At 44.8% G+C, this 72,089-nt stretch overlaps 1 long non-coding RNA gene and 1 pseudogene across 6 annotated transcripts; both read left to right on the top strand.

The window, feature by feature from the left end:
• Positions 1-11,500: 11,500 nt before the first annotated feature.
• On the top strand, positions 11,501-11,619 carry LOC130381872 (5S ribosomal RNA; annotated as a pseudogene).
• An 18,073-nt stretch (positions 11,620-29,692) lies between these two features.
• LOC130381236 (uncharacterized) lies at positions 29,693-36,140 on the top strand. 6 transcript variants are annotated; one of them, XR_008895359.1, is made up of 9 exons: positions 29,693-29,755; positions 30,165-33,666; positions 33,912-34,013; positions 34,335-34,459; positions 34,568-34,648; positions 34,745-34,823; positions 34,897-35,008; positions 35,231-35,374; positions 35,526-36,138. It is a non-coding gene; the product is annotated as an uncharacterized LOC130381236 (long non-coding RNA). The 6 variants fall into 6 exon arrangements; XR_008895358.1 differs by having other exon boundaries at positions 35,254-35,374; XR_008895360.1 differs by having other exon boundaries at positions 34,301-34,459; positions 34,897-35,374; positions 35,526-36,140.
• The last annotated feature ends 35,949 nt before the right edge of the window (positions 36,141-72,089 follow it).

Below are 72,089 nucleotides of genomic sequence, written 5' to 3' on the forward strand. Positions count from 1 at the left end.
GTGTGTTTGTGTGTGTGTGTGTGTGTGTGTGTGTGTGTGTGTTTGTGTGTGGGGGGGTGGGGGTCTGAATATTAGCGATTCAATGCACTGAGGGAGAATTAATTGGCCCAGCGGATTATGAGAAATTTGAATGTGGACCCACAACAAAGGCTAGTACAAGGTAGTTAAAATGTGACCAAACGTTATTAGGGGGGTACAAAATGTGGGACTTAATTTTGAATTCAAGTTTTCGGAGATTATAAAGGCACACATGTTTACTTTGATAGTAAACCTTCAAGTAAATTGGGGTTCGAACCCAGAACCTTTCTGCTGCACTTGATTACTTCCTTTAACTGCTTTTATTCCATAAAACTGGTGTCTGTCTTGGACATCGGTACCAGGTCCACACAGACACACACAAAAGCATGCACACGCATGCACACATACAGACACACACACACACACACACACACACACACACACAAACACACACACACACACACACACACACACACACACACACACACACACACACACACACACACACACACACACAAACGAGCATGCCCACACACATACGCACAAAAACACACATAAACACACACACACGAGCGCACACACACAAACGAGCATGCCCACACACGTACGCACACAAACACACATACACACACACATACGAGCGCACAAACACACACACACACACACACACACACATACACACACACAGAAAACACAGGCTTCTAATCCGTGTGACTGAAAGAGCCTACCTCCACATTAATCGCCACTAACACACCGGCGGAGCAACCAACTCCAAGGAAACTTTCACACGCTCCCGAACTTCCATCTGGAACGAGTCGCAGGAATGAATGAGAATCAGGAGAAGGCCGTGTTTTAAAGTCTTATCGCCTCCAGCCAGGCCCGAGAAGTTTCCATTATCGCCCAAGTGCCACGGCTGCGCACAGTTGTATGGCACAAGGTTAAACTGTTCTCTGAATAAGAATACATTAAGTCTACAACATAATCTCTGGGCGAGAGAGAGAGAGTGAGAGAGAGAGAGAGAGAGAGAGAGAGAGAGAGAGAGAGAGAGAGAGAGAGAGAGAGAGAGAGAGAGAGAGAGAGAGAGAGAGAGAGAGAGAGAGAGCAGGAGAGAGATTGACAGGTGGTAGTGAATGGCCACTCTTTAAATAGGCCAAATAAATAGTATTAAAAAGCGCTGCTTGGGTTTTCAATTCACGGTGAGTATCAAACATAAAATCATCAGCATTAGTGACACGGTAACAATCAAACTTTACAATAAGGAATAATGAATATTATTAAAGAATAAATAAACTGATGGTTTAGTAATCATTTTCTAATGGTGTTCATTTTAACTAAAGTAATTTCATGTCATGTTACGGTATTGATTCAAACATTATTTAGTAGGGTTAACCCTAAACCACTATCCCTAACCTTAACCCTATTTGAATGCTTTATAATAATGCATACTACCGGTACTTAATTTACAAATGTGTTGTTATGTTTAATTAATGTGATGCTATTGTTAAGTGTGACCAACTAATTTTGTTCTTGAAAGTACACAGAGTTTTACTATCTTTATACCATAAATGTATCGGTACAATTTGTACATATATATATATATATATTCATTAAGACTTTGAGTTTGGAATTTAATTTGTTGTTTTCCATTTACCTTTCGAACAATTTAATTGATATACAAATTCAATTATATGTTAGACTTTTAAGACTTAATTACTCATATCCTAGCTCAGCCTTAACCCCGACATAACATTGTCAACAGAAATACATTTACAGACCTACCTTCAAAATAACGTGTTTTTTGCTGAAGGGCTGTCCCAAATCCCATAAGGTTTGAGCATAATCTACACTCATTACACATTTACATTTAGGGCATTTAGCAGACGCTGTTATCCAAAGCGATTTACAATAAGTAAATTTGTCATAAGAAGTGAAACAGTATATCGCTGCCAGTACAGGAAAGATGTTCATAGAGCCAAGTGCAAGTACTAACAATCGCTAGGCTAACCCCTTCCCCATGTACAGCAATGCTAGCAGCTACTGCAGATGTTACACAATTAAGTTCTATGAATAAGTGCAATGTAGATTGAGTGCGTACAATAAGTGCGTACATTAAGTGCCAGGATGCACAACTTCACCCAGGTAAGTCAAGGCAATGCAACTTTATTTATAAAGCACTTTTCATACATGAGGCAGACTCAAAGTTCTTCACGTAAATACATTGTCATACTATAAAATAAAATAATAAAAGAAAATAAATAACTGAAAGAAAACTAAGGCAAAGATAAAAAAAAATGCATTGTAGCAATTATTTAAGAATTAATAGAAAGCTAAAGCAAACATAAAAGCCTTCAGTCTTGTTTTAAAAGTGGTCAGAGTTGGGGAAAGTCTTAAATCCTCAGTTTATGCCAGTTATTTGTTGCATAGTAACTAAATCCTGCTTTCCCATGTTTCGCGTGTACTCTGGGGATAATTGACAGATTGGTCGAAGAAATATCTTAGTGGTCTATAAGGCTTATGTAGTGGAAGCATGTCAGTAATATTCCTTCAGTAGGTGAACTTGGTGGGGGAATGGTGGGCCACTGATCTCTCTGTGAAGAACCCCCTGAATATTTTAGACCTGACGAGCCTGCTGCAAGGTCAAACTTACATTAGCATCTTGAGAGCTGCTCTTTATTCGAACAAGCGGGCCATTCATTGCAGACACACAACCTGCTCTAAATAAGTGGTGCACGATAAAGACCCAAACAAGACTTAAATTTGGCAAGTGGCTCACGAGGTAGAGCTGGTCGGCTGGAAACCGAAAGTTCGATCCCTGGCTCCTCCTAGCTGGGTGACGAGGTGCCCCTGAGCAAGTCACCTCACCCTCACAGCCCCAGAGGTGGCTCTCGCTTTGCATGGATGACTCCGCCGTCGGTGTGTGAATGTGTGCATGAATGTGTGATTGTTAGGCAGTATTGTAAAGCGCTTTGAGTGACTGCCGCTTAGAAAAGCACAGATTGATGGGCGGCGGTGGGTTGGATGCTGGCTATATCGCTCAAAGGGTGGATGAATAGAGAGACGGACACATGGGCGGACATATGAACGGATCGATGGATTAAAAGACAGACGGACACGTGGACGGGTGTGAGGGGAGTTTGACGGGGAGATGAATGTTTGGGCACCGAGACAGATGGACGGATATGAGGCTGGACGGATAGACGGACGGACAGACGTAGAGATGATCCTCACAATGTGCACGGCCTAGCCAGTAGGATTCCTCGGGCGTGACACCTCAACCCCTACCTTGTGAGGGGAATATGACAGCGCCGAAGTCGCTTTGACTGAAATGGTAAATGGACTGCCTTTACATAGTGCCTTTCTATCCAGTGGTCACTCAAAGGACTTTACAATATTGCCAAACATTCACCCATTCATGCCCACACTCACACACCCACGGCGGAGTCATCCACTCAAGGCGAGAGCCAGCTCGTCAGGAGCAGTCAGGGTGAGGGGCCTCTCTCAGGGAAACCTTCGACACTCAGCTAGGAGGAGCCGGGAATCAAACTACCAACCTTCCGGTTTCCAGCCAACCCGCTCTACCTCCTGATCCACATGCCGCCCTCAAAGACGGCAAAGATGGATTTTATGTGTATATAAACTGTTGTGCTTCGCTGAAAACTATAGATGTTTGTGTGTGTACGAAACGTTTGATGTGTGTGTGTGTGTGTGCATGAAGCCCAGAAATGTGTGTGTTTGTGTGCGCAGGGAAGAATGGCTCGATTTTACCCAGATGAAGCATGAAGTGTAAAACGTGACGGCTGTTTTGATGGATGGATGAATGGGGGGGGGGGGGGCATGGATCAGGTGGGAGGCATTTTAATGGGTTGTGGGATGAGAAGACAGATGGTAGGCCTGCTCTGATATGTGCAGAGGCGCAGATTCCCCCCCTCCTTAAGCGGAACAATAAAAGACACATGACAGAGATGTGAGCCTGCAATCACATTTCCGCCGATTTAAAGGAAAGCCACGTTGGGATTTCTTTCTTCTGCCGCTCTTAAGAGTTGAATCATTGTTGTGGTGTTTAAGTTAAGGGAGAGGGGGAAGCTTTGGGGATCGTCTTCTCTTTGATGCGAAACCACTCGGATCGGAGTAGCATTGGAATGTGGTTTGCGTTTTATGAAAACTCTTTTATTGTCGTTATATCAGCTGCTGTTGCACAGATGCTTAAAAGCTAAGAGGATAACTTGTGTGTGTGTATGTGTGTTTATGTATGTGTGTCTCTCTGGCTGCCTGTCAGAGGTATGTCCGTAGGTACTGTTTAACGTATGTGCGGAGTGTGTGAATCTATGTATACTAAAAACTCTGTCAAGTAAAGTTTAACGTCGTTCAACTTAACAAATGTTATCGCTTTTGTCATCTCAAACTTTCCAGTCGGACTGCAGATTAAAAGGACAACATTGACGCTAGCGTTTCGAAGTTAGCTCGCTTGCAACAATGGCGTGTCAATTGAAAACTTTCCTTGTTCTATTCAGCAACAAAGTAATCAGACACCAGGGCGTGCTCAGCATCACAAGCAGGGCTCTGTGCGTTACTAATGCAAACTAATGACAATGGGAACACTCTTAAGAAGATATTTGCCGACACAGCAGTATTTTCTATTTCAATATTTTTTGGGGTGCATTGAAGCGAGAGAGGAGGATGCCACCTCTAAAGGCACTGAAAAAGGAAGACACAAACAAATACACGCACACAAAGACGCACAAACACAAAACAAACACACACACACACACACACAAACAAACACACGCATGCACAAAAACACGCACACACTAACACACACGCACCTACAATCACGCTCACAAGCAAACACACGCACACACATATACACACAAACATACCAACACGCACACACGCGCACACACTCACCGTGTATACCACAATGACTCTCACTATAGTGGAGTGACAGAATATTTTGCCAGATTTGCGTGACACAAATAATTACACCCTTGAACGAACGCAGAGGATCACAATTTCAGCGTGTGTATTAAAATCATCAAATACAAAAAAAAAACTCATTATCTATCGCCCGCCCCAACAGAAAAAATACAATTATGCGTGGAATAATCACCGACCCTGTGTGGTATCGGTTGATCTGAGGTCACGAGCGGCTGTGGTGAGACGACAGTTAAGTTGCGCCTGGTTTCAGGGTGTTAATGGAAAGTGCCCGACGATATTGGCCAGGTTGGCGGTTCAACGGCTCTGTGGTGGAACAGCTTGGCATTTAGTGATGCCGTAGCAAAGGGCTTTATTGCACTCATCTGACTGTGTGCGTGCGTGTCTGTGTGTTTGTGTGTGTGTGTATGCGTATGCAAACGTCTGATGTGAGACCCGTAAATGTATAATGAGAAACGCGGGTGTTTGTGTAAATGGTTGCGTGTGGATGAACATTAGATGTGTGTGTGTGTGTGTGTGTGTGCAAACAATTGATGTGTGTGTACAATATAGATGGTTTTGTATGTGTGTTTGTATAAACGTTTGATGTATGTGTGCGTGAAACCCAGAGTGTGTGTACGCTATAGATGTGTGTTTGCATGTATACTTTATATAGATAATAATAATAATAATAATAAATGAAATTTATATAGCGCTTAATATGGTACTCTAAGACGCTTTACATATTGCCCTATCAAAACTATGTAAGACAGACTAGGAATAAAAGAAAAACAGAGGTTAAACATGAAGAATAAGGTGGGAGTTAGCTGGGGAAGGCTAGTGTGAAAAGGTATGTTTTTTTGGGCAGATTTGAAAGAAGAGAGGGTTGGAGGGACAGATACAGTAGAGATACAGTATATATACATGTGTGTGTATATATATATATATATATATATGTAAATATTATATATATATATGTTTTTGTGTATGTGTGTATGTATGCGCATGTATACTACATGGCCAGAGCCGACTATGATGTAATGAGGTCCCTACCTCCGTGAAATTCACACCATAAATATATGTTTATATCTTTGGACAGATTATCAGTGTGAAACTGCCTCTGAATCGGTCCTATGAAAATCATCAGGAGTAGAACGGTTTACTGCCTGGAAGAAGCATGTACTGAGTATGATTGCGGTTCTGCCCTGAGTCTCTCCCCCAGAAGATAGAAAAACCTCAGAAACTCTCATGACATTATCTGGCATCTGTGACTCATGTCTGGCTTGAGTGATAGCAAGCTAGTTAGTGATAGCTAGGTAACAAAAAGCGTGTGCTGTTTACTAGTGCGCAAACTTATCCCTATGTCCTAAAATGTGTTTTAAATGTGTTCGATTTTTTTTTACAAGTAGGACTATTGAACATGTTTCCATTATCTAATACTAAAAATATCTGAAATAAATAACCCAGGTTTTTTAAGTTTTTCAGAAAATACTAAACATGAATGATACACATTCGCCTGGTCTGGTCGCAGCACTGCAGTGTGTTGACGCGGGTCATGAACCAATAACTCTTTACTCCGTGCGTAAGTGTGTGCGTGTGTGTGCATGTGTGCGCATGTGCGTGCGTGTGTGTGCATGAGTGTGCATCTGCGTCTGTGTCTGTGTCTATGTGGGTATGTGTGTGTATGTGTGAGTGTGTGTGCATGCGTTCGTGTGCGTGCGGCAACACCCCCAGAGTACTACAGCCGAGCCATCAGGCCGCATCACATCCAGCCCATATGACAAGCACACCACCGCGCGGTCAATTAGTCGCCCCGTCCCTTCCTGTGCCGCTGCGCGCGTCTCGTGCGATTTTGCCGCTCCTGTCCCGCGATCAAAACCAGCCCGAGAAGAAACCCGGCGAGAGAGGACCAGACGACGGTTCATCGGGTCGAAGACCCCGGGACGTGGAGCTCCAGTCAATCACTGCGCGTGAACGTCAGAAAAGCTGAAAGGCGAGCGAGCGCAGCCAGATGACTGAAGGGGGGGGGGCAGTGCAGTGCTTCAGAGTAGCAAGCCCCGAGGCGGTGGGGACTCGACGCGTTAACGCGCTGAACCTCGGAGGAGACGCGCCTCTTGCGTAATCTCAGTTTCGATTTTCGACCAGCGTTTCAACGCTACGTGTCAGTCCATCTCTCTCTCAACACGCCGCTCCGCTGCCGCCCCGGTCGCTCCATTGTCGATACCGCCATGTAAGTCTCATGAAGAATAATTCAAGGGAAAGGCAGGCATGGTCCATGTACTATTTGGTCCTGTTATTGTATTTTCTTCTGTTTTCAAATCAACTTAATCCTGTGGGGTTTTGGAGGTTTCTTTGCTCAAGGATGCCTACAGGTTAGACAAATGGTCCTCAAATTTGATCTACTAGTCTTCCCTTCAAAGATATTTTTTTAACTGAGTACCCGCACTGGCACAAAAAATGTTGGGCTAAATATATATATAAAGTGATCATAAATAATGTATGTTATTATTTTTTAATACATGTTATTTGTGTCAGTGTAAACATGAACAATAAGAGGGTGCAAATACTCACAATTTAGTGAGGAACATGGCTAAACCCCCCCCCCACACTAAAGAAGCACAACGCCAGGTAAGGGTCAGAGCACGTAGAGGTGGATGCCATTCAAGTGTATTCTTCTTGAAACGGACGACATTGGTGTTTCTGGATGCGCTTTCTTATTCACCGATTCTCCTTCCTCCTTTTTATCAGATTTACATTCCAACCGCTTGTCCAATTTCTAAATGTTCTATTGTCTAGCTTTCGGTATATAAACATTTTCGTTTTATTTTTTATTTTTCCGGATTTCCCGCCTGCAGTACTCCAAAGTACCCCTAGAGTGGGGTATTAACCCAGAGGCTCCCTGCTGGGAGTTAAACCCCTCTCAACAAGAGCAAATCCCGTCATGTAGACCCAGAGGCGGTGGATAATGAGGGTGTTCGGTACCAGGGATTAGGTTGAAGGAGCAGCATTTAAACACATCCGAGTGGAGAAATATAATCTAAGAGTGGATAAAAGTAAAAGCTCTGTCTAATGATGGGTTTTATGACAATGCACTTTGATTGTGACTCTTATCTGCGCCGTAACGTATATAAGCCTGTTTTACACCAGAGTTGGGGTATTAAAAGCCGTTATGCACTCGCACAAAAAAATGCTAGTGCATTTTACGAGTGTGTCTGCATGTTAGTTAGCTTGCTAGATAGCGAACTAAATGATATGCAGACACACTCGTAGACAGCAAAGAGAGTAGACAAGTCCAGCTGAGAGTTGGTTTGCTCAAGAACGAAACTCTGTGATCTCTGAATGTTGATCAAACTTTAATGTTCAAACAATTGTTTTGCTTGCACTGAGGGCAGGATGGTGTTGAGGTGCAAGTGGCTGACTCCCGCTAGGCAGTTTCTGTGTTTGATCCCCAATAGATAGATAGTTGGATACATGGATCAATACTTTATTCATCCCCTTGGCGAAATTCAGGTATCCAGCTCACAAAGTCAGTCGACAGACTGGCAAACAACAAAATGGACAAAGAGTATAAGTCAATCGAATAAGTCCCTAAAAAGTGAGCAAATTGCACATAATAAAAAACAGCCAGCGGTAGATATGAATCAATAAATATTACGCAATTGCACCGATGTGTGCAATGTGCTCAATAACTTTGAATAACAACCTTTGGCGAGATGCCTGTATGTATGTGTGTATGTATGTATGTATGTATGTATGTATGTATGAATGTATTTATGTATGTATGTCAATTATGGCCCCCATTGCACTCCTGATCATACCTCGAGGGAGGGATCCCCCACTCTGCGTTCCTTCCCAAGATTTCTTCCTTGCTATTTAAGGGAGTTTTCTCTTCTCTCTAGGGTCAGCCGGTTGTCATAAGCACACGGCCTGTAACACCCTGTGATTATGAGCTGTACAAATTAAATTGAATAAAATTGAATTTACTCAACCACCCTACTTTCTCCTTAATGCCCTGTGTCAGAACTGTGGTACGTGGTAGGACAAACAGATATTCCTGATAACACTAATTATGGGTATGTAACATGTTCGGATCCGGTTACGGTAAGTAGGCCACAACCAATCGAGGCACCACACAACGACGGTGGACCATGTGACCTGATACATGAAAGTATCAAACCCCTCATTTCCGTTAGGTGTGACCCCTGTATACGACCTACCGGGAACGATGACCGCCCTTGTAGGACAGGAGGAATGTAGAGCACTGTCTGTCACTTTGAATAAAGCAGCCTGAAACTGCATTAGCAAATGAGTCATATTTACATAATTTGGAATATAGTTTCAATTTGTATCAATATTCACACACTTTTGTGTGTCTGTGTGTGTCTTTTTTTATACATCAATATATGTATGATTCTTCTCTAGGGTTCCGTTGTCAGGACTTGAACTCTCTTTGTTGTCAGGGTTCCCGGAGACGACGGCAGTGAAAGGAAGCTGGTCATTAAATGTTTGGTAGGGAGGACAGCTTGACATAGGAGTGTATTTTTGGATGAAAGGTTGGGGTGGCTGTAGGCGTTCTTCCTCACGCTGAGAGCTGTGGAGTCGCTTGTGTTTTGTAAGAAAACCTGACCTCAGCCTCAACATAAACTGGCTCACCAGGTGTCAAACGGGGCGATCCAGCCTCTTCACAGAACTGCCAAGTGCATTCTGGGTGTGTTGACATTTCAAATTAGATAATGTTCATCAAATGGGCAATACCGGTTGAGCGGCAAAAAATGGCAACGACACATAGTCATAACGTCTGCCCAACTGCATTCTGGGACTTGTTGACATTCCTGATTGGATAATCTTCATGATATGGCGAAACCGATCGACAGCCAGGAAAATGGCGAAGACACATAGTGACAACGCCCGCCAACTGCATTCTGGGACTTGTTGACATCTCTGAGATTGGATAATCTTCTTCATATGGCGATACCAATTGAGAGCCAAAAAAAATTGGAAAGACATAGTGACAACGTTTGCCATACATATACTTGGATTTTCAAATTATCGCCCACAAGCCCCCGAAGAGCCTTTAGTGTTCCAGCACAAGGTTCAGCTTGTGCCTTCTGTCGTCTTGAGTTGGCCGCAGATGTCTGGATCACCTCACAGTTATATGTAATCATTTCTGAAAAATATACGGTTTCCTGGCCCATCCACACAGAGCCACGCCAGGCTGTGTTCAGATTCACTTTGATTATCCACTCTTGGTGAATCTTCTGGATAAAGCACATTTTCGGTTTTTGGAAAGAACAGACAGGAGACAAATTCACACATTTAGACACTGCAGCCTGGAGTTATTTCTTTAGCATCTGGAAGTCTTGAGGGTCTATACCCTGTGGTTCATTTTGTTTATCCCGCTGTTGTCCCTGAATAAGCCTCATTAGCCGTTAGCCTCATAGCATAATTCCTATTTTTCCTGTAAACGTGAATTATGAATAAGACATACTTTAAGGTTCATCTTGCATTTAGTGTAAAAAAATGGCTACGTTAAATACATGGCTGAGGCAGATAGAGATTATGGAATGTAAAAAGGACTCTGATTGGCTTAGAGTATAGCCAATGAGGATCAGTGAATCAGCAGCGGTAGAGTTAAGTCAGATATCACAATTTGACCAAAATATGACTCAGGCTATAATGCTATGAGGCTAACAATAGGTTATTTCTCTGTATTACCGCTTATCAAATATCCAACCGATTACTCTTGATGAAAGGTTGCACAAAACACGATTTTGATAGTCTAGATGAACTTTGGATTTAAATATAGAGTTGGGAAATCTTAAAACAAAATTGTCAGTTAAAATCTGTTAACAACCCCATTCTTGATGCCATGGCTCCTTTCCATAAGTTTATCAGATTTCTTCCTATTGGCTCATTCACTGTGGAGACCAGAGGTAGCAATTAGCTGACTTCCCTGGAATCGACCATTGGAACGCGGTCCATGGCTGAGGCGATATTTACATCAGACCAAGTCAAGCAGACGAATACAACTCATTCTATCAGGTTCTATATGCAGTACGTAATCATAATTAGGCTGATAAAATTATTAAATCAAATGGCTCGGACATAGACAGTGGTCGGAGCCCATATAGCCTTTTCTGGTACAATATTGGACCGGTGTGAATGCAATGAAACAATTTCCAATAAAACCCTCCTTTTAATGACTGTAAAGGATTTGACGGCCATGTAGGCATTTAGTATACAGGACTTTATACAGAGGCCATGAGTGCTAAAGGCAATTACAGGCAATGTCGTTCCTTGCCGTTAGTTTGCTAATAAAACAGAATACTCTCTGATACTGATTGCGCTTTAAGCCGCCCGTTTCAGTTTTACGTGTTTTTGCTTCGGTGACTCTAAATCGAGTAAAACCCAAGACCAATTTACATTTAAAAGTCACACACTGGTGTTTCTGTTGCGTTCAAGTTAATAGTGACGAGGACCAAGACACCTCATGCACACACAAAAATAAAGCTTTAATGGCGCGGCATGTGGCTCAGGAGGTGGAGAAGGTTGGCTGGTGACCGTCCAGTTTGTTAACGGCCATACAACCCTGAACAAGCCCGATCTCGCCTGATCTCGGAAGCAAAGCAGGATCGGGCCTGGTAAGTACTTGGATGGGAGACCGCCTGGGAATTCCAGGGGCTGTAAGTGGTGTCGGTCGGTGGACAATAGGTGGCATTCTTCCCTCTGGCCCCTTCCCTCATCAATACCGATGCCCCACTGCAGTGATGGGGACACTGTGCAATGGGAGGCGCCGTCCTTCGGAGGAGACGTAAAACCGAGGTCCTGACTCACTGTGGTCATTAAAGAGCCCGGGACACTTATCGCAAAGAGTAGGGGTTTCCCCGGTGTCCTGGCCCAACCAGGCTAATTCAATACGCCCCCCCCCTGATAATCGTCCTGTACAATTTGCTGACTCATTCATTCTGTCACTCTCCACCTCAAGCTGGTGTGTGGTGAGCGTTCTGGCGCAGATTGGCTGCCGTGCATCACCAAAGCGGGTGCTACACACTGGTGACACTGTAAGCGTCTTTGGGTCATTGAAAAGCTGTATATAAGAGTGTTGAGGTGTCCTTGAGCAAGACGCCTCACCCTAACTGCTCCTGACGAGCTGACTGTCACCCAGCGTGGCTGAATCCGCTGTCGGTGCATGAATGTGTGCATAAAGTGAGGCAATGTTGGGAAGCGCTTTGAGTGGCCACTGGTTCGAAAAGCGCTCTATAAATGTAGTCTATTTACCATTTGATGTCTGTTGGTTGGTAGGATAGCATGTAGCTTGTGTGTGTGCGGGAGGCAGGCAGAACTGCCCCTGGCCCGGCCACCATTTTAATGTTTCCTTGGAGTGGCTTTGCACGTCTCTCAGAGAACCGTCAGACCGATGCGTTTCTCCGGAGCTTTTATTATGCAGACGAGATCAATGATTGATGCGTCTGCGAGAGAGAGAGAGAGAGAGAGAGAGAGAGAGAGAGAGAGAGAGAGAGAGAGAGAGAGAGAGAGAGAGAGAGAGAGAGAGAGAGAGAGAGAGAGAGAGAGAGAGAGAGAGAGAGAGAGAAGGAGAGAGAGAGGGGGAGAGAGAGGGCTAGAGAGAGGGCTAGAGAGAGAGAGAGAGAGAGAGAGAGAGAGAGAGAGAGAGAGAGAGAGAAGGAGAGAGAGAGGGGGAGAGAGAGGGCTAGAGAGAGACTGAAAGTGTGTGTGAAAGAGTGTTGCATTCGCTGCAAATTTGCTGCGTCACCCTCCCAGCCACTCCCTCTCTTTCTCCCTCTCTCTCTCCCCCTCTCTATCTCTCTTCTCCTCTCTCAGCCCCCCTCTCTCTCTCCCCCTCTCTCTCTCTCTCTCAAAGCAAGAGGGCCCTTACTCGATAATCCAACAACATCCTCACACATGCGTTACGCAACCGACTCCACGATCCTGTTGAATTCTGTTTGACTGCATGTCGCTCTTTCTCTATGTCTATGTCTGTGCATGTGCGTGTGTGTGTGTGGGCGGGTGGGTTTGTACGTTCACTTGAGGTGAGTATGCACACACACACACACACCCACACACCCACCTCTTCCCCCCCCCCCACCCCTGCCAGCGTTGCATCATCACATCAAAGGTTATTGTCACCCAACAGAACATATCTTGGCTGTCGTGATGCACTGCAACAACAACTGAGAAAAAAAAAGGAAAACCTATACCGACCTGTTTTTATTTTCCCTCTTTAGACTCCTGCATATTCACCGCTTGATAGACACACACTCTCTCTCCATCTCTCTCTCTCTCTCTCTCTCTCTCTCTCTCTCTCTCTCTCTCTCACTCTCTCTCTCTCTCTCTCTCTCTCTCACTCCCTCTCTCAGACTCTCTTTCTTTCTCTCGCACACACACATATGCGCGCACACACAGAGGTGGAGCACAGGATCCGTGGTGAACAACACTTAAGAGAGAGAGAGAGAGAGAGTGAGAGAGAGAGAGAGAGAGAGAGAGAGAGAGAGAGAGAGTGATAGAGTGAGAGAGAGAGAGAGAGAGAGAGAGAGAGAGAGAGAGAGACAGAGAGAGAAAGAGAGAGAGAGACACACTTGTTGCGTCTCCTCATTGGTCGCCGCCCCCACTGACGGACCACAGGGGTTCCACTTCATTCATCATCTCCATGCGGTTCTTTGCATGCGTTTCCCACACTATCGGCCCAAGACAAACGGCCCCCCGGGGCCCCGGGGCCCCTGGACCCCCGGCGCCTCGGGCTCCCGTCCTCAGTCTCAGCTCGTCGGGGGGGGGGGGGGGAATTTCGTCTCCGGTTAGAACCGTAAATCTCCCCGTTGAAATTGCGCAGTCAGAGAGAAAAAGACGATACTTGACCCAGAAACTCCCGGTGCGTCATAACGGCGGTGATTAACGCGGAGCGGGAACGGAGACGATGTGATGATGCTGTATCACCCCCACCCCCCCACCCCCCCCCTCCCACACACACACACACACTTCTCCCTCACACCCCTCCCCCTCCTCCTTCCCCCTCCTCCCCCATCCATCTCCCTCCCACTCCTCCCCTCCCCTCTCCCTTCTCCCTTCCACTTCTCCCTCACCCCTCGACCTTCTCCCACACCCCCCAGCCTTCTCCCCCTCCCAACTCTTTGCCCCCACCCTTCTCCCTTCTCCCTCACCCATCCCACAAAGCCAAGCCACAGATCTCGAAAAAAAACACAAGGGGGTTACAGGAGGGAATCTCTCGTTCTCTCCCCCCTCCTCCCTTATCTGTTTCCATTTGGTCTTCGTCATCCCGATTGTTTCCCGCCCTCTCCCGCCCCCTGCTCCTCTTTGTTGTTTCCTCTCTCACTGTCTGTGTCTCACCCACTTTCAATTTATTCAGTTATCTCTCCCCCTCTCCTCCTCCTCCCCTCTCCCCACTCTCCCTGTCGCTCTCTCATTCCAGTTTTTCCCCGGCCATAATCATCTCTGTCTCCCTCTTTTTTTGCTCTCTAACTCACTGTATTGCTTTCTTACCCCCCCCCCCCCCACACACACACACACATACACACAAAGATACAAACATGCACACACGTCCACTGCACCACTCAGTTCATCCTCAATGACTCTCTCTCTCTCTCTCTCTCTCTCTCTCTCTCTCTCTCTCTCTCTCTCTCTCTCTCTCTATCTCTCTCTCTCTCTCTCTCGCTATGTAAATCTCCACCACCACCACCTCTCTCTCTCTCTCTCCCCCCCATACCATTCTCTCTATGCTCTTTAAATCACATACACATACAAAAACACACCCACACACACTTCTCTCTAATCTTTTTTCATCTCTTCCTCAATTTTCTCTGTTCAACAGCGCCCCCCAATGCCGGGATCTCGCCATTGTGTCTCTTTTTCTTTTTACGTAACCATTGTTGATGACGGCTTCTCACTCTGAACATCTGCTCAAACCTTCCCTCTTTCACTCATAAAAAGGGCCACTAGATGTTACAGATGTCATCTCCGGGTGTAATGATTCATATGCGCCGATAGTTTGACAAATCGAACAAGACTTCTTATCGTATTCGGGAAAAGCTTCTCCAGCAGGGTGTAATTAGTTTGAGTGACTGGGTTTCCTCTTGTCATCGTAACAATATACCGGCTGGGATATGAAGGGAAGGGAGGATGACGCATTTCTTATTTTTTATTACAAATCTTGATCTAGACAAGTCAAGCGAGGATTCTGCGATAAAACCGCTTTGGAGGCAAACTGTTCAGTCTGAATGCTTGACTTATAGTCGAGTATCTAAGTGTGAATCACGACTGGCATGTGTTCGATGTTAGGAGGGACTACATTTGCATACATTATGAAAAGCTCCACATCTGTTTGTGGGAATGCGTCGAACAACAACAGTTGGTTTACATTTTTCACAAGATAAATCTTTGATCAGAGCTTGCGATATTGTTGAACATCTACAGCGAGCTTCAGCAAAGGCATCGAATGACCCATAACCCCAAACTGCAAAAATAATTGAAATCATCGTAAGAAGTAAGTAATGAATTAACCCAGGTCAACACATCAAACAGCAACATGCGAAACAAGGGCAGGAGCCTATAGGGTATGAACTAGCTTGACACACCAAGGGGGATGTACTTAAACAGTAATTAACCTCACATTAAAAACTAATTGTTAGGCGCTGGCCGTAGCGTGTACATCAAGGTATCACCGAATACGGCGTGCAATGCTTGGTAATTTAAGGATTAGCACACTCATCAGCATGGCGGGAAATAGCAATGGGCCTATTGCCTAGAGGCTAGCACACTTAGCATGATAGGATACAGTTTTGGTTGAAGTTCCCTTGGACTCCTTTTTGTTTGTTTCGGTTTTGTGAAATCATGATTATCTCTCTTAAAAACGGAATTGTTAAAAGGGTTGTATAAAAAGAGTTGGAGGAGAGCATCTGAGTTTGCTACAACTACTGGATGTGTACGTTTTGAGTTGTGATTGGGTCGGAAGCTCATAACCCCCGTTTAGACACCAACTTTCCCCAGGTGAATGGTTCACAGTGCTTTTTATTTATCACGTGCTGTCACATCCAAAAGGATCTGGATCTTTTTTCTTTCTCCTCTGTTGATAGGTTCACAAGCCTGACCTCTAGTGGCGAGGCCATGCAACTACAATACACCACCTGGATACAATACCGGAATGAGACAAATGCAAATTCCCACTTTTGGGTTTGTTCGGGTCGACTTTACTGCACACTCTCATCCACTATTCAATAATATTCGCTATATTTCATGCAGTCATGAAGCAACGCCACAAAAAAAGAAGATGCTGGAAGAGGTCTCTACTTTAACGTTGTTTAGATGTGGTTACTCACACCAAAAGGTGAATATCAAGGTATTAAAAATAAAATACAGGGACGTCGAGATTTTTATTTCCTTTCCTTCGCAGGGAAAGTGCAAGGCCAAGGCGAAAAGCTCAGCCTGCAAGCATCACTTTAGTCATGACAAAAACTCAAATTGGGTCAATATACAGAGGAGGTGCTGGGGAAATGCTACATCGATCCACCGGCTGTCCTACCACCGCCCCCCAACCCCCCCCAACCCCCCAAACCCCCCCTAGTTTTTAGTCCTGATTTATTTGGTATCGCAACTTTCCAGGGTAATTGCCACCAAGTGCTTCGCAAATCAACGTCCTTTGAAAGTTAGCGACTATAGGAGCTAGCTTGTAGGCAAATTCATGCTAAGTGTTCTCGAACAGCTGGCAAAACTATATATATTTTTAAAAACAAGATGGAGGGACCCGTGTTCAAACGGTTGTTTGTTTGGAGATTTTTGGGCCTGAGTCTATAGTTTATATTTAAAGTAAGCAAATCCTCCTCTAACCTGACATACTACAGCACTATGGTGCCATGGAAGACAAATACTGACCCTTGATTTCAACTGTGTGCTTGTGTGTCACCTGAGACAACTCTGGAGCCAAAGCTAGTGCTAACAGTTAGCACTAGCTAAACTAAACAAAGCTTTAAACAGACTTTTCTCCTATATTCCTTTATGGTTATGTTACGGTTAAGGCAGATCGACTATTGCCCTTCATAAAATTCTTTGAGTGATTCAAATGTCCTCATATATCAGTGGAATGAGTTTCATTGTCAAAAGGGGGTTAATAAATTGCTAAAGTAGGCCATTTCTCAATTCAGCACACAGTTCTCGATACTTTGAATCAGCGTCCTTTGTCCAAGTCTATCCTTAAATATCCCAGAAAACTTTAACTGAGAACTTTAACAAAACGGTGAGAAGGCTGTACATATAACAGGCACTTTCAATCCAGTCAAACAACCTAGCCCGTCATTCTTTAAAGTTCTTGAAATAAACCCTTGAACTGCTGCATTTGAGATGTGCACAGAACCTGTGGTCACATTTTGCAATGAAATAATAACGTTTATTGTTGGATCTAAGATATCTATGATAGTTTCAAGTAATACTTCAGAGTCATGAATGAGTCCTTGGTTGTTTGTGTGTATCTATTTGCAGTAGGGTTGAGCAGAGCTGAATAAAACTCTATCCAAGGTTTGTATGATCTATCGCGATTCTGGCAAGAGTGAAACCGATGAGCAATGTTTAATCATTTATCCTGTTTAGCAGGGCAGGTGTGTGCTCAAACACACAACGAGATCTTCACAAGTCGTTTATTGCTTTATGTTACTGCTGAGAGTGTGAATTTACGTGTAATGTGTACAAAGGGAAGCCTAACTCTGCCAGGATCAAGTTAATAAAGATGGATACTGTTGTTTAAGTGGCTTTACTGAAACAACAGCCTGCTTTTTCATACATATTGGTATCTGTTGTGCTACAGCTTTTGATTTGGCTTAAGTAGTGGTACACTGCCAGGGCAATGAAAAGCTTTAGTTTGGTACCTTACGTTAATCTCTTTTTTTGCTGCATGTTGTACAGGCGTACTTAAGAAAAAAGTAGCTAATTTTATGGTAGCTTGAGGCTAACACAAAGTGTTCTCAACAGTTGTACAGGCGTAGGCCTACTTAAGAAAAAAGTTAGCGACTATTCAAGCTTGCTTATAGGCTAATTCATGCTAAGTTTTCTTGACAGTTGTACAGGCGTACTTAAGAAAAAAGTCAGCGACTATAGGAGCTAGCTTGTAGGCAAATTCATGCTAAGTGTTCTCGACATGGCTATTTTACATTTAACAGAGGATGCACCAGTTGGTAACTTGGCAGCCCAGATATTCCAGAATTCACTCAAAAACTTACCTCAGAAAGGTACATTTTATAACATTTCCGTCTGCTATTTCATCACTCAATTTGCCTCTCAGAATGGTTGAAGTGAGGCCGGACTGCTTCCTCGCGAAGAACAATAATAATGAGGCGTTACAAATTGTCCCGACAAATTAAAAATAACCAAATTTCGCCGGAGGGTTCCATTAAAGAGGATCCTCCGTTCAGGTGTGAAAGCCGCCCCGCCACCTCCTCTGTGAACGGGATTAACGGGGTGTCGCGTGTGGAAAACAATGCAATTGACAACCAGCCAAAACAACACAGTGGCGGGTTAAGATAATAAATGGGTGGAAATGTGTGTCTGACGGCATTGATGGATGGGAGCTCGTTTGCTGCAATTAAACCGAAGCTCATGTTGTGTTGTTATTGATTAACTTGACGTGTGTAATCATTCATAGAGATTATAACATCAATGATTTGAGATCCAGAAAGGATTTTTAATCGGGTACAAACTCAAAACTACATTTGTTTTTCTTTCCCCATCGGGCTGATTCATACTATAAACCACACACACAGACACACAGGAAACAATACAAACAATCCGGCTGATGAATAGGATTTCTAAACCGCTTTTAGTTCTCTGCTAAAATCTGCAGAGGTCAGATGTCGTTCGGACAACAGACAGGAAAGGAGATGAACGGAGACGAAACCGGGACATAATGTTCCACTGCCTTGTGTTTCCTTTGTGTTCACCCAGCGCCTACACAATCCATCAAGCGTTAAAGGCACCCAGTGCAACTTTCGAGGCTTAAAAATAAACATTTAATTTCTAGTCTTTTTTACACGTAGTAAGTTTCAATAACTCCATACCATTACATACCGACATTCAAGCAGCAAAGTTGAGACGTCGTTGTGTGGTGAGAACTGATACAAAATCGATAACAACAACAATGCCGCCATTTTCTTTATTTTTTGTAACCTACAATAAATAAAGCAGGCTTCCAGTCAATGGAAAAATGGCTTCTCCCCACCGGCGATTGTTGTTGTTTACGATTTTCTATCAGTTCTCACCACACAACGACGTCTCATCTTAGCTCCTTGAATGTCGATATGTAATGGTATGGAGTTATTGAAACTTACTACGTGTAAAAAAGACTAGAAATTGAATGTTTATTTTTCATTGAATGTTTACATAAAGTTGCACTGGGTGCCTTTAAGGCTACCTGTGTATGTGTGTGTGTGTGTGTGTGTGTGTGTGTGTGTGTGTGTGTGTGTGTGTGTGAGTGTGTGTGTGTATGTGTGTGTGTGTGTGTGTGTGAGTGTCTGCATGTTTGTGTTGCGCCCTGTGTGTGTGTGTGTGTGTGTATGTGTGTGTGTGTGTGTGTGTGTGTGTACGTTGCATGCTCTTGTGTGTGTGTGTGTGTTGCACCGTGTGTGTGTGTTGCCCCCTATGTGTGTGTTGCGCCCTGTGTGTTTGTATGTGTGTGTGTGTGTGTGTGTGTGAATGCCCGTGCGTGTGTGCGTCACTAGACATAACTTTGTTTCAAATCCCTCTACAATCTCAGATTTTCTCAGCCTCAAACAATAGAGGTTTCGACCCCATGTCCAACGTGATGGCATGACTATGGGAATGATGGAGACGCGTGTGTGTGTGTGTGTGTGGCTGTGTGTGTATTTACGAAAGTGTAAGTGAGCGTGTGACTGTGTGTGTGTGCGTGCGCGTGTGTGTGTGGGTGTGTAGTTATAATTGAGTGTTACTATGTGAGAGTGTGTCTGTCTGTCTGTTTGTGTGTGTGCGTGCGTGCGTGCGTGTGCGTATGTGTGTACCAGACAAATGACCCCGCATTAGTTCTCTCTGGAACATGAGTGGGGTTCTGAGCAGCCTCACCCTCCCCCTCTCCCCCTCACACACACTTTTCCCACAATGCATCGCTGGCATGGGCACACTAAGCGCCTGTCAATCCACACCAAGGGGCGGGAACACAGGAGGGTTCCTCACAAACTCACACACACCACCACCACCACCACCACCACCGCCGCCACCACCGCCGCCACCACCACCACCACCACCACCACCACCGTGACCACTACCACCACAACTACTACCGCTTCTAAACCACCCTCACCACCACCACCCCCACCCTCACTACCACCACTAACTCAACCCCCACCACCACCACCACTAATTTAAACACACACAGACGGCCCATCGACCATGGGACCCGGTGGACTGGCCATCCACAGCTCTCACTCTCTCTCTCTCTCTGTCTCTCTCTCTCTCTCTCTCTCTCTCTCTCTCTCTCTCTGTCTCTCTCTCTCTCTGTCTGTCTCTCTCTCTCTCTCTCTCTCTCTCTCTCTCTCTCTCTCTCTCTCTCTCTCTCTCTCTCTCTCTCTCTCTGTCTCTATCTCTTTCTCTCTCTCTCTCTCTCTCTCTCTGTCTCTATCTCTCTCTCCTCTCTCTCTCTCTCTCTCTCTCTCTCTCTCTCTCTCTCTCTCTCTCTCTCTCTCTCTCTCCCCTCCTTCGCCCTCCAGATTATAAAATGCTCCATCTCCGTCTGTCGTGTTTTTTCAGGCCATTGACCCAACGTCTCTGTCTCGAAGAGGGATTGTCTTTTTCACTTAAGAGTTCTCCTCATCTCAAGTCTCTCACACCCTGGAGATTTAATTTCAAGATGTCCTCTAATTTCTCTTTCTTTTGTGTCAATTTTTCATGCTATTTCAGTCCATTATTCAGTCCCTGAATAACCTCCTCCGCAGAGACGACCTTGTCACTTTTGTGGCGACAAAAGTTATATCAATGCATTTTATTTTGGATGGCACATTCTTTCAAAGTTTTCCGTATTTTGAGTCGGAGGTCACCGGGAATGTTATTTTAGCCGCATTGCCATCAGGAGGACTGCGGTTCCATGGATCAATACCACCTTGTCTTCAGTTCAGGTGCTTGCATTTGTGTAGACTCTTTGGATTACCTCTGTCACTGTTTCCGGCAGTTGGGATTTTGTCAGATATTTTTTTCTCATGTTGTTATTTATAAATCCCCAAATAATTTAAGCAGAAGCATCCATCAGTCAAAAATACATCTCACATTTGCACCTTAGTAAGTTAGTTCAGTATGGCATTTAATGTGGTTTTAGAAATTCAAGTCTGAGTCTATGACTACAACAAGATTTCTGTCTTGGTGTGTGCTTTCTAACATAACAGCTGTGCACTGACTTTTAATTGTTCATCCCTTTCACCAAGGACCATTACTTCAGTTTTTTCCTTGTTCAATTGAAGACAATTTTGGCACATCCAGTGATTGAAGTAGTTATTTAGCTGTTGATAAACAGCTTTTTCAATGATTTTGCTTAAAAATGGTAAGTTAGATATGGCTTGATGACTGTTGTTTTCAGAGCCTGTGGGAATACACCTGTGCGATATCGCTACTGCAGGCCACATGAATAAAAAAATATATAATAATATACAAATATGTCAGTGTGTGTGCCCGTGTGTGTATCCAAACACATACACTGCAATTCACATACACACATACAGCTCAATGTAAAACCATGAAAACATCATGTTTTGATCCCACGGCCAATTGAGGATATATTCATGAATGTGGCAACACATTATATACATTCTTAATATAGGCCTACCTTGAAAGTTTTACTATTTTACAGATGTTTGTTAAATTATAGAGCAAAGATACCTCGAGTGGAAATGAGGAAAATGTAATTTTTTTTATTGTTATTAGTTGTATAGGCAAGGATAAAATTCATTGAACATCTGGAAAATCTTCAAGGAATAGGATGAATATCGAATATGAATACATTCATGAATTCATCCTCAAATCACCATGGGATCTAAACATGCCGTTTTTTATTGATTTACATTAAGCAGTTCCTCAGTTGTATCAATGTATTGTCTTATGTATTCTGTTTTGTATGAGCAAATAAAATCTCATCAATCATATGACTGTCCAGGTACTTCATTTTCAGTTAATATAAACTAGAAAATACTGTCTTAATATCTAACTTTAACAATGCCAATCCTTACTTTAACATATGTGAAAATAAAAATATGCATTCATCAGTGCTTTTAGACGTGTTTCCAAGACGTGTGAGAGAACGGGCTCCGTTCAATGAAATCAAAGAGCACCATTTATAAACAACACTTCCGGGTTTTGTCCGTTGGCTTGTGTCGATACGTCAAGTGTCGATACGCCATCTGTAAGCGCAGGACCCCGAGCCGATCTGGCAGCCGAACACATCTGGTACTCGCACAGGCACAGTTTTGTCTTTTAGAGCTCAACCTGCAAAGACACAACAGTGGCATCTTGTGGTGACGCAGGGGACAACATCAACTCATCAATGCGTTGCGTCGGTTTGGCTTGTTTTCAATTCATTGTTCCACACACTACCCCATGTAATCCACTCACACAAAGAAGACTCAATCCAGCGCAAGCTTCTGACAGCTAAGCCTATAAGCTAGCCACTAGCCCCTACCTTTTACTGTTTGGACCGAATTGAGGCATGCTTATTCACTAAATGAATACAATTCCGAATGGGGGTTTCCTGACCAGGTGGGCGTTCTTCTTGTCATCAATGAATCGCCATGGATACCCTCCCACCTGCCGAGGACAATTAAGCCCAAATCAGTTACACCTGTGCAGTGCAGAGGTTTTATATGCTCTACCCCAGAGTTTGATAACACAAGGCTGTTGCTGCTGTGTGTTGCATTCTACACGTTCACAGCTAACACATTTATGAGTTCTGTTTGAACCATGATCCATTAATGTTAATCTAAAACAATATAATTAAATTGGTTGTAGAGGAAACCATAGGCGTACGTGATTACCAGGATCTTCATCCGTTTGTGTTGCTGGTGGAAAACACTATCACTTGAAGTGAGTCATGTATTTCATATATTTAAAGGTTGAAAAACTCTCGACCTTAGGACGAAGGTAGAGGCAGGCTGTGTTGAGAGGCTGTTGAAATAAATGGTAGCTTCAAGAGCATTTTTAAACCTGTATTCTTGCAATGAAGTGTTCCAAAACCATTACTGTCTTGTCTTCTGTCGTGATGCCTCTCCTAATTCACGGTTCACGAACGGTGCTTCCCATTGTGAGAGGGGGAGAAAGTTGGAGATGTTCCAGTTGTATGTCAAATGAATGGGACATTTCAGCGATGACTCAGTCTTGCAAAGTCAACCTTAACCTCGTACCACCAGCTAATGAGACACTCTGGCATTCTCTTGAGTGTTTGATTGTGTTTTGGCACCACTAACTCAAGTGTTTCTTTCAGTGAACCCTGCAGCGGTGGTGATGGGCGGCAGAGAGCCTCACAATACCGTGAGTGGGCTTGCTCTCAGAGGATAGGAAGAAATAAATAGTATCCTTTTGACAAGCTGAAGTCTACCAGCATATAGTCAATCGTGAATACCTGCCTGTCTTAGAAAAGCAAAGGTTCAGTTCAAGGAAATGATTGTAGAACCAAGTACCTTATTTTTGTAGCGCAGATTTGGGCTGTATTTACAAATGTAAAGTACTTGGTTTTCAATGCAGTCGCTTGTCAATTCAGATTGAATATAGTTTTGCAGTACACATCACTTGACACTAGAGGCCAGGTATGTCTTCATCTCACTGTAACAGAGTCAAAGACCCTAATATTGTTTCCTTCCGTTTGAATGTTTAACCATAATTTAAATATTTGTTGTAGTTTGGTTCTTTAATTCCTTTAATTGGAAACAGAAACCACAGGGCAAATTAGTGTCTGCTATTCGCCAGTTCTTCAAATTATTGGTGAATAATTGGGTGACATCAAGCAGAGTTACCTGTTGTACAGCTGTGTGTTAACTCTCTCCTGGTTTACTTTGTTTTCTCATTAGGTTGGTCATATATTGTTGGTGACCTGGACGGTGAGCAAAGACCACAAGAACAGGAGGAATCCCGCACCAGGGAGAGCAACGATAGAACCTAGGTACAGTCAGTGCCCCTGTTTCATCACCAGGTAGCGGTGTGATCAGTCATGTCGTGTGTGTTTGTGTGTGTGTGTGTTTACAAAAAAAAAAGAGTTAAGAATAATTCCCATTCCCTTAAACTTTGAATAGTGGGTCATTGTAGTAAAATCTGACCCGTGGCGACGTGACACGAGTGAGAAGTGACAACCCAGAGGTCTAATGGAAGCTCGATAGACCAGTGTACCAGCATGACCAGTGCACTGTGCCAACCTGTAGGCTGTGCAGCAGTCATACATCTAGGTGAACAGTCCCGTGTGTTTGTTTACCACTCGCTCATTGGTGCTTGTGGTAACCACTTTGCCATTTGTGTTTTTACCACATTGGGTGTGTGTCACTGTTGTTTGTTTGTGTGCGTGTTTCACTGTCGTGTGTGTGTGTGTGTCACTGTCGTGTGTGTGTGCGTGTGTCACTGTCATGTGTGCGTCAATGTGTTGTGTGCGTCACTGTCGTGTGTGTGTGTGTGTCTCACTGTCGTGTGTGTGTGTCACTGTCGTATGTGTCACTTTCTCATTGATTAGCACAATTTTGTCCAAGCAATCGTAATACAATTTCACATAACAAGTAAAGACATGAAAACATATTTGAATGGCTACTCACACCCACCTGGTGGTAGAATGGGAGCCTTTAAAGGCCACTTCACAGGATTACAATCTTAATGCTGTAAATATATATGTCACAAAAAAGAGTTAAGAATAATTCTCATTCCTTTAAACTTTAAAAAACTGCCGTTTTATTTAACTTTTCGAACCTGAATGTGAACTTAAAACGAGTCGTGACATTATTCGATTTTTGGGACCTTTAAAGGGGTGCTATTATGTCACCAGGTGTGAGTGTGATGAGCCATTACAAACCGTTTGAAAATGTTGCTTTTCCTGTGTTTAAGTGATGTCACAAGTGGGCGTGTTCATATATATATATATATATATATATATATATATATATTGGATAGATCAGTCTTCCAGCACAACCAGTGGATATTGCTTATCTATCGATCCTGCATCTAGGTGAGCACGTCCACTTTGGATGTCACTTAAACATAGGGAAAGGCAGATTTTCAAACGGCTTGTAATAGCTGTTCACGTTAACAACCGGAAGTAAACTTCTCTCTACTCATTAACTTAACACCCTCACCCTGTTACATGAACGCACCAGGTTCAAAATATGTATGAGCGCCACCTGGGTTTGTCTTACGATTCTGCTGCTGCTGTGGAAAGACCTTGGCTACATGCCTTCCCCAAGTTAATTTAACTGGGGGTTTAGCCTGTGTGTTGCGATTTAATTATAAACTCTATAATTATGTGATGTTGTAGCAGCTGCTCACCAAGCAGTGTCAGGGGACACCTGCCGGTCATGAGCCAACAAACTCGGCTGGACCTGTGAGGAGATGGTCAACCGCTACGGTAAGCCAGGCTACGGTAAGCCAGGCTACGGTAAGCCAGGCTACGGTAAGCCAGGCTACGGTAGGCAGCCTGTGGCCCTACTGAGGAAAACTAAGATGGAGGTTAATGCTCAGAGGGATTGTTAACTTTTTTTTGTCCCTGCGTGTCTGATCAGCGTTCCCACTGTCGTTTAAAGAGGCTGATGGCTTCACTTTGGAGGAATTAACTCCTGGCTTCGGTTGAGACTAAGATGATCCGCTTTAACTGTATCACTGTGCTCTAACCCTTTTTGTTAATAACGTCCCTACCAAACCGCAAACCTGTTTCGAGTCATTTGTTTGTTAAGCACAGGTGTGCCTCATTGATACTACTGAGTTTCATTCATGGTGTTTAGCATACGTATCTGAAGCAAATTAAAATCATTAAATTTTTTAGAATAAACGACAATTAGTGCTGTCAATAGAGCTAAATATCAACCAAAATGTTTGTTTATTTGAGTGTGTAGCTCTGATCCCCTCGCCCTGCCTCAGTAGTTTGGACAAGGGTGGTTATAGTAGTGAACTATGTTCATGTCCCTGCCTGAGTGGTTGAATAACTGATTGTCTGAAGCTCACTGGCCACATTAAACAAGAGGCCTCACCACCTTCCTCGTTATTGAAATGTTAAATCTTTCTCAGAGATATTGTTTCCTTCTGTTTGAACGTTATTCCATTATTTAAATATATATTCTAGTTTAGTTCTACCCGATTGAGCCTAAATGCAGATCCTTAATTGCCGTAATGGGAAACTGAACCCACTGGGCAAATTAGTGTCTCCTGTTCGCCAGTTTTGCAAATTATTGGAGTGTATAATTGGCTGATGTCAAGCAGGGTGACCTACCTGTAGTGCAGCTTGGTGTTAACTCTTTCGCTTTGTTTTCTCATTAAGTGGTGTGTTGGTGAAATTGACGTTGAGGAACGACCACAAGAGCAGTAGGAATCCAGCACCACGGAGAGCAGCCATGGAAACTAGGTACAGTCCGTGCCCCTGTTTCACCACCAGGTGGCGGTGTGATTAGAAATGACCCAGATGAACGCTAAATAGACCAGTCTACCCAGTGGACTGTACCAACTTGTAGGCTGTCCAGCCGTCATACATCTAGGTGGACAATTTGAGTGTGTGGGTGTGTGAACCAGTTTGTCATGCGTGCCCCTTTCACAGGGCAGATATTTAAAGGCCTTATAATAGCTACTCGCACTCACCTGCTGGTAGAAAAGGATCCCTTTAAAGGACGCTTTGCAGGATCACACTGTTAATTATGTTGGGAATATATGTAGCAAAAAAATTAAAATCATTCCTATACCTTTAAACTTTGAATAAATGCTTTTTGTTTCAATTGCCCTCCCTGACTGTGAACTTAAAACAAGTTGTGTGATAAGTAGACTTCTCTTAACTCCTTAAAGGGGGGATATTATACCACCAGGTGTGAGTGTGATCAGCCATTACAAGCCGCTTAGTGAGAATTCTCCCTTTGTCACTAAAAAGCGGGGAGAGGCAGATTTTCAAACAGCTTGTAATGGCTGATCACGCTCACACCAGGAAGTAGACTTCTCTCTACTCGTTAAGTCTACTACCCGAACCCTATTACATGAACACACCAGGTTAAAAATATGTATGAGCGCCATCTGGGTTTGTCTTACGTTTCTGCTGTTGCAGTGGAATGGCCTTAGCTACATGCCTTCCCCACGTTAATTTAACTGGGGGTTTAGCCTGCATGTTGCGCTTTAATTATAAGCTCTCTAGTTATGAGATGTTGTAGCAGGTGCCAGTGGTGTCACTATGCTGTTTTATTCAGGCTAAAGCCTAGGACGTTATTTAATTAGCCCCGAATATGATCTTTGGGAATAAATAAATAAATAAAAATATTTATAAACATTTATAAGTAGCCTAGTCTAGATAGTCCTTTTGGCAAGAGAATAAACAACCTGTTTACCACCTCAAGTGAATTAACCTATCCTATCCCCAGTCAGGTGTGTGTGTGTGTGTGTGTGTGTGTGTGTGTGTGTGTGTGTGTGTGTGTGTGTGTGTGGTCGTGTGGTCGTGTGGTCGTGTGTGTGTGTGTGTGGTCGTGTGTGGTCTGCCTCACTTGTATTCATTTTACTCTGAAATAACTAGAATGGAACTTTAGATGAAAAAGTTTACATGCACAATGTGTGTGTGTGTGTGGGGGGGGGGGGGAATACTTATAGTTTGTATCTATTGTGGCAGACGACAGGGAGCAGAGAGGGGAGTGGTAGGTCTAGCAACCTGCTGGCTCCGCCCCCAAGCCATATATGGACTTCCTCACTTTAACGAGGCGAGCCTGGGGATCATTAAGCAGGGGTGCTTGGGCTTAAAAGAGCTAGCAAACGACAGACTGGGGAGGTTGGAGCTAGAGCTGGTGCTAGGGCTAGCACAGGACAGGCAGGATCTGTGTGATCGCCTGGAAGCACGGATCGGGCTGAGGGAAAGAATTGTACTGTTTCATATAAGAGGTGGATGACCCTTTTCCCACCCTGGTTGGATTTGCGAGGTAAATAAACCATTCGGCTTTGGACCTGCTCACGGCGCTGTGTCATAATATCTGTTCAACTTGGTAGCGTGGAAACCCCGCACCCACTGGCCCGCTACACATGGTGGAGGATGCTTGCTAGTAATCCCAGGCAAAGTGCAAGCAATTTGCATCATATTAACTTTAGTATAAATTGCTTGACGTTCATGATGTCTGTGTAGTTGAAATCTTAAGATTTGCCGTTTTCTTTACACCACACAGGAACAACCATGGAAGCACTGTTGAGAAAACTTTTGGAGGCGAACAGGGCACAGCTAGCCAGTAGCCGGGAGCTGCTGGGAGTGCTGACAGCCGGTCATCTCGGCGGGGCTGCAGGTGCGGCAGTGCCCTGCCCAGGGCCCCAGCAGGTTTGTCTCGCCATGGCAAGAGACGCCACCGCCGCCGCCGCAAGAGACGCAGCCGCCGCCGCCGCCGCAAGAGACGCAGCCGCCGCCGCCGCCGCAAGAGACGCAGCCGCCGCCGCCGCCGCAAGAGACGCAGCCGCCGCCGCAAGAGACGCAGCCGCCGCCGCAAGAGACGCAGCCGCCGCCGCCGCCGCAAGAGACGCAGCCGCCGCAAGAGACGCAGCCGCCGCCGCCGCAAGAGACGCCGCCGCCGCTGCAAGAGACGACGCCGCCGCCGCCACTAGAGTGTTTGGGCTGAGGGAAAGAGATAGGTGGAAATAATTGTACTGTTTCATATAAGAGGTGGATGACCCTTTTCCCACCCTGGTTGGATTTGGGAGGTAAATAAACCATTCGGCTTTTGACCTGCTCTCGGTGTTGTCATAATATCTGTTCAACTTGGTAGCATGGAAACCCCACACCCACTGGCCCGCTACACTATATTAAGTTAATCTTTAGTGTGTGTCTATTTTGTGTCTGTTTATCTTTATGGTGTGCGTATATATATATATATATATATATATATATATATATATATATATATATATATATATATATATATATGGGATGTATCTATCGTGTGTGTGTGTGTGTGCATATGGTTTATCTGTCTGTCTGTATGGTGTTTGTCAGTATTGTGTGTGTGTTGACGTGTGTCGTGGGAAGGCGATGACTCCAGTTTAACCAACCAGTGAATGAGTCTCTCTGCTCTCTTTGATAAAAGCTTCCTTCTCACTCCTCAAAGGGACGTTCAGGATGCTGCCAAGTTACGGTTGCAATGGAGACGGTATCTCGCAGAGCGCTCAGAGAGCAGATGTTCTCGTGTGTTAACATCGCCCTCTGCTGTCCATATCCGATCACTACACTACAGGGATGCAAGATCACCCTTGACTTCCTTTTCACCAACTTGACTTCAAACTAACACCCACATACACACGCACAAAGGTGAATTGAATGGAGGACTTTTTTCGTTTTGAAGTATGAATCTAAATCAGTCAAATCAGCCATCATCCCTTTAATTAAAATGAGGGAGGTCATTTAAGATCAAACACAGAGCTGAAATAGCCTCTCACTGTTACCAAGGTGACCAGAGGGCGTCGAACCTGCGTTGAGTTTTACTAATTAGCTCTCCTGCCGCAGCTAGCCTGCCAAGTGGTTTCTTAATCAGTTAATTGGTTTCATCTGGTGCGTTTCACTTAAGAGGGAACCGAACAGTACGTTTGCGTCCTGTTTGGCTGTTTTGAAGTTAAGAGAAGCATCTCATCTGAATCTGACGTGAGTAGAATTTTTGTGGCAAAGCATAACTGATGTGACTGATGTTGAATATTATTCACTGATAATGTGTGAAGGAAATCGGGGATTGTGGTGGTTTAACTCTCATTTGAAATTTAAATGATTCTACCTAAAAGTAACATTTTAGAGACTATACATTCAAACTTGTCAAAGTAAGAGGTACATCACTCTGGACTAATGACCAGTCAAGTAAGTCAAATAATAAGTATAACTTATATCAAAAAGATGGATTAGTTAATTATCTTAATCATTGTTTAAAAGTTGGATGATCCCAAAAGCCCTGAATTTGTATCGACATTCATTTATCTGATTTAATGGATATGGTAGATGTTGAACTGTGGGACGGTGCCCAACTTTGGGGACCATGAGTGAACTGTTCCTTCCTTCAAAGGTCTATCATGGATATTTAACTGCAGTTCTGTGAGTATCCCAACTTAACCCTGAAGATGAACTGCAAACTGTAAGTCATTAATTTCTCATTACTCTTGGGCACATTGATGTATTTTGGCTTCCTGGTGAGTTAACCCATTACCTATGGTTGATCTGAGTAGTAAGGTGTTTTATTGGTTCATGGGTTACTTAGGTGTTTGGTTTATGTTGGTGTTAATGATTTGTTAAAATGGTTACAGGCTCCAAGTTATTGTTGTAAGCTGGAGTAATGGGTTGGGTTCTGATATCTTCAGTCTTCTTTCATGCTACTCTCCTGAGCTCAACATCTTGAGGTGCATGAGGTGCATACTGGGATACAGAGCTGGCTGAATTCTACAGGTCTGTAGACACGCCCCCTCAGGGGAAACCGAGTGTTTGAGAAACTGTTGTGACGTCAGTTACATAAACTAGAATGTTCTGAAAGATGGAGACAGGGATTCAGAAGGAGAAAAACCAGGGGGAGATGAGGGGGCTCCTCATCTCAACGACTAAAACACAACTTCAGTCTGACACAGAGAACCATGGAACACATTCAACAGTCCCCTCCATGCATCGTGACTCCTCAGGAACAGTTTCATTTCCAAGAAGGTCTTATTTGGGGCCATCCCCAGATGGATCCTGCTCCTCAAGAGCCATCCCCCTCCAATGGGTGGTCTTCTGAACAGATGACCTCCTTCCTGTTCTCAGGCTGATTAAAGCTGCACCGTTTGCATCTGTGAAGGCCCCCATTCAAGAAACCACTGGACTACAAAGACATGACTTCAGAGACGTTGAATCAACCTGGGACACATTTTGGAGACGCCAAGCATAATCCATCACCAACGTGGGACGCCACTGAAGAATGTTGTTCATAATTTACTTCTCTGGAGACATTGGTTGTTCTGTTCTGGTTGCCCTGGCAGGAGAGCTTGGGGTGGATGATGGAATGTTATTTGGCATGAGGTTTTTACCCTGCATGATTTTTTTTTGGCATTTTATGGCTCAGTGGTGTGTGTGTGTGTGTGTGTGTGTGTGTCATGAGATGGATGATTTTTGAGCATTGCTAGGGTTCTACTGTGTCTCCCACTCACACCTGGAATGGGGTTCTACATGCCTGTCCTGGGTTCTGTGTGTGTGTGTGTGTGTGTGTGTGTGTGTGTGTGTGTGTGTGTGTGTGTGTGTGTGTGTGTGTGTGTCCGGCTTGCTTTGACAGTGATAATGTTCATACAGGAGTCTGTGTCATTGGCTTGGGATATTGGAATGGTCAAATAAATCATACCTGATGGACGGCCACACGTTTACTGAAGGGCCTCCAGAGCGACACTGCGGAGCGATATCCAACACACTGGAAAGAAAGGACAGTATCCAACTCGAGTGTAAAGGATGCAAGCGGCATGTTCAGATCAGTCTCTTCAAACTAGGACTACACCAAACAGGATCAATGGCGGATGGACACCAAAAGGAATTCCACAAGGAGAGTCTGACATTGGAAATGGACCTAAATGGATATTCAAGATGACCTTCAGACCTGTAATGAGACGGCTCTTCCTACCTGGCTGGATTGATGGAGAGCCCTGTGGATCTTGTCTTGCTCTCAGTTGCACGTCTTCTCAGGCTGAACTGTATTTTTTTCGGACAGGACTAGATGAACGATTTGTTCCCTTAAATCAGAACCAATCTGGGAACTCCAACTAGTGCGCTCTTCGAGCTGAAGTTGTGCTTTTTCAGCTGAGGAGGTAAGGAAACCTTCACTGGGGCTTCAAGGTGTTAAGAGGAGAATGTTTCAAAGTGTTCCATGGTACTCTGATGAGGACCGTTGTTGTGTTCCACTGGCTGAGAGGAAGAACCCTCACATCTTCCTCTTGGCCTTTCTCCTCCGAGAATCCTGGCGCCATCTTGAAGGATATTCCAGCTCATGTAACTGATGTCACGACAGATTCTCAAACACTTGGTTTTTCCTGAGGGGCGTGTCTATAGAACTGAAGACTTCAGACAGCACTGTATCCCAGCATGCATCTCTGCTCACTCAGACCACACCTCCATGATTAGGATGCAACACTAGTGATGGAGATGTAGAGTTTTATAAGTAACAAGGGAGCAGACAAAGGTGATTAGAACACAATGGCATTTCAAGTCTGTAAATCTTTAAACCATGAAGATGGTTGTAAAGTTCAAGAATTGGGCTTTTTATTATGGGCAGTCCTTTCACTCGAATGCCCTCTTCTCACTGGACCTGTACATGTGTTGGCTGGCTGGCATGATTTGCTGTTGGTGATGGGGCGATCAAGGTGACGTTGCAGGGATATGGTCGGCTCTCTGTGAGCTCAACGTTTAGATTTGCTCTGTATGGTTTTTACCCTGAATAATCTAGATGGTTGTAAAATGTAGACACGGTTCTGTATTGAATGATTCCAGGATTTTAGGTTTTAAGTTGTTGTGGGACGTACATGGTAGTTTGGTTCTTCGTACGGTTTTGAGTGATAACTTGTACACACTGGGTGCATAATAATGTAAAGGTACACTGAAAAGTAGTAGTATTGACCAACAGCAACAAACAGATCTCCTCAAGGTAAGTCTGTTGGCTGTGTTTTAATGAAGACCATCGCTAGACTTCAGGATCTTCCTCCGTTCAGCTCAAGGTGAGGCGCTGGTTCTGTTTTTTCTTTGGTTGGTTCCGGCCGGAATGTTCAGATTCCTGTCGGACGGTTCGTGCTTCCCGCCGTGGAAGGTTCTGATTGCGGTCACTTGATTTAGTCACAATGGTTAGCATAGAACTTTGTAGTCTTGACAACCAAGAAACCACCTGGCAGTTAGTTGGACGGGAGTCCCCTGAGGGAATCTGGCGGAACGTTGTGGATTGTATTTGCGTAACCTCGAGCCGTTATTTTTCAGTCGTTTCCATTTGGAATTGTTCCCTCATCTTAAACCACTTAATTTTGATTTTAAATAAATACTGACACATACGTCGTACAATATGTTGATAATTTCCGATGGTTGCGTCGTACTTTTAACCACGATGACCGACGTGACGGGACTCTCGCTGCGTACAAGACGGCGTTCTTCTTGCGGGCCCATTTTTGACATCAGTGAAGGCTGAAAATCATTTCAAGGTGGAAGACAATTTGACATTGCTTCAAAGGAACCCAGCACCTGAATATGGTTGCGTATATTTGATTTAATATCGTTACTGCTTAGTGTTCTTTGTTACTTCAGCTATTGTACGTTCTAAAAATCTGCTGTCATTAATTGCCACAGAAGTTAAACCCTACCCAATGGAATGATGTTAAACAATGATTGTGGTGCAGTTACCAACTGAATAATATGAAAGCTAAAATAATGGCCGTCCTTCCCACATGTTACAGTAGACGGTTAAAAAGGTAACATGTAGTTTGTCCCAAGGTGTCTGCCTCCTCACCCAGAGCAAGACCTTCACCTCCTCACCCAGAGCCAGACCTCCACCTCCTGCCAGAAGTCCTCCAGAACAGGTCAGTGCTCTGGTGTGTGAGCAGAGTCTGCTCAGGTCAGTTTCAATGCATGGCCTGAACCACTTCTTTAAACTTGTGGACTGCTCTGTCTTCATTCCCAAAAACTGGATGATCATGTCTGTTCTCTCAAGTATTTTCTAGCCTTGAGTTATAAAATAATAGTTAAATTAATTGTGTAACTCGGTTTCGGATGAGTCAATTAAGTTTATTGTTTGGCAAATGCTGATATAAATCTGCTGCTGTAGCTGAAAGGTGAGGCTGAGAGGCTGGGGACCGGAGGCTTGTGGTGCCAGGATGGACCGGAGACTGAGGCTGGAGACCAGGGGCCTGCAGCACCGGACCAGAGGGTAACCATCACCAAGCTCACATGAAACACTAAAATCCACGGTAGTTTAGGTCTGGTTTTGATCATCATATGAGGTTAAATCCGTGCTAAGCTGTGATTTGAGTTAATTCATGCGGGGGTTATGCAGGAGTCATTAATGTTACTAGTGCTGCTACGACCATAGTGTATGAATTGCTGAACACGACAATCTGCAGACGTTGTCTAATTTAAATGATTAAACATGTTTAAATTTGTCTTCCATTTTACAAGTGAACCTGAACCAGGTGGTGGGGTGTGTTGCGTCCCCAGGTGATTTAATGCTGAGACAACTGTTTGTAACCAGACCAGGAGTCCATGTCTGGAGGAGCCGTGCTGAAGGAGTTGGAGGAGCCCTGCTGAAGGACCTGATGGAGGAGCCGTGCTGATGGAGGAGTCGTGCTGAAGGCCCTGCCTGGTGGAGGACGTGAGGTGATCATCACACTCACTGCCACTTCTCGTAGAATATTGCTACCATATATACCAGACGACTATCTGTTTTACCACACATTGAAGCAAGACTTCCGCTGTTTGTTCCAGACCAGGACTCTGTCTGAGGAGAGCTGCTGGAGGAGCTGAGACGCTGGAAGACGACTAGGCATCGACCAACAAGGATTCCTCGTAAGTTTGTATTTACTTACATGGTTGACCTAAAGGGCAAAATACAGCTGTTACTTTGACAGGCGTTAACCATCTACGGCTGTGTTTTCTTACTAGAACATGTTTCTTGGGCAGAGGCGAGCTGGTAGGGGAGCCGTGAATCTGGAGGATGACCATCACTCTACCAACAAGGATTGTAAGTTTGTATTAACCAAACAAACTGGAAATAAAGGGCTTAAAAATAAGTCAAACTACATGTTTGTTACCAGACGTTATGGCCAGACTCGCGCTGTTTGTTCCAGACCAGGACTCTGGCTGAGGAGAGCTGATGGAGGAGCCAAGACTCTGGAGGACGACATCACTCTACCAACCAGGATCCTCGTAAATTTGCATGAAATAAATGGAGTGGATTAGTTTGTCCAGTACAAGTTACGGCATACTACTGTGGTTGTTTACCAGACAAACTACAGCTGCTACTTTTTTATGTGACATTAGAGCCCAATTACTCCTGTGTTTGTTACCTTGCATTAGAGCCCAACTACTCCTGTGTTTGTTACCTTACATTAGAGACAAACTACTACTGTGTTTCTTACCTTGCATTAGAGACAAATTACATTTGTAACCAGACCAGGAATCTTGAGGACTGATGGAGAAGCCGTACATCTGGAAGGCAAATCCTGAGGACAACCAGGACTCTACCATCAAGGATTCCTCATAAGTTTGCATTATCTGGACATAGTGGACTAGGTAGGGGGTTGGGAGTTCAACTCTCAAACCAATGGTGCCGGGTTCAAGTCCTCAGAAGCCTGCCTAATCCTTAATGACTTATCTTTGGTTCAGATAATGTTGCATCTTTTGAATATTGAACCTAATCAATGTCCTTGTTTGGTCCGGGCAGACACACCTGAGCTGAACCTCACCAGATCCTGTTTGGTCGGGGGCAGACACACCTGAGCTGAACCCACCCTGATCCTGACATCCTGCTGGTCCCGTCTCCTCAGTTCATCTGAGCCTCGTCCTCCAGAAGACCTGCTGAGCTCAGTGGTCTGAGGCTGATGAATCAATGACCTCCAGTGGGAGTGATCTTCTTGACCCCACATGTACCTGTGTGCTTCCACACGCCTTTCCTTCACGTCTGTCACTAACCTCACTACTTCACTACTCTCTACTCCTTCCCCTTCTTCCTTCTCCGTGGTTCGAACCTTTACACTGAACGCGCGTCTTCCTGCCCTCAGAGGGTTCAGCGTTAGGGTTGAGAGTCAGGGTTTAGAGTCAGGGACAGAGCTGGTCAGGGAGGACTGCTTTTACACAAACCTCTTCACTTGCATTCGGAATGGTGGTGACATTTTGATAAGATTAATTTGGGAAAATGTTTTCCTCTGCTTTCCTTTACAAAATTGTGTTAAACTTCTGTCAAGGGTTTTTGTTTATATATTAAAATCCCACATTGACTTCTACATGTTTGGTGCGGTTCATTTAATTGTCCTTTAACTTGGTTAATGTCAAGCTAAACTCCTGCAAGACATTTAATATACATGATTGTTATTCAGCAATGTTCACATAATCCATTTAGTAAAAATATGAAACCTCCATATTACTACTAAATTCAAGCCTATTCATGTATTCAACAATGTACCTACTGCCCCGCAGGCCATAGTCTGCTACTACAACATGTTCAACCCGTCTCACATCAATGTTCTATAGCTACGTTGGTTCAAACGGAAAATGTAGTTTGGTGTGAGACTGTTGTCCTGCAGAGGGAACTGTCATACACCTTAGGCCCCGTTTACACGAAGGGAAAACGCAGATATTACCACGCGGTTTGGCCTCTCATTTACACAACAACGCGGTTTTTGTCACAAACGATCATTTCTAAAAGCTCCGGCCAAAGTGGAGATTTCTGAAAAGCCGGTTATGTGTTGTCGTGTCAACAGGGAGAAACGGGGTTTTAGGTTCTGAAGCGTCACATTATGCGCCAGGAAATGCTTAACGTCATTTAAGCACCCTATGTTTACAGTTTGTTTGTTACAGGAAGACGCTCGTGGTATTCGTTGTTGATTCTGAGGAGTCTGATTGGCTATCATGGCTTTATCCTTCTCCCTAATAGAGTTTAGATTCTCTGCCCGAGCCAGACCCGACCCGACGCGCGGGCCGGGTCGGGCCAATATTTCCCACCACTATCCTCGGGCCGGGCCTTTGATCGACGAAATATTATAGGCCTTTATTACACGGGTCTTCTCAATGCCGTGGAACGCTCCGTTCACTTGCATGGGTAGTAGTCCGGTGACTTGTCAACCCCAGCGTCTTCCGTTGCTAAGCGACGTCACCGTCTTTGCGGACAAATTATTTCTCTGCTGATCAACACTAAGAATGCTGGCAACGAATAAATTGTAAAAAGACACACCATGTGAAGTTATTTTTTCGTTTTGGCAAGTAGCCGTGTAATAAGCGGGATAATGTATAGATCATCGCCAGTCATTGTCGAAAATAAGCCCCTTTCAGGGCGAAGCGGATACCTCCGCTGCGCGTCGGTCGGTGTACTGTTCGCCCTGTCGGGGCTTATTTTCCCGATAATGACCGGCGTTCTATACATTATCCTTTGCATATATATTTAGCAGAGTAGGCCTGGTAACAAATGTGTACAAAGTTACATATGTATTAAAAAAAAAAAGTCTTGTTGAAATCGGGCTCGGGCTCATAATTACGGTTAATGTGTCGGGTCGGGCCGACAGAAGGTGCACGGGCTCGGGTCGGGCTCGATTTTCCGGGCCCGATCTAAGCTCTACTACACTGCCGCCCATGGGTTTGGCATATTTATTATTCAGGAATGTCTGTATTTACATTTTAAAATGTTCATATGCTGGTCTAGTTTGTCTGCAAATAACTCTGCCTCCAGCAACAGGATTGGTCGAAACATATGAAGTGAAAGAAATAAAAGCCCAGTTCACCAGATCTGAGGTCAGCTACGGTCAGATTTTGGATCATGAAGCTCGGAGGACGGCAGGACGCGTATTTACCTGGTCGATTAGGCCCTGAACGCAGACCCTGAACCAGACATCCTAATCACAGACCCTGTGTTTAATTAGCCCTGAATATAATTTTTGGGTTAAAAAATAAAAAGCAAAAATATTTAATTATTTATAAGTAACCTAGTCTAGATAGTCCTTCTGGCAAGAGAATAAACTGTTTAAAAACATAACCTTTTTACCACCTCAATTGAATTTACCTAACCCAACAAACCCGGCCGGACTCGCAAGGAGATGGTCAACAGCCAGGCTACGGCCTGTGGCCCTAATGAGGCAAAAACTAAGTTGGAGGTCAATGCTCAGAGGGATTGTTAACTTTTTGTTGCCCCTGCGTGTCTGATCAGTGTTCTGCCAGACTGATGGCTTCGTTTTGGAGGATTAACCCCTGGCTTCAGGTGAGACTTGGATGATCTGCTTTAACTGTATCACTTTGTTCGAACCCTTTCGAACAAAAAGGGTAGTCATTAGTTTGTTAATCACAGGTGTGCCTCACTGATACTGATTTTCTTTTAGGGTGTTCACCAGTCGTATCTGAAGCAACGTAAAATCTTTATTTTTTTTCAGAATAAATGACAACTATTGCTGTCAATGTAGCTAAATATCAACAAAAAAGTTTGTTTATTTTTAGTGTTTAGATCTTAGTGTGTAGATCCCCCTTGCCCTACCTCAGTAGTTTGGAAAAGGTTGTATCTAGTAGTGAACTACTGTGTTCATGTCCCAGCCTGAGTGGTTCCCTGAATGTCTGAAGCTCACAGGCCACATTAAACAAGATGCCTCCCCACATTCCATGTTATTTAAATGTTAAATCTTTTACTCTAAGAATGGTTGGATGAACGGCTTTGAAAACAAGTGTGTCCTTTTCTCTGCAGAGAGCTTTGCCGTAAATGCAGACTGGGAACTGATAACCTGGCATTGTGGACTGCTTGAGTTCAGAGGACATAGATCTAGACAGGCTGCCCTTCAAACGCACGGAACAATTAAGGTATTGACGAGAACGGCACTCTGAGGTGGAGTTGATTAGCAGCTGCTGCTCGCATCAGGGTCTGTTGGTCTTATGTAAGTGGGACATAAGTGGGCCTAAATCCGAGCGTGTAATGAGATGTGTTGCATTAATTGGATGTCGTGCATCTCGTTAGTGGCTGTTCTGCTTGGAGAAAAAATATAAGCACTGTTGATGTGAGAGCGGCTAATTTAAGCAGACTGTGCAAGTAGCTGAAGATTCTGTCTTTTGTACAACCTTTTCAGTGAACCGGTTATTTGACGACGGTAATGATTCCTTTTGACCTAATGTACGTCTGGTGAAGCATTATAGGTGCAATGCGGACTCGACAGAATGGACCCATTTCAGTGGTGTCACGATTGTTATTTGTTAGCATCCATGGCTAACTTTTGCTGTTGAAGCTATGTGTCATGCTATGTGTTAGCTTTCATTGCTAACCTGTGCTGTTGATGCTATGCGTTATCTTTCATGGCTATCCTGTACCGTTTCGGCTGGTCTCCTGCCATGTTAGTTAGCGTCTGTGCGGTCAACCTTGAGTTAGTTCGATTTTCAAACTACTTTTAATGGTTAATCACTCACACCTGGTGGCATAACATCACTCCTTCAATGTACCTGGGCTTGGTTATGACACTAAACTAGTGAAGTCTACCTGCTCCTTGGTACATGAAGAATCCGATGAATGGCACCTGTTTTTCCCGCCATAATGCCGCTTCTAAAAGGGTCTGCCCAGGTATAGCCAAGGGGCAGAATTAATCCAAACCCCATCCACATTCAACTATGGAGGCTCGACAGACAGCATTATAACACATCAAATCACAATGCACAATTCAATATTTATTTATTATCTTTTAAATTTTTAATTCTGTATTTTGTGACTTCATAAAAACAAACTGAGTCCTCCTTTAATTCAGATAATGCAACATTTATAGTGGGGAGGTTTTTGTGTAAAGTCATAATTGTTATTCCCATGGATGGATTTTGCCCTGCACCCGCCGCTGTGGCAGTTGGCTGGTCCAATTTGTACGTCTGACAGCGGAGTTGGCCCTGTGAAAATCATTCCAGAAAGTTCCCAGTTTGAGTCTGTTGAATCAGTTTGGCTTATTAAAAAAGGCCACAGGGGACCGTGTTGACAATGAGAACATATTCAGACCTTCAAACCTAAACTGGGCTGTTAACGCTAACGTGTCATGCTACCTGTTAGCGTACATGGCTAACCTATGTGGTTGAGGCTAGTGTCATGTTGGTGTCCATGGCTGTCCTGTGCTGTTCAATCAATCAATACTTCATTCACTGCCTCTTCCGTGGTTATTACATTATTATGAATAGACTGCGTCGGGTTCTCCGACATCTCTCCCTCTTCCACAAAAGGTAAAGACGTGCAATGGTGGTTATCTCGGCCGGAATTTGGCAGTAATGGTGGAAAAAGTAACAGACCGGGGAACATAGGTTCCCCAGTCTCATACAAAGAGGGGAACATAGGACCCGGGGAACATAGGACCCGGGGAACATAGGACCCGGGGAACATAGGACCCGGGGAACATAGGACCCGGGGAACATAGACACGTTCCCGTCTCATGCTATGTGTTAGCTTCCATGGCTTACCTGTGCTGTTGAGGCTACTGTGTCATTCTATGTGTCGGCTTCCATGGCTAAACTCTATGATTGAGGCTACTGTGTCATGCTATGTGGTAGCGGACCTGACTAACCATTGCTGTTGAGGCTAATTGTCATGCTATGTGGTAGCGGATTTGGCTAACCATTGCTGTTGAGGCTACTTTGTCATGCTATGTGGTAGCATACATTGCTAACCTGTGCTATTGTGGCTAGTGTGATGCTATGTGTTAGCCCTCATGGCTGACCTATGCTGATGAGACTTTGTTAGCCTCTCAGGCTAGCCTTTGCTGTTTAAGCTAGTTTCAGGCTATGCTTTCTCCTTCATGGCTGCACCGTGTCATGCTACGTGTTAGCATTCATGGCTACCCTGTGCTATTGAGGCTAATGTGTCATGCTATGTATTAGCCTCATCAGGCACGTGCAGAGGGGGGGGCTATGGGTGCCCGAGCCCCTGCCCTTTTCCCTCTGAAGGACCAAAGTGCCCTTTTGAGTGGTCATTTAAATTGTCAATGCTTTGTAAAATTACACATGAACAATTAAACGTTAACATGTGAATCAATTATTCGAGTATAAAAACTTCAACGGTAATGATATAGAAGTAAAGTTTTTACTTTGTAGCCTTGTTTACCGGCGCTCAGTGCGCTGCTGCCGCTGAGTGACGTCATAGGCTATCAACGTGACCTTTCACAATTTGCCTGCCTGCAGGATGCGCTTGTTGTTTTAAGAGACGGTACAACGCAGGGTAAGATCACTACAGAGTCAGACACAGACAGTTGTTTCCAAAACCATAAAGTTGATAATGCTAAATAAACTAACAGTTATCTAGTTTTGTAGTCTCATTTTGAAGTATAGGCCTATGTTTGCCAGCAAAAGCTTTTCAACAAGCATCGTTTTAACTGACCTGTGAAAGTGGCTACCACTCGGTTTATTTTCTATAGCCTACCAGCTAGCTATACATCTAACCTATCTGGGAAACCTTTTGAAATTGCAAAGGGAAAGCATACATCGTTATATTTAATCTGTATACTCTGTAGTAACTACTTGGCCACATGACATGGCCAAATCCGTTTCATGTCTACTCTGTCTTAGTGTCTCTGGCAGAACGGGGTGAAATTGGTTTTATATTCGACATTCGTCGATTTTCCGGGGTTGTATCTTTAATAGCGTCAAGTGCTTAGGGACCGTCAAAAAAGTGCAACGGAATTTTTTTCAATTCTTAATAACTCAATCGAAATTCATCCTATCAACATCAAACCACTTCTGATGTGTTTATGTACTCGTTTTGTAGTCCCCACTACCCCTCATTCTAAAGAAAGACTTTTAATTGTTTTTAAAAAATGCAAAAGCTTTCAGTGCATGTATTGCATCCATATTTAAGGCTTTATTTTTAATAGCTCACTTGTTTTTATAGATATCAACAACAAACCACTTCTGATTCGTTCATAAACTCATTGTGGAGTTCCCACCACCCTGTGTTTAATAGAAAAACATAAAAAAATTAAAAGTCACACGTATACATTGTGTATAGTTAGGCTAATTCGTATTCAAGGCTTTTATTTTGTAATAGCTTAATTGTTTTTATAGATATCAACACCAAACCACTTCTGATGAGTTCATGAACACACATGTGCCCTTTTTTTAATTTGAGCCCCTGCCCCTCAAAGGGTCTCTGCACGGCCCTGAGCCTCATGGCTAACCTGTGCTGTTGAGGCTAGAGTGTCATGCTATCGTTTAAGTTTTAGTTAGGAGAGTGTGACTCTTTGACAATGTGTCCTGGTGGCGATTATAAAACGAAATGTACTATTTCACAGCAGGCTGTCCCCTCACCTTCACACGCCGACGGCTTAGCCCACCACTCAGCCGTCTTGTCTCGTTAGAATAACAGGGAGAGGGTTGACGCATGGGTGAAAAATTATTATTGGACATGGATGGAATGCACGTGCATCAATAACCGACATCAATCTCTGGGAAACTAATTGTGTTAATTTAAAATCCAATTATCCTTGTTATCGGCGGTATTTGATGCATGTTAATGGTGCATGAAATAGCTCAACGTTTCTGAAGCCTCCAATAACTATAATCGAGTTGAACTGAAGGTACAGTGACGTCGGGTAACCGCTAGGTGGCGGTAGTGCACCGTAGCTGCAGTGGACAAACATGACGCGTGAGATCAAATGGATTCGCGTCCTTAAAGCATTTAAGTGTCTGATCGAATTGTGTTCACATTTCACTATTTGATACAAAAAGTGAATTTCTCAATTCGAATTACATGTTGCGCATGGACTAAGGATTTTTGTGTTTGTCATATATTATTTTCCAAATTGGTCTATTGTTCTTCAAACTTGGAGGTTAAAACAAGGGTGAGAGTATGAATTATTGAGCACTCCCCGTCGTCATCAGTCGACCTAGGCGGTGGGTTTGACAAGTGACATATGCAGGCGTTGTTCGAGTGCATTGTACTCCAGCCCAAGTCATGATCCAACATCAGGGCCTAACATGCATGCGTTGAAGAATGCAAAGTAGGCTACCAGCTGACAGCCTACGACTTAAGATGTGTACTGCGTCCATGCAAAACTATTCAAATAAGGGGTTGAAGGAATTGGTTCCAGCATTTGTGTTGAAATCTCAATTCATTCATCAACATTGTTAGACATTGTGTTGGCCTGATTCCAATAGCTGCCTGGGTAATAAATATCATAAACCACAAAGTGACACATAAAGAGACCAAGTTAAAACGTGTGTGTGTGTGTGTGTGTGTGTGTGTGTGTGTGTGTGTGTGTGTGTGTGTGTGTGTGTGTGTGTGTGTGTGTGTGTGTGTGTGTGTGTGAATACGTGCACGCAAACACTTGTATGTGATGTTTTTACTGTTACCAGATTGAAAGCCCATTGTGCTTTATGGTTTGAGTAGGAGGATGGATTAGTGTAACTGGAGGAGAGCCTACAAGGTAAACATGCTGACGGTTCAGTGATCGTAAACTGTCGTCTGCGCTTCTCGGCGAGGCGCACATCCAAACACGCACAAGGTCAGGAGGAAGTCGCGTCTGCTGATACTCACCGTGTGTGTGCCTACGCATAAGAGTTAAAGTTAGTGTTTGTGAATAAGTGTGTGCTTGTGAGTATATATGTGAGTGAGTGTTTGTGTGTTGTGTGCTTGTGTGTATATATGTGAGTGAGTGTTTGTGTGTTGTGTGTGCACAGATTGTGCACAGACAATCGTAACACAATTTCATCATACAAGTAAAGGTTGAAACACGACTGGAATAGACTGTAAACATCGGATACTAATAATCATTGATGGCACAAGATTGTGATTGTTATGGGAGAGAAGGGGGGGATGGGGTGTGTTAAATATGGAATGCCTGTACTGTTCGTCTGCTAGATGTAATTGAAAGCGCTGCCCCCTGCAGGCGTCGGGGTGGCACTGCGTGTTGGCTCGTCCTTCGCTGCAGAGGAACAGGAGGTCCATTCATTCGTTTATTTTTATCTCTTGCGGCGTCGCCGATGTTTGGCAACCGTAGGGTGAATTGGAAATCATGATTATTGCTGATTTCATAGGCCTCGTAGACGTGAATGATGTGCAGTGAGTGCCACCGGGCAAGGCGGAGTGTGTGTGTGTGTGTGTGTGTGTGTGTGTGTGTGTGTGTGTGTGTGTGTGTGTGTGTGTGTGTGTGTGTGTGTGTGTGTGTGTGTGTGTGTGTGTGTGTGTGTGTGTGTGTGTGTGTCCATACAACTGTTTGTGTGTCCATACAGTGTGTCTCCATACAACTGTGTGTGTGTTACCATACAACTCTGTGTGTGCGTGATTCAATCTGGTCTTTTCATGTCAGTGCCAATATCAATAAAATAAAAGCCTATTATCAAAACCAGAGTAATGCTTCTCTCCCTCCTCCGTGTGTGTCTCTCTCTCTCTCTCTCTCTCTCTCTCTCTCTCTCTCTCTCTCTCTCTCTCTCTCTCTCTCTCGGACTGCAGGTGTAGTTAAAGTATTCCACTCGCGTAAAACCACCTCACTACATGATGAAAGCGTAAAAGTTATTCTGAGTAAGGGGCCTGTTGATGGCCTGTACCGCCTGATGGATAAAGAGCTGTACGTCATCAGAGAGAGAGGAGGTGGAGGTGGGCGAGCTAGGGTCGCAGCCAACTCCAGACGGTTTGAGGATCAATGTCTTGCCCAATCGGGAGACAGGACACCTTTCCTCTCCGTCTTTGAAGGGATTTACTTTCTTTTATTGCACGTTTATCTCTTTTGTTCTTTCCTCCAATGGGGGGTGAGGGGTGTGGCCTAACGGGTGGGCCTGTGAGGATAAAGCTAAAGAAATATACAAAAATATGACCCTCTTTGTATTAATGTGAAAACGATATTGTGTATAACTAGACTATAATAAGCATGCATGTGTGCCCATGCATGTGTAAGTGTACGTGAATGTGTGTGTGTACAGGTTTGTGTGCATCTATCAGTACTATTCCATCCCATAACTGATATATTCTACAAATATAATCCTGTACATCCCGTTCCTCTTTGTTTGCAGAAATCTTTCTGTGGACGCTCCCAGAACCCAGAAGAGAAGGGTGATGGCCCAAAAAAAGTATTGCAATTTATATTTCTTCAAATATTTGGCTAACATGGCAGTAGCGGGATTTAGAGCTTTCTTTAAGAACAGATACTGGAATGTAGGAATTCATTTATATTTAAAGCGGGAAATGTGAGAATCCAGGCCGTTCTATTCCCCCAACAAATGTTGGAAGGATTGTGCACGCATACGTTTGCACGCGTGTTTGTGTGTGCATGTGTGTGTGGTCGTGTGCGTGTGTGTGTGTGTGTGTGCTCGAATGGGTGTCTGTGTGTGTGCGTGTATGTGTTTGCGCGCATGTGTGTACATGTGTGTGTACATGTGTGTGTGTGTGCATGCTGTGCATATTGATGTGTTTGTGTGCGCTGGGGTGGGGGGTTGGGGGAGGGGGGGGGGGGGTTCCGAGACATCTGGACATCCCAGATTAGCACTCAGACTCCTGAGTTTGTCGAAACCAATTTTATTTTTTATTTTTTCCTAATCGCTCCATTTTTCATTTATTTTATTTTTTCCCGCCGTGGACATAAATGAAACTCGGGGGTTGAAATATGCTGAAGCCACTCTTTACGATCTCCCAACGACCTACCTCTACCTCACGCTCTTATCGTGTCCGGCCAACACCTCCTCGTACACAGTTTTGCCTCTCGCAGTTTCAAATTAAAAGCGTGAAACCAAATCGTGTTTACCACAGGAAAAATAAATAAATAAATAAGAAAAAAATGAATGTCTGCGCTTTGCTCGTTCATTGTTACACAGCCGTGTGTGTGTGTGTGTGTGTGTGTGTGTGTGTGTGTGTGTGTGTGTGTCAAGTTTGTGTACGTGTGATCTGTATGGGTTTGAGGTCTGTATGTTTCCGCGTTCGTGAGTGTGGTGTGCCGCGCTTGATGTGTGTGTGTCTGAGCTCTGTGTGTGTCCATTCAAAGTACATGTTCTGCACAACTGCCTCCCCATGATGTAACACTCGTTTATTCTCCTCCGACAATATGCTCTTCACATCTTTCTCCCCTTGTGCTCTTTTTATAGCTTTCTTCTGCTCTCCATTTGGTGATTCAAAGGGGATTCAACCGCCTGACTCGTATTCTTTTAAAAAGTCTTACTCATTGTTTTTCTGTGTTAAATGGGGGATGGTCAACGTCCAGTGATGTACCACCGCTTAATTTACACTTTTATTGTAAAAAGTCCACTCAGCCATGCTTCTGTAAATTTCCCCGACCTCTCCTTATGGTTAATGTAAAAATTGGGCAGATAGGTCTTGAATAGATAGACGTCTCAATGTGTGTTCACAACATTTTCTGTCCCAAAGGGATTGTTGAAAGATAAAAAGTGCTGCACTTATTGATTACCCAGTCAATGCAGACATGATTGTCTGCATTTGAAAGACACATGCACGCACACACATGCACTGAGACAGACCCCCCCAGTTGTGACACACACAAACTTAACACACATAAAACGTTATACAGACACACATATACCTCACTTTCTATAAAGTGCAATATTCTTACGGCCTTTTATATTCATTTATTCTCATCGCCTGTCCTTGTCTTGTTCCAAATGTTTTTCTTGTTATTCCTGTCTTGTTTTTTTACAATTTTTAACCTAAATTGCTTGTTTGTTTTTTTGTATGTGTAATGCACCTTCAGTTGGCACTCCCAATTTCGTTGCATAGGTGACTGTACATTACAATAATGGCTATCTTATCTTATCTTAAACATCCTTTCTTACTGACGCTAACTTAGTAAACACCAGCATTATGGTTATTGTTCAGTTTTCTCCCCACGGAAAGGGTAACCCGGTGTACAAAGGATATTACTCAGTATTCCACTTTTGTCTGTTTATTTTTCACAAAGGGAAAGCAGGTAATAAATCAAGTGGCTGCCCACCGGGTCAAAGTTATCTACCAATAATACAAATCTTGCGGCACCTTTTTATTGGGTGAACACCAGTCACATGGACCAACACCACACTGTTCTCTTAAAGATGCACGACTACGCCATTGGGCTGCCGAGCCTCAGATGTTCGTCAATAACTTACTTACTACAGTAAACATTTGATTGAAACATGTAACTAAGCAATAACAAAACTACAAAAATGGCAGACCTCCACAGAAAACCCAACAGTTATACTTATTTGTGTGTGTGCGTACTTCTGCAGACTTCTGCACGTTCCCACCAAAACACGCTGGGGACTGGAGTGCAAAGTCAACGATGCAAACGCACATCGTTTTTCTCCGGGTTGACCTTGTGGACGCACGCGGCCGAGAGAAACCGGCAAAATGGGGCGGCTGTCACCAGACGGCTGGCCTTTCTCAAGAGTCAATTTGTCTGATAATTGTTCGGCTGAAATACGCAATGGTCGCACAAACACAAGTAAATACTCAGAAGGCCGTAAATACCTCTTGAGGACCAAGCCTGGGTCGGCCCTCTGTCAGACGTTTGGACGGCCTGTGACTGGTTTTCCAATCTACGATTATAGGCTATAGTATCTGAAGAGTCTTATTTGTACGAAATAGGTTCTGTTGTAATGTGTGTGTGTGTGTGCGTTTCTGCAATTTGTGTGTGTGTGTTTGCGTTTCTGCAATTCACGTGTCTTTGTAATATCTATTTGTTTATTCAAAAAAAAAATGATAACATTACTAATTAGCTCCAAAATGCATGCACAGGTCTTAACATTAACATATAAATAGATAGAATGGGAATTATTGCAGTACATTGAACTTAACCACCTACTGTAAGTATGCGCATTATTAATCGATGGTGCATTTTGTGTGCGTCAAAGGATGTGTGTCTGTGTTTGTGACTGTGTCTCAGTATGTGTGTGTGCCTGCGCGTGTGTTTGTGAGTGTGTGTTTCTCAGTATGCGCGTGTGTCTCAGTATGTGTGTGTTTGTAAGTGCGATGCCTGTGTGTGTGTGTGTCTGTCTGTGTGTGTTTTGTCTCTGGGTGTGTGTATCAATTGTGGTGGGATTAGGGCCACTCGCTCCCCCTTCCTGGCGCGGTGATGAAGTCGTCTTCCCCTAATCTGGGGGATTAATGGGAATCAAGCACTCAGTGGCGCTTTAAGGGCCGATCTGAGGGGATAACACTTCAGCGCCACTAAACTTAGTCTCAGGGGAACCTCAACAAAAGAGAGACGTCCTCCACTTAACTAATCTGAGGGCCTTAAAAGCTTCACTGTGTGTGTGTGTGTGTGTGTGTGTGTGTGTGTGTTTTGTCTGTGTGCTTGTGTGTGTGGGTGCCTGAGTTTGTGTCTCATTATGTGTGTGCATGTTTCTGAGTGTGTGTGTGTGTGTCTCAGCATGGATGTGCGTCTGTGTCCCAGCATGTGTCCGACTTAGCCTCGATAGGCGAGGTGTGCGTGCAGTTGTGTGCGCACACAGATGCACGTGTGTGCGTTTGTCAAATATCTCGTTTGGCCGCGCTGGACCGAGTAATCGTTTTATTTTTCATTTATTTCATCCCCGGCCTTTTGGAATCAAAGTGCCGGGTCGCAGTGCGCACGCCTCAGCAGATGTAGAGTGCAGTGTGTCAGGAGATAGAATAAAGCGTCAGGCCGCACATCTGGACTCATTACCCCAGCAGGAGCCCTGCGCGAGCGGATCGGCAGATGATCACGCCACTGGAAGTCTCGGTGAAAAGCATGAGTTGGGTTTAGAGCGTGCGGATCTCGAGTCTGCGACTACCCACAAAGCACCTTGGCCGAGCAGAGTGGGAAATTAGACAAGGTGAAGCTGTTTGGGTCTAGGATGGCTGGTGTGTGTGTGTGTGTGTGTGTTTGTGTGTCCACATGTGTTTGTGAGCTTGTATCTCACTATTTGTGTGTGTGTGTGTGTGTGTGTGTGTGTGTGTGTGTGTGTGTGTGTGCGTACCTGCGTGTGTGTTGTCTACGTGTGTGTGTTTCAGTCAGTAGTTGTGTGTGTGTGTCTGTGTCTCAGTATTTGTCAATGTTTAATTTGTTAATGTGTGTGTGTGTGTGTGTGTGTGTGTGTGTGTGTGTGTGTGTGTTGGGGGGGCGGGGGGGGGGGGGGGGGGCTTACGTGGAAAGCGATCAGCCTTTAGCCAGGCCGTTTTGTTTGTGTGTGCGTTCCGCTCCGACAAGCTTTATTTGTGTGCGCGAGCACGTGCACGGCTATCTGCTTCAGCCCCTGTTGTCATTATTGTTGTTTTCAGAATCAGACGAGCGTGACGCTCCAGTAACACCGTGGTCGCCTCCCATCGATCTCCCCGGGGTTTGCAATCGAATACCGGTTAAATATTGCAAGCACAAATATTTTATTTACTGCGTGTAGTATTGATTTAATTCATCAGGTAGGACGTTGAGAAACTAAGGTAGCGCTCTTACTGGAAGATATGGATACAAGGTTTTCAGATACAATGAGTTGCAACATAACTGCTTGGGGCACATTCAAAGCATCTAGAAAGTTCCAGTGTTACCGGTACCTCGGTAATGGGATTCAAGTAAAATCATGGGAAAGGTGAAAATGATAACAGTAAATGGGACTTACATGGCGCTTCTCTAGGACTCAAAGTCTCTTTACACTGAGGGCCGCTGGTAGTTAAACAAACAGACATGCAGCACTAACACATGGGTGGACAGGGGTGGGGGGGGGGGCTAAGAGAAGGCAGAGAAAGGATTGGGCTTGTGGTGGGATTGGATGGGAGAGGGACTCTTAAGTCTCTGTCTTGGGGGAGGGGGTTCCAGAGCCTGGGAGCAGCCCAGGAGAAGGCTCTAAGTCAATTGAAGGGGAAAGTCCAACAAGAGTTCATATAAAAAAAAAAGATAACTTTAAAATACAACAGACTTCGGGTTGAAACTTCTTGAAAGGCAAGCGCAGAGGAGCAAAAAATGAAAATCTGTAAAAAAATCAGCGTTTTTCAGAACATGGTCGTCCCATCCACGGCCGGATGTGAAAGCGCGCTGGTGTGAAACCCGTGTTGTGACAGCGCCCTCGGGCGGGGCAGGAAGTCGTATCTTCATCGGAACGTATTACGAATTAATGAAAAACGAGATCGGCGACAAACGACCCCCCGAAAAGCCGATGTGGTCGTTGTCGCCGTGCCGACGCTCACGGTGATCGGACTGTGACTCGTTTTTACGCCGCTCCTAATATTCACCACGCTGAGCTGGGAGCACCCCGGCGTAGAACCATCAAACTCTGGGAAATCATGGTGTGTGTGTGTGTGTGTGTGTGTGTGTGTGATGCTGGGGGCTGATACCGTGTGTGTGTGCGTTTTCTATGTGTTTTTGTGTGCGATACTGGGGGGGTAATACTGTGTGTGTGTGTGTGTGTGTGTGTGTGTGTGTGTGTGTGTGTGTGTGTGTGTGTGTGTGTGTGTGTGTGTGTGTGTGTGTGTGTGTGTGTGTGTGTGTGTGTTTTGCCCTGTGAGTGTGCGTGTTTCTGTCTTTCTGCGTGTCTTTCTCTATCGTTGCATATCTTTGTATTTGTATTCTTTGGGTCTGCGCATGTGTTACTTTTGTGTCGCGTAAACGCATTTGTGCGTTGCCGCTCGCTTGCAGCAGGCAGCCAGTATTTGCATTTGTCATTAATATAATATCATCTTTTTAGTTCATTCATGCGCACAGTATGCATTTTGTACGCTGTAGGTTTACATTTAGTCAACACATTCAGGACGCTCCTAAATCAGCCTGTTTGTTAAACCACGACAGTTATGGATTCAGGAACCGGTTCCACCCGGTTGTTCAACTGTACCCCATACCATGGACGGCTGGAGCTCAGCCAATCAAACAGAGTGTATTATTAGGAGCCCCGGTCTTTCGAAGACGAGGCAGCAGGCGGATGAAGAAAGAAGAAAAACGGAACCGAAAATAAAAGGACTAAAAGAAGATCACATAAATAGCGTCTCGCTCGAGTTTAAAGGAATGTTATTAAAAAAATAAACGCGTCACGGCAAAGGTATTTTTAAACGCTCGCTTCTTCACAGAGGGATCTCTTGGGGGGGCTGGGGGGGGGGGGGAGGAGGGGAGAGTCGAGACGTGACAAGCGATGTCTATTTTTAGCGACGGGGAGTCGCTCGGAACATAGGGCCGGCTAATTCCTGCCTCCGCATGCCAACACAGCCAGGTGAGGGGGGGGTGGGGGGGAGGGAGGGAAGAGAGGGAGAGAGAGAGATAGATTCTCATCGCCAATTGTATGTCATTTATATAACAGCTGCCAGATAATGCTGTGTTTGAAGCCATTGTTTACCTACGAAAAAACGAGAAAAAAAAAAAAGAAACTCGCACACACAGCACAGGAGCAATTGGCAGGATAATCAGTTTTCTGTCGACCTGCGATCCTTCTCCCTCTATTCCCCCTTCCTCTCCTCCTCCTCCTCCCCTTCTCCCTCATCTCCTCTTCCTCCTCCCCCTCCCTCTCCCTCATCTCCCCTTCCTCCTCCCTCTCCCTCGTCTCCTCTTCCTCCTCCCTCTCCCTACTCCCTCTCCTCCTCCATCTCCTCCTCCCTCTCCTTTTCCCACCCCCTCTTCTCTCTCTCCCTTCCATCCCCCCCCCTCCCTTTTCTTCTCCCTCTCCATCTCCCTCTCTCTCCTCCTCTCATCCTCTCTCTCCTCCTCCTCCCCCCCTCTCCTTGTCCTTCTCCCTCTCATCCTCCTTCCTCTCCTTCTCCTTCTCCCTCTCCTCCCCCACCCTAATCATTCTATGTACACCGAACACTACACTTTTTCTGACCGACTGGACAAAATAGATGAGGGAGGAAAAATGACACGATTATCGACGTCTGGTTTTTAAATCCCCCCTCAACTCCTTGTCCCCAAAGATGTTGCTTCAGGGTCCTTCGGTGAAAGGGTGTGTGTGTGTGTGTGTGTGTGTGTGTGTGTGTGTGTTTTGGTGTTTCAATGCATTGGATGACCTCATGTCTTGGGTGTGTGTGTGTGGGTGTGTTTGTATGTGTGGGTGTGTTTATATGTGTGGGTTTGTTTCTATTTGTGTGTGTGTGTGTGTGTGTGTGTGTGTGTGTGTGTGTGTGTGTGTGTGTGTGTGTGTGTGTGTGTGTGTGTGTGTGTGTGTGTGTGTGTGTGTGTTTCCGTGTGTTTCTATGCAATGAGAGATCTAATGTCTTGGGCGGGTGTATGTTGCGCCCTGTTTTTTTTTGTGTCTTTGTGTGTGTGTGTGTGTGTGCGCCTTGCGCCCTGTGTGCGGGGGTGCGTCCCCAGGTATAATCCCCCCCACCCGGTCACACACGATGTCTTCTCCCTTCCACCCTCGGTGGTCGTCTCTCCTTTCATCGTTTCCTTGCTTCCTCCATTTTTTTGTATTGCTTTAAATCCTCTTTCGCTCACTCGTCCGTAAGCTCCTCGCCTCCTCTCCACCTCCTCCACCCTTCTCCCTTCTCCCTTTCAGTCCCTCCATCCGAGAGAATCATGACTCTATGATCCTCTCACCGCTGATCCCCGCTGGCTTCGTTCCTCCCTCGTCATCCTACTTCCTCTCCTCAATACCACCCTCCCTCCCTCCCTCGGTCGCTGCCTCACCCGTTCCTCCGTCTAACCTCCCTCGATCATCTCATCCTTCCCCCCCCCCCTCCCTCAAACTTCTATCCAAACCGTTTCTCCGTCCTTCATCCATTCAACCATATCCTTCCCTTCCCCTCTCTCTCCCTCTCCTCCTCGCCTTTCAAATCATTTCTCCCTCCCCCCCCGTCTCGAACAAGTCAGCGTACTTCAAAACAAAGTTTATTTAATTTTTTCGGCCGAAAAACTTCATATACAGTCAAACTGTTTTTTTACACGTCGACGCGGTCTCCGATTGGTCGCCCGACGTTCCATTAGTCGGCCCCGGCGGCGTCTCCGTGGAGATGAAGGATCACATCATCATAAATCCCGCCCGCCCTCCCCTTTTTCGGTCTTCCCGCGCACACAATGTTCCCGTCGGACGTCACCTGCAGAGTTCTTCGGGGGCGAGGCGGAATTCGAAAAATATACGCTTCCGGAGGGTGATTTGTTTTCCTCGGATTCTCGGCCATTGCCATCTCGACTTTAATCTCTCCGTCCTAAATGTGACATGTGACCTCTCTCTGGCGACCTTGGCTTTGCACCGTCATATATATATACTCTCTCTCTCTCTCTCTCTCTCTCTCTCTCTCTCTCTCTCTCTCTCTCTCTCTCTCTCTCTCTCTCTCTCACTATTTGACCTTCCTGAATCATTTATATTCCTTCTATCGGCCTGTCTGCTCGTCAGTCTCTCCCTCCATCCCACAATGACCCGTCCTCCTCCCTCCCAGCTTCCTCACGCTCGTCTCTCTTTCCTTCCTTTGTTTGGTCTGAGGAATTTCCATCCTCCTCATATCTTTGTCTGTGACCTTTCAGTGATGTACAAGTTAGAGATAAGGAATCGTATGAAGGGAACACGCGCACGGAACCACGGACGAACACACGCGCCTACACACCCCGGGCTGAAGACACACACGTGCACACATGGCGCAACACACACGCACACACAGGGCGTAACACACTCACTAACACACAAACGGCGCAACACACACACCTGCACACATGCACACACACAAACGGCGCAACACACACACCTATATAGACAAACAACCCTACACACAGTCACCTACAGACACACACACACACACACACACACACACACACACACACACACACACTTGCCTACACACACACACACACACACACACACACACACACACACACACACACACACACACACACACACACACACACACACACACACCTACACACACACGCCACCCAGTCCCGCCGTCCCTTGCAGTGTTTTATCACAGTCAGCACTGGGCTGGCTGGACGTTGAGCAATGAGGCTGCCTCTGCTCCTCTAACGGGGGGGGGGGGGGGGACCGCCTCTGGCCCCCTGGACCCCGGACCCCCACCGCACCCTGAAATACCCGACAGATGTAATCTATTTTAATGAGAGCAGGCACAAAGAAGAAGAAGAAGAAGGCTAAATCAGTCATTTAAATGGTGGAAGGGGAGAGGGAGAGAGAGGAGAGAGGGAGTAAGAGAGAGATAGAGTGTGTGTGTGAGTTGGGGAGAGAGAGAGAGAGAGAGAGAGAGAGAGAGAGAGAGAGAGAGAGAGAGAGAGAGAGAGAGAGAGATGAGAGAGAGAGAGAGAGAGAGAGAGAGAGAGAGAGAGAGAGAGAGAGAGAGAGAGAGAGAGAGAGAGAGAGAGAGAGAGTTGGGGAGAGAGAGAGAGAGAGAGAGTGTGTGTGAGTTGGGGAGAGAGAGAGAGAGAGTGTGAGTTGGGGAGAGAGAGAGAGAGAGTGTGTGTGTGAATTGGGGGGGGGTGGGAGAGAGAGTGTGAGTCTGTGTTTGGGACAGTTTGTGAGTTGGGGAGGGTGAGGGTGTGCGGGATTTGGGGAGAGAGAGCGAGAGAGAGTGAGTGTGTGTGCGTCCCAGAGTGAGAGCTCTGGACCGAATAGTTTTAAAGCATTAATAAAGGACGAGCGAGCAACGATGTCGTGGTCCGGTCGTAACCTTGCCGACCAAAGCCCGCCCAGAGAAAGTGAAACAAGAAAAAGTGATTCGAAAAGTTATTATTTTATTCAATTGAGCGAGCTTTCATCTCTATAGTTTCCTTTGTCGCCGTGATTTCTCTTGGCCGGGGGGGGGGGCAGCGTTCTTCATCTATTATTGATGGTAACATTTCGTTTGATTAATTTCCGAGGGATATCGCCTTCTTATGAGACAAACTGACGAGCGACGAGCCCAAGCGGGTGACAGACAGCTGTAGCTCACCACGACGCCGCCAACTGCTAACAGGCCCCCAGATGAGTCAACAAGCGCCACTATCCATATTTAATGTCCCCCCCCCCCCCTCTCTCTCTCTCTCTCTCTCTCTCTCTCTCTCTCTCTCTCTCTCTCCCCCCCCCCCACTGGTTGCCTCAAAGCAAGCAACAGCTCGCCATTTCATATCCTAGGTGATTTCCAGTGAATTTAATAATTAGTAGTAAACAAGGCATGATATGAGATTGGATGACGACAATGTTCGTCTCAGAAATGGCTCTGAGACGACCTGGCTCTTAACACTTACCATGGGTCTTTTAGCTGTATGCAATAGGTCCCAGGTAGTACACTCAGGCTCAGCCCACAAGACGCTTGAGGTTTTTGAAAAGTTCAAATATGTAATAATAATTAAATTTAAGATTTTCCGTCGCATTTTTCAAAGTACGTTTTGCGTCCGCACAATAAAGTCTTCGGAACTATCTTCCGCACGGAATGACTAAAACGTGTGTGTGTGTGCCAGGACTTACAACATACAATAAGTGTGTACATTAAGTACCAGGACGTACATTATACAATTTGTGCGTACATTTAGTGCCAGGACGCACAACGTACAATAATTGTGTACATTGAGGGCCAGGACGTACAACATACAATAAGTGTGTACATTAAGTGCCAGGATGTACAACATACAATAAGTGCATAAAAGAGATGTGGGAGGGGGTATCTTTCGGCTGGGAGACGCACCCCTCTTTTCCCTCGAGTCCCTCCTACCTCTGTGTGCTTTCTGATGATTTGCATCGCGGCAGGAGATTAATGAGCTCAAACGGTAGTGATTTAGTGGTGAGGGGGACACAAAGTCAACGGCAATGTCACGGGCAGATAAACAAAGTGGGAGTGCCTGCATTAAGTTGTATCTCATCCTGTTTTAGTCATCACAAGTACTGTGTTATAAGCAATGTCATGAGATGGGTTTTACTTAGTATGTTATCAGGATACGTGACCGCATGTAGCTAGAGTTTGTTAGGGGATGGTGAAAAGGAGTACGATATACATATAGTGCTTTTAGCAGAAGCTTTAATCAAAAGCAACTTTCAACGAGAATGTTTGTCAGAAGAAAGCAATAACAAGATATCGCTGTTGGTGCAGTAAGGATGTTCATAGAAACAAGTGCCATCACTAACAATCACTAGGTTAACCCATTCCCCGTATACGATTAGACGCTACACGATGCTAAGTACTATTTTAGTGCCAGGACATACAACATACAAAGTGCATAAGAGGGGTGTGTGTGTGTACGGGAGGAGGCTATGCAGAGTCTAGGTGAACTCTGAACACGTGAGTCTTGAGTCTCTGGCGGAAGCTGGTGATTTAGGTTGTTCCATAACATTATTCGATATTAAGCTGTGACAGGTTGCTGCATTACTCATTACTTGTGTAAAAAAACGTACCTGAGATGCCCCTATTGTTGCCTTGTCGTTTACATCTCTACAGATTAACATCTAATAAAAGGGGACGTTTTTTTTCCAACCGTGGCAGGTCACATTTAATTCAGTAATTGTCCAGGTTGATAGAAGCGTACCACTTTTCCTTTGACTGATGTTAACCCGTGACCTAGCAGATTGCTGTCTTCCCAGAGTCCACACACACACACACACACACACACACACACACACACACACACACACACACACACACACACACATGCTAATTAATCTCAAGCATGCAATCAAACCGGTTTCATGTTTTTCCCTGTTGCCAGTTTTAATGAGACACACGCACGCACACACAAACTGACACACAGACACACACAGAGTACTTACTGAGACATAATGAGACATACACATTCGGGCGCACACACACATAATGAGACACAGACACGCATACATACATACTGAGACACACACTCACTCAGACACACACACACATAACGAGACACCAAACTCAGACACACATACACACTCACACACACAAATTAGACAAACACACTAAGACACATTCACACATACAGAGACACACGCACATACGGAGAAGCACACACTCCGAAAGACACACACACACACACACACACACACACACACACACACACACACACACACACACACACACACACACACACACACACACAGAGCGATGTACATCTCTGAGTGGGAGAACATCAGTGGTTGGGGAAGGGGAAGGCTCACAGCAGGAGGGATCATCAACTGGGCTCCATCCTTCATGTTTTCCGGTGCAGACGCGACCGCTTATGTAATCCCCACCATCTAATGCATGATTTACAGTGTGGCGTCACTGCTCACTGTGTGTGTTATATCTGAGAAAGGGAACCAGACGCCTTTATTGTGTGGTGCGGTATTGTTTTTGTTTAGGTGTTGTGGTTCTCTGTGTGCTATGGATTATTGGTTGGGGTTCACCTCGCTGACTTAATATCATCTTATCGTTTGTATGTTGGTGTCTGAAAGGTCAGACAAACAGTGAGAACGCACACACACACGCACGCACGCACACACACACACACACATGCGCGCACACGCTCACACGCGCGCACACGCACAAATGCGCACACACACACTCGCACACACACTTGCACACACACACACACAAATGCACACACACACACACTTGCACACACACACACACTTGCACACACACACTTGCACACACTCGCACACACACACTCGCGCACATGAATGCACTTGCTCACACACACACACACACACACACACATACAAATGAATGCACTCTCTCATAGCTCACACACTTGCACGAACACACATGCCTGTGTGGGCTCACACATGTATACACCTTCTGTTTGCAAAGACAAACACAAGGACTTGCTTGCGTACAAGTATACACACAAACAAGCCAAACAGGACCACACGTGTATGCAAACAAATAACAGGAAACACATTCGAATGTACGCAACCAAAATAGCAGGAAATGCAAACACACAAAAAGTGAGTAGTGTTCTTATTACCACACGTATACAAAGGACGCATCCAAATAAACTGACCACACACATCTGGGCCCCGTTTCCCGAAAACATCGTTAGCCTAGGTGGATCGTGAAGTGCGTTGTACGAGCATCGTACAGTTTTCACACCGTTTCCCGAAAGCATCGTTGGTAACGAACGTCGTGAAGACGCTCGTAGCTAACGAGGACTCCAGGGATACTCGTAGGATTCTAAGAGCATCGTTAGCCTACTATAGCCTCAGTGGGGTCACCAGCGGACATTCTGCGTATTGGATGCGTTTTATTAAAACACATCCAATAACACGGAATGCCCACCTGGCACAAATTCGCAACCAAAAACAGTGGTTACGACGATATATTACTCATAGACTCCTGTTCGATTTAAACAGCAAAGATAGAGACATGTTCGAAGTCAACAACAATATCATTTGTTGCAGCAATTTAAAATTCCAAAAATACATGCGCAGCCAAATGGTACCGATCAATCGCTACGTCACAAGGCATATAAAATCAAATTATTATCATTCTTTGGGATCTGTATTATTATTGTGTGAGAGGTCGCTTTCGAGCTGCACTTCCTGTCTCCCTCTGATTTTAAATCAACCATCGTGGTTAAAGTGTCCTCATTATTGATCAATGACAGAAAACATAGGCTACTGTAGACCTGAATCATGCTGAGACCAGTGGGTGTCGGATAATTTCTGCAGGCGTTTTTTGTTGCGATTGCATTAAGCACTGAAGGCGCTTCGGTGAGGCTGTGATGAAGTTCACTATTTATTGGACCGTGTCTAGATAGTAACCAACATCCCTGACCATAATTAATCGCATTTGTAGTCTACACTCGTGAACTCATTATTGCATGCGGGTGTCTTCTTTCATAAAAAAATTAAATCATTCGGGAGTATGCAATAATACACATTATTCTGAAGAGGTCTAGACTCCGTGCGCAGCCCCGCCCTCTCCAGTGAACCAAGAAAGCCCGCGCCGTGACGACCGGGGGTTGACCCCCTCGGTATTACACAGGAAACATGAGATAAGCTGAAATCGCTGTGCGTACCAAGCTGTGACCGAACTGGCTTGGCAGCGTAAAAATAGCTATAGACCATATCATCCTGCCCAACAATGTGGGCAGAATCTAGACCAAGCTCTCCTTATCGGGTCAGCAATAGCCATGTATCAATGCCTAGCCTTTGCGTTTGAATGATGATGAATGAATGGAACGTTGCATTTTTAATGTCTACAAATATTCTAGACTAGAGAGTGCGCGCCAATCAATGAAACCTCATGCGGAATCAGATAAACTCGGCTCTCTTTGCTGCGCAAAGCATGTTTCAGAAATCAGCACCTACTTGTCACACAAGCTATTTTTTATTTTTGTAATATGGAAGGTGGGAAAATGCCATGAAAAAATTTACGCACAGTGCATTCAGGATTAGGACCGATACATATGTCGGCCTAGGCCAAATCAATTGTGTTTTAATATCTTAAGCATTCAAATGATTGCAGTCTATTCTTTTTGTAGGCTACTCTGCTGTTGGCCTTGATGGGGAGATATTTTAACGCTATTAACCCCATTTTCTGCGACATTCCTGCGTCTCCCTCAGTACGGAGCCCATTTCAGCACTGTGTCATTAGACAGTTACAAACCTACGAACGTCGTGAGTGCAGTGAACAGACTTTCATGTTAAGAGGAGTTTCGGGAAACGGTCCAAAGAAATTCGCGATGGTTCGCAAGATCCATCGTGAGAATGATCGTACGAGCGAAGATCCATCGTTATTGGGAAACGAGGCCCTGTTCTCAAACACATTCAATTAAATTCAATTCAATTTTATTTGTATAGCCCTTAATCACCATTACAGTCTCAAAGGGCTTAACAGGCCAAATATTTGTGACACCCCCCTTTACCCATGCCCCCACACGGGCAAGAAAAAACTCCCTTGAATCAGCCAGGAAGAAATCTTGAGAAGAAACGCAGTGTAGGGGATCCCTTCTTCCAGGGATGGTCAGGAGTGCAATGGGTGCCACAATTGACATACAGGTAAATACATGCACATCATATAAAAATGGTGATGGGGTTCTGGCCGGTTATCCATGAGGAGAGTCCAGGCATCCAGTCCAGCACCCGCAACACGCTAGAACAGACAGAATAGTGAATTAGAACGGAAAAGTACATAGTGGAAATGTATAATGTAATAAGAAAAGCACAAGCAAACAGAGTAGTCTTTGTGCAAACACATGTGCACAAAGAACACAAGGACGTACTTGCATACAAAGGACACACACACAAACGACACATACACACATGACTGGACACACAAACACTTACACACAATAGGACACACACAATCATTAGGGCACACACAAAAGGACACAGTAACACACAAGAGGACAAACACACAGATACCTATAATAGGACACACGCACACACACAACATGACACACAGACACCAACAAGGCAAACATACACACACAAACGACAAACACACACCAATATACACAACAGGAAGCACACAATCGATAGGACACAGACACGCACGACAGGACAAACACACAGACACACACGATAGGACACACATACACACACGATAGGACACAACAGGACACAAACACATGCAGCAGGAACACACAGACGCCCAATAGGACACACGGACACACACACACACAAACACACAACAGGGACACACACACACCCAACACAGACATAGAGTAGATATGTTGTCCCTCTCCCCTGACCTCGTCTTTCATTAAAGCCACCGTCGCACACGGGTTCTGGCTGCCCCTCGATGTGCGGTGGGGGAAAGGAGACATCCATCAAAGTCGCTGCACACCGCCATTGCTCCAACCTCCTACTCTCATTCCCCCCCCCCCCCTCCTCTCCCCTCTCCTCCCACACGCCCTAAATGTCACCTTCAAACGCACACACAGCCATCCCCACTCCCCCCCCCCCCCCGTCCCCCACCCCACCCTAACTCCAAACATCATTGTTCCACCCAGCATCGCGGTCCAGCGGTTGCCCCCGGCGACCAAATAAGGTTCCTATTATGTGAGCCCAGGATTTACTGTCTCCCTGTGTGGATGGATGGGGGGGAGGGGAGGGGGTGGTGTTACTCCTTCACCATCCCTCGGGGGCGAACGCACCACCTTTTTATCAGCTTTGCTTGGCCCCCACGTCCCACGGGTAGAGGGGGTGGGGGGGGGGGGGAGACTTAGTCAGTCACTCCGTTGAAAGCCATCGCACGTTTACGCCGGAGCAGGTGGGCTTCTCGGACGTGACTCACGGGGAGTAAACGTTTAGAGGAAGGGAATGGGGGAGCAGGGAGATGATTAGGGCAGTCTCGCCTGAGGGGAGAGTGTGGCCGTTGGGAATCCTGACAATCCATCTCGATCCCTCGGTCTTGCTTTTAGATTTGAACTTTAAGTTGGTACTACCAGTGAGTTAGCTCTATCAACAGGGGGATGAAGCATCTGTAGGCAAGGGACACGATCTCGGGGAATCGGAAGCATTCTGGTCGGTTTTCTGTTTTGTAGTACAAAAGTATTATTGACCAATCACGTTTGAGGAAGATGTGGTTGCTGGTCTGTCTGGATTTATTTGCCTTTTTTAATTGTACCTCGATTCAAGCAATGTTAACTATCTTACATTGAACGGGAAGTCTTGGCGGGGATATCTGCTTGCCGTTAGAGTTATTACATAAAAAATTAATGCTGTCAAGCGATTAAAATATTTAATCGTGATTAATCGCATTAATGTCATAGTTAACTCACGATTAATCGCAAATCTTTTTTCTATGCTAAATATCCCTGATTTCTTTGTCCCATTAATTGTTCTAATTCTAATGCTCTTATCAACATGGAGAAGTGCATCGGCTTGCCTAGTGCAAATGTTTTTTTATTGATAACAACATTGGCATATACTGATCAAATCCGAACGATACAAAAAAAAAGCCTATAGTGCAACTAAACGATGAACATACAAACATACTGCCTTGAACATAGCAGTCAGGCTACTGCTTCTTTGTTTTGAGCCAAATAAAAAATAAATAAAAAATTTGTTTGTGTTAACGCCGTTAATAACGCGTTTAACTGACAGCCCTATAAAAAATATTAACTTTAAGGCCCGCACGACCAAGTTTCTATCAAAACAACCACAACTGGATGGATCACAAAGTGAATTTCTAATCAATTTCGAGACTTTGTTGGATCCCTCCAAATTATAGTATCAATTATTCCGGTTCATCTTCAAAATGTCTCCCAGCCACCCAGTGATACACCTGTGCCATCGGGTTGTCAATGCTCTGGAAAAGAAAATCACAAACAACCCTCAGGCCTTTGTTGAACCCTGAACACCGGGTCAGTTGGGATCTGTCAAAACACAGAAATCTCCCCCACCTCCAAACACTTCTTTCCCGCATGTACCGTTGAGCAAGGCTGAACGTTCTCCCAGTGTCTGGCTTGGCTTGGACGTTGCACCATACCTGACTTTCACTTCCAAAGAAGTAAGAAACCGCCAAGCTATATGTTCGGACAGGCTTTGCCCCGCTCACCCCTCAACTTTGATTGAACGAGAACCAAGATATACTTTCACAAGAAATATGAACTATGTAAAGATGATCCAAACACAGCCCTCCCCTGTGCTGCTTTAGGCACATTATTGAATCAGGGTCTTGCTGTGTTCATCACAGGCTTTCGTAACCCTCCTGCTTGTTGCTCGATGCCAGAGGCAGTTATCGAATCCAGTTGGAATTGTTTTTCCAGACTAGTTACAATAATTTATTCTCGAAACAAAGTTGCAACACAAACCGACCAAACACTACAGAGCCGTGGTTCATGAGAACCTGCCGCTGGTCTTTTGGTAATAAAACGGCATTTGTGCGTTGTGTGGTGGTACCCTGTTGGACATCCAACAGTTTTTACGTCACCACTAATTTGTTTTTTTGGTAATCTGACGGCATGAGATTGAAGCTGCCACTACTCACCTCAGGCTGACAGGCGTTAATGCTCTTTTGTCACTTTCTGATAGGACTTTGTGAAGCTCGTTAGCTTCTTTAGTGAAGCAGTGAAGTCCCTCTACTATTTTGGAACTCACTTACTTTTATCGACATGTCACTCTCCCTTTTAGGGTCATTAAATGTACAGAACTTAGTTATGGTTCGTTTTTCTGCACAAATCTTTGCGCAGTCACTTCCAAAGAAGGAACTTAAACTTATGTTAAAAAACATTATAAAAGCAAAAAGTAGAAACCGTGCCAAGTAGTGGTAATTCACAGCCAGCATGACTGAGTGTGTAGTCCTTGTTGTGCACACAGAATAAGAAGTGTCGCATTTCCCTTGCCGGCAAGAACTTGCTAATGACCTCAACATTTGCCGAAGAGGACCCAGTGTAACCCTGCTAAATATGGTACTGGATAGTGCAAAGAATTTGTGACTTCTCATCTTTTAACTGTATCCATCATCAGATTTTAGCCGATGGACTTAGAAGCTTCCACAACTTGGACCTTGAATTCATAGGCTGGAATATCTCTTCAACTGACCGGTCTGAAAAGTTGAAGTATATGAAAATCGACTTTCGATAAAATGAAACTTTGGATAAATACATAAAATGAAGACGTCATTTTAATGAATGTCCTTTTATTGAATGTCGTTTCATCTTTCCCTGGCTCACTCTAGGGGTGAGTCCTCTCACCCCTAGAGTGTATTTGTTTAGTAAACCATGAGTCTTATTGACCAATGAGTGCAATTATGAGGGCAGACCTTTCATCAAGTGTGTGGATGATTCTGTTTGATATCCCTGCTCAGTAATGATGACATGAACCATGGTCCAGTTTTCCAATTTAGTGATGCTCCGATTCAAGGTTCAAAAATGATTAAAATGAAGGAAATGAAATTGGTATTGACCTTAGTTAGTAAAAGTATCTTAGGGCATTCATTGAGAAGTAAACCTTTTAGCCACATACTGACGTTGTTTCTGCAATGGCCCACCAGCGCATGAACTTTTATCGGAAAGCTCTGTTTTAATGTCGCCTCGACTTTTACTCCATCTTTTTCACTCTCGCTTGATCCTCTTTGTGTTTGCTTGGTTTGTGTCGCTGTCCTTGAAAAAACGAGGAACAGGTTCGCAGGAATTTTTAGATGTGCAAAATCTTAACAACCTCTCCCAACCGCATAAAGTCAGACGAACAAAGAAAGGCCCAGATAATCCACACTGACCTTCGTCCCCCCCCTTATTCAGTGGGTTCAGTCCTCCTCCATCTGCTCAGATATTATCTGCCAAGACACAGGGCTAAACGATCCAAGAGCTAATTTGCCCCTGCTGCTCGCGGCCTATGGAAACGCACCGTGAATGCTATATTTTCGTTTTGTACATGCTCTGTGTGTTGATTGCTGTGTGTGTGTTGATTGCTGATGATGATTTTATTTCCGGCTGTGCAACAAATGGCCCCTCATGGATAATAAAGATTACCTGAGCTGACCTTTTCTAGATTGATAGAGCGGCGGTGAAAATTAAAACGGTTGAAAAGCTTTGTGTGATAAAGTTCTGCGGCACCACGTTGACAATGATTAATCATCACCCTCTGGTTTGAAAGCCCGGAGCTCTCCTTGGAGTTACAAAGAAAAAATAATGCGTAGTGAAAACGTAACTTATTGCGTGGCAGGTCAGGGGGGATTTTCGTGTGAAAGGGCAAAATTATGCGTCCCTTTCGGATTTAATGCCGAGTGGACGGCGATGATAACTGTAACACGAGTGTTTGGAAACACCCGGAACAATTTGTTTTAGCAGACAAGGCCAGTTATGGAGGTCATAGTGACAGGTTGCAGGTTTTTGTTTCATCTGCGTTTCTGTGTGTGTGGGTTTCTTTCTCTTTGTGTGTGTGTGTGTGTGTGTGTGTGTGTGTGTGTGTGTGTGTGTGTGTGTGTGTGTGTGTGTGTGTGTGTGTGTGTGTGTGTGTGTGTGTGTGTGTGTGTGTGTGTGTGTGTGTGTGTATACCTGTAGGATGTGTGTGTGTGTCTGTGTCTTTCTGTGAGTGTGTGCATGCGTCAGTGTGTGTTTGTGCGTGCTACGCCCCTGTGTATTTGTGTTGCGCCCTGTGTGTGTGTGTTTGTTGCGCCCTCTGTGTGTGTGTGTTTTTGTGTGGGTGTGTGTGTGTGTGTGTTTGTTAGTATGTGTGTCTGTGTGCGCATCAGTGTGTGTGTTTGCATCACTGTGAGTGTATTGTAAAAACAGATTAGAAATTGCTCTTGAAAACTAAAAAAAAATAAGTTGGTCCAACAAAACGACACCACGTGCTATTCGTTTAGCTCCCAAAGGGTTTCCCCTTTCAAGGTCAGTACATTAGAAGAGAAAACCCATCTCCACTTCTTCTGATTATGCGGTGTGGTTCAAGCCTTGCTAATACGTTTTGGTGATGAGAGCACAACACTGACTCCCACGACAAAAAGTTTGTCCATGGTGAAAGTTTCATTGTTGTTGCTCATATAATGATGGGTCATTCGTTTCTTAATAGGATTTATAAAGAGTAGTGCTATAGATAGCGGTGAAACAGTTGTATAACAAAATGTATCCCTGGTGAAATTCTATTTTTTCTGTAGTTCTTCCTCATATTATAATCAAAAATAAAGACAAATTTATTAATAGGACAAATAGCAGTCATGGTGTCCTTTTGAATATGCAGTTGTATAGATAGCGGTAAAACTGTTATATTTGCCGATGGGTAGAAGAAGGCAGACAAAAAGCATGCGTTACTGCGACTTCAATACCTTTGGTAGATTCCGTTTTTTTTGGTGCATATGACAGCGAATGCGATTGTGTGCGTGCCCGCGTGTGTGCCCGCGTGTGTGCGTGCGTGCGTGCGTGCGTGCGTGCATGCGTGTGTGTGTGTGAATACATTGAAGCATGCAGATATTTGTTTTTGGTTTGTTATTCTCTGCAAATTGTGGTAGAATTTGCAGAGCTTGCATTATTAGTATTAGTCGTATAATTAATAAGGTAATGCCAGCAGGAGCAGTATTGTACTGTTTTGTCCATTCCCTGAAGAAAAAAACGGAATTAAAGAAGGAAAAAACGAATATGTTGGCTGACTGCATCGAGCAGCGGAACGAAACTAGAGAACAGAACAGATTAGCGACAAATAAACGTTTCCACATCCAAACTGTACTTTGGTGAGGTGGGGGGGGGGGGGGGGGCGGTTAAGCAGAAACTGAAACACAACTACAAAGAAAACAAACCAAACTACAAAGAAATACTAACACTCACAGAGCACGCATCCACAACAGGACAACAGTGACCACGTCACCACAGCCATGACCCAGAGTGACCCAGACGTACACCCCCACACCCCCCCCCCCCCCCCTCCACTTCACCCCCCCCCATTTTCCCCCCGTTCCCCTTCTCGTTAACCCTCTTATGAGGACACGCGTGGTTTATTTCATAAGAGCACCCTCCCCACGTCGGTGTGTGTGTCCGCGTGTATGTCTGTATTCGTGTGTGTGAGTATGTGTGCTTGTGTGACTGTTCCTTTCTGTCCGTGTGTGTGTGTGTGTGTGCGTGGTGGGGGGTCAAATGAGTGCACACGTCAGTTTAAGCGCCTTCAACATTAAGGGTGGGGGGGGGGCGGGCATTTTACGCAAAGGCCTCTCCCCCCCGCGGCTGTGTGTGTGTGTGTGTGTGTGTGTGTGTGTGTGTGTGTGTGTGTGTGTGTGTGTGTGTGTGTGTGTGTGTGTGTGTGTGTGTGTGTGTGTGTGTGTGTGTGTGTGTGTGTGTGTGTGGGGGTGGATGGTCCCCAGCAGAGCCAGGACTTGTTGGGTTCTCGTTAGGAGACCGGAGTGAGCAGCCCGCGATAAAACAACTGGAGAGATAGGGGGGGGAGGAAGGGGAGAGAGGAGGGAGGGAGGTGAGGCTGGACAGAGGGGGGGGAGAGAGAGGGGAGGTTGAGAGGGGAGGGAGGGGAGTCGGGGGTGGGAGGCTGGAGAGGGAGGGAAGGGAGACAGTGGGGCAGGAGAGAGATGGGGAGAGGAAAAAGGGGGAGTGAGGGAGGGGAGAGGGGAGAGAAAAAGCAGGAGAGAGACACAAGGAGTGAGAGAGAGAGAGAGAGAGAGAGAGAGAGAGAGAGAGAGAGAGAGAGAGAGAGATGCGGCTAAAGAGCCTCTGAATGGTGCCGCTGTAGTATCATTAGAGAGGGGGGAGGCGGGGGAGGCGGGGGAGACAGCGGGAGGGAGGGAGGGTGTCTCTGAGACCGGGGTCGATACACAGTGGAGGGATTGTGTTTGTGTAGCATTTGCATATCTTAAATGTTTTATGTGTCCGTAATAAACATAGGCAAATGAGTATTTCCTTTCTCGTCGGTTGGGGTTAGATAAAAATACCCCCGGAACAGGGAAATGTGCAATTAATTGCTTTTCCTATCCGACTTTTTGACTTGTGATTTTAAATACATTGGTTATTATTATTGTGGTGCAAGTGTTTCTGGATAGTTTTTTCCCAGGCTGGGAGAGAAACAAGCAGGAATAAAATACCGAACTAAAATAGATGTTGGTCCTTGTAGTTTATAATCACTACGACATCTCTTCAAGTTCTGCTATATAATTTTTGTTATTTCTCCCCAAACATTACATTGATATCCTCCAGGTGCGTCAAACGTTAAAACTTCCAGAAGCCTCTCTCGGTCTAACGCTGTCTGAATCTGGACCAATAGCACGCACGAGATGTGTGAGGTCATTGTACTCCTGGCCAATAGCATGCCCTTAGTGGTATGAGGTCCTTGTACTAAAGACTTAGTTATGGTTCAATGTTGACGCAAGGCAAGGGGGTTTGCGGTCCCGTTACGTCCTTGCGGCCACCGCGAGGGCCTGACGTACGCCTCCCAGATATTTTAACCCAGCTTTGAGGTGACACAGAAGCAAGGGCTGTGATTGGTTGGCTCACTGAAACCCGACGCAGAACCGAAACAGGTTCGCGACTGCGCCGAAGCGACGGTGTGGTCGCGACTGTGTTGCGACAACGTAGAACCATACGTAAGCCTTTAGTCATCATACTCTGTTGTGTGTGTGTGTGTGTGGGGGGCGGGGGGGGGGGGGACGGGGACTAATGTTGTGTTTGAAAGGGGATTAGAGGTCCTCTCTACTGACCCGCACACAAGCAGAAGGCCCCATTACATTTCACTTAGGGGACCGGATTTAATCTGGTCATTAAAGGAGCCATTTTACTCTCGTCCTTCTCCTCCCCAGTGACAGTGGTTGTTAGCATGCTTAGCATATTTTAGCCCCTTGAGTACACACTGTTTGTGTGTCTGGTTGTGTGTGTGTCATGAGTGCACGCTAATGGTTTGTAAGAAAAAGGAGTGTCAAAGCGTTTAAGATGACCAGTTGGTTTTAGAGAATGACAGATTAAATTGAATTTGGGTAATTAGCGAGCGCTTTCATCCAACGCTAGATTGATAATTGAGATAAATGCCGTTAATGTATAAATAAATGGATCAAAGGGCCAAGAAGGTACGGTATGGAATATATTGTTTAGCACATTAAAGCATTAGTCATATAAAATACAGGTGAAAGCAAAGCTGTCCCCAGCCTCCCAAAGCATTTGTGAAAACTCCCTTCTGGTTAGACGATACTATAGCCAAACTTCTGGGGAGAGACTTCGCACAACCTTGGTCGGAATGAAGATAGTACGATGGGCAGAGTTACGCCTATTTTAGTGGCAAGTCTACTGCACAGGGTTGATTTTACAAACACTAATCTCAGGACCGTTGTCTCTGGAAATGGTTTTAGCCTATCTTCCCACCGGCTAAAGTTTGGTTTACCAATTCTCGCCGAGTTTGTGGTTGCTTTTGGCCAGGGAGGGTAAGATGCCTGTGGTGGAAAGATTCTAACGTGTAGGCTATGAACGAGTCTCTAGGACGAACGAACCGAACCGGTTCGTTTCTCTAATTCGTCTCGTTCACCATTCGATTCACCGGAAACTCGACTGAACGAACGAACGAGTTTCCGGTAGCACTGACTCCACTGAGTCTGACTGACTCAGCTGAGAACCGTGCAATGGCGTGCATTCCATGATGCGATTTACCGCTACCGGAAACCAGGCTGAACGAACAAACGATTCGCGAACGACTCCTCCCAGTTCAGTCGAGTTTCTGGTAGCACTGAGTCTGACTGACTCAGCTGAGAACCGTGCAATGGCGTGCATTCCATGATGCGATTTACTGCTACCGGAAACTAGGCTGATTCGCGAACGACTCCTTCCAGTTCAGTCGAGTTTCCGGTGAATCAATTCACCGCAGCTGAGTCAGTCAGACTCAGTGCTACCGGAAACTCGACTGAACGAACGAACAAACGAACGATTCGCGAACTGACTCACGCGAACTGGGTCGAGGAATCGAATCATTAAATCCAACACTACTGTAAACCATATCTCGACTATGGTGGTTCCGCCTGTCAGGTTGTTTCCAGTACAAACCGGTTCCATGTAACCTGAGTCTACCAATCCGTGCAAGATAATTGGTTGAAATCAGTTTTGTAGCGAAAGAAGACGAAAAGTCCAATTAACCCAAATTTGAGCTGTTGTTGTCTAAAGTTTGATGTGTGAGACTGCAGTTGCCGTAACGACGGTAACAATTGTCAATGAATCCGAGAACAACAACATCGCTCACCCGATTTTCTCTCTACCTTATCCCGCTGTAGTTACCTCTTTGTGTTCAGGTCCCAAATGAGGCATTTGAAGGTCTACTACGCAGATCGTTGCTCTTAACGAAGTGATTTCAGCCTACACTACATTTTCATTCCCGAGCCTCCGAGCTAATTCGGATGCTTTTGTTCTGTGTTATCTTTTTTGAGTGCAACGTTAAAATCGAAGCTCCACGGGCCATTGACGTCCATAACAGGTTGTGTCAAATTGTGACAAATGTATAAGCCTCCCTTCCTCTCTCTGTTTTTTATTTGCTCTCTCTCTCTGCGATGTCCCTAATGACACTCTCTCTCTCTCGCTCTTGCTCTCTCGCTCGCTCTTTGTGTCTCTCTCCCTGGCTCCCTCCTCCTCCTCCGTCTTCCGCTCCCCTCTCTCGCTCTCTTACTCTCTCACTCTGTGTATCGTTTCCACTTCATTTGACACATCAGGAATAAATTCAGGCACAGCACACACTGCCATCAAGGCAAGCATCCGATATGTGCCCAACACGATCCTTCCAGATCGTATGGGTAGTGCACGGAACAGCACAGTAACATAGAGGGACAGAATTTTATGTTGACACACTCAAACACATTACCTTAGTGCCACGCTTTTATGTTTAAAAAATCCTCGAAACCTCCCTGTATGGCCTTGCTTCATGGTTGAATACCTCCAATTACACATTTGTATGGAGCCGCTTTTAAGTTTTAAACCTCTTCCAGCACGACTGGACATGCTTTATGTTGAAAAACACTCCTACAATACACTGTATGGCTGGTCATTTATAATGAAAACCTCCAACACATTCACTGTACAAACGTTATTTATGTTGTAAAGCATTCTTTTAATACACTGTATGGCTGTACTTTTAAGTTGAAAACCTCCAACTCATTTTCTGTCTAAACATGCTTTTATGTTCAAAACCCTTACAATATGCTGTATGGCTGTGTTTTTTATTTTGAAAGGCTCCAACACATTTGCATAAACGCGCTTTTATGTTGAAAAACACTCCTACAATACACTATGTACTTTATGTTGACAAGCACCAACTCATTCACAGTACAAACGTGCTTTTGTTTTGAAAAACTAAAAAAACGTTTAAAAAAGTCCTCCATCCCATGACTGGAGGGTGGCCTTTTCACAGGGTTTCCAGACGATATTGAGAGCGTATCTAATAACATCAAGGTGCTCATCCCCGGGGCTAATCTCACCGGATAATGAAAGCCCATTGTGGTGGGGGTTATTTCGGTGCCCGCAATCCTTTCTCCGACGTCAGACTACATCTTCAGGACAATGGCTGCACACGCAACCCAATACCGTTGATGCTCGAACCCAAGTGCGAAGTTTCAGGTTCGCGGACTTCGCAGGGTGGAATCGGGACCCGTCTTATTCAATCGTTTGATGAGTCGTTTGTTATAATCAATGAAATAGTGGTTTGTTTGAAGAGACGTTTGCGGTCACTAATAGCTCTCAGCCCTTGGTCCATCAGCGGGTACTTTGTTAAGTGCAGTACTAAAGTAAGTACCCCCCCTCCCGCACATCTCCGGGAGGCGAAGTCGCCGACAAAGATCTGTTCATTCTCTCGCGGCAGTCGTCACGGTAACCGGCGGCAGCGGCAACGGTACATGGAGGGTTCAACCCCATGACAAAAAAGAAAAAAAAAAGAACTGGGGAAAAAAAGTTAAAGAGGCAGTCTTTAAAAAGAGTTCTACCGTGGTGTTGGTAAATACTTGAAACTGATTGGTCAATAATGAAGGGTGTGCATTGTTGTTAAATAACGGTACACCTCTGTCCTGGTTTATTCCTTACATAAGAGACACTAACATACAATGGTACGGTATTGTTCGTCAGAGATTAGATAAAAACGATAGTTGAGATGTATTGTAATAGAAAGCTGAGGTCATTAGCGGATTTGATCGTTGAATCTTTTTACCTGCACCCATTTTTAAACCTCATATCTTCAACATTATTTTATACTCTGACATACATGCGCTTGAGCTTTATGTGAGTTTACCATTGTCTCACAATAAAACACAGTAATGGCTTGCGGAAGGAGAAATAAACTCCTAAACTCGATTTCTGAGATCAGCAGATAGAATGCTCATGAATCAATTCAATTATTATTTTATATGGATAAAATGCATCACATGATATCAATGTGACTAGAATTGATCTGAATTGAAGATGTACGCACACAAGCACGCACGCACGCACGCACGCACACACACACACACACACACACACACACACACACACACACACACACACACACACACACACACACACACACACACACACACACACACACACACACACACACACACACACACACACACAGCCTTACTTACGCATTAGCTGGATCTCAGCATTTTCCCATAATTGCATCTCTCCAGATTCTATTATCCAATTTCGACCACACGCGCTGGTGTAATTTGTAAAGGCTTGTGTGACGTCTTATATCAAAGGACAAAAAACTTTACCAGAAAGAGATCCTAATTCATAAAAGCCCGGCATAGAAAGGGCTCCAGGATTTTGAAAAATAATGCCCCTAATTGATAACCTTTCACGAGTAGCATATTGCAGGGACCAAAATCGAGATTTTGATGTCCAGAAGACAGAATACAGAATAATACAGTATGTTACAGCCCTGCCCTGGATCTGTCCTGTTGTTCCCTCGGACAGAGGTAGGATAAGGTCAAAGACCCGGCTCTGCTGATCCAGGATCAGTGTATGTACAGCTCTGGGTGTGTGTATGGGGTCAAGACAGGACGAGACCAGCCGGACAAAGATCACTACGCTAGGGGTGCAGCGACCGATAATAAAACTATTCTTTACAAAAATAAATTAATATTATTACGTTTTAGAGGAAAGAAAATCCATAGAAAACAGTATTAAATAAAACAAGA

Source organism: Gadus chalcogrammus, chromosome 4, assembly GCF_026213295.1.
Source record: "Gadus chalcogrammus isolate NIFS_2021 chromosome 4, NIFS_Gcha_1.0, whole genome shotgun sequence".
Taxonomy (NCBI): Eukaryota; Metazoa; Chordata; class Actinopteri; order Gadiformes; family Gadidae; genus Gadus; species Gadus chalcogrammus.